This window comes from Mesocricetus auratus, unplaced genomic scaffold (assembly GCF_017639785.1).
Source record: "Mesocricetus auratus isolate SY011 unplaced genomic scaffold, BCM_Maur_2.0 Super-Scaffold_6730, whole genome shotgun sequence".
Lineage (NCBI taxonomy): Eukaryota > Metazoa > Chordata > Mammalia > Rodentia > Cricetidae > Mesocricetus > Mesocricetus auratus.
The window spans coordinates 31,751,926-31,824,014 of record NW_024429184.1 but is presented as its reverse complement, the minus strand read 5'-3'; the positions used below and the strand labels follow the sequence as shown (position 1 = coordinate 31,824,014).

General features: G+C 37.6%; 1 protein-coding gene across 1 annotated transcript; it reads right to left on the bottom strand.

The window, feature by feature from the left end:
* Positions 1-45,016: 45,016 nt before the first annotated feature.
* Positions 45,017-70,276, bottom strand: Manea (mannosidase endo-alpha). The gene is made up of 5 exons (XM_005066237.4): positions 70,164-70,276; positions 63,253-63,831; positions 60,226-60,335; positions 49,452-49,528; positions 45,017-48,683 (listed from the first exon to the last, which is right to left on the bottom strand). Exons 2-5 carry the CDS (start codon positions 63,791-63,793, stop codon positions 48,026-48,028), a joined length of 1,386 nt encoding a protein of 461 aa, XP_005066294.1. The 5' UTR covers positions 63,794-63,831; positions 70,164-70,276; the 3' UTR covers positions 45,017-48,025.
* Between the last annotated feature and the right edge of the window lie 1,813 nt (positions 70,277-72,089).

Sequence of the window (72,089 nt, the reverse complement as noted above, 5' to 3'; positions counted from 1 at the left end):
GAGTGGGCACAGCTGACATTTTAAAACCAGATTTATCATACAGCCAATTTTAAGGTTGAAGTACTCTCCTGTGGGTTAGAATTTAGGGCTTGTTAATTAAAAAGTCATTTATCTAAATTGCTTTAAGTTTTTTACAGTTCTAAAATGTGAACATCTGCCAATGATACTGACATTCTAAAGCCTGGGCTGCATAGGAATTTGTAAGAAATGGGCATTGTATGCTTTACCCTTGGTCCAGGTTTTCATAGGTGGAAATTACTGTATAATATAGACAAAATGAATCCCATACTGCCCTTTCAGAAGATCGATGAATTTTTGGTGTTATACGATATCAAAATATTGAAAAATCTTTAATTATTTTTCTGGGATTTCTGAATGAAAGCTTTGATTCTGGGTTATAGGGGCTTATATCTAGCTCAAAACTGATTGGATCATCTATCTTGGATTAAATAATTTAATCTTTCTGCTTTCTATGCTCATTTTCCTAATTTATCTTTAACTGTTGTGGGCTTAATCCATCTACTCACAGGAAAGTATCATACTAGTTTAATTTAGTACTACCTTTGTAGAAGGAATTGGCTTCCTTTAACCGAAACTCCTCACCATCTCTTCCAAGGAAGTACACAGAAATGTGGACTACTCAATGCCTGGCTGTTGACTTTTATTTCCTGGAAGAGGAGACTCATGTCTCATTTTAGCATTATCTCCAAACAATATAGTGTCTTTGATTAAGCTTTTGTTGTCATATCCTTTGCTCTATCTTTTCCTTGGTCTGTTTTATATAAGTAAAATCTGTCTATGCAAAAACACTCTTGTTTTTCCTGTTGTATAACAGAGTGTTTTGTCTATACTTTTGTCTCTGTCTTTCACTGTCAGTAGAAAGGAAAAAATCTGTGCCTTGACCTAAAAAATGCAAACAAAGATTAGAGAGCAGTGGCATACATACCTTGGGAAAAATCAACATATCTTTAATTGAATTTGAGACCCACTCAAAAGAATGGTACCATACCAAGTACCCAGAGCTAATGAAGTCATGGATCTTGGAGGAGCAACTGCAACTGTCACTTTACTAAATCAGCACAATCTCTCACCACATCCTACATAAGTGTTCCTAAGTCCAGAAATAAGTGTAGCACTTACCCCTCACCAAGAAAATTTCATTTTTATAAAGAGGGAGACCATTCATTATACTGTTGCACCCTTTCCCCAGGGGTGTTCTGCTGACTGTTTGTACTAGGAGGGGCTTTTAGCTAAATACTTCACATCCCCTTCTCCCAGTAAGGCCTGCAGCAAGTTCCTGTTTTCCATCCATCCATTGTCTAAATGCTAAGTCCTGTTTTTGGCCCACCCTTTACCTTTACTGGAGGGCCCTGGGAACCTAGGCTTCTACCTTGGGGATTTTCCACCATGTCTGCCTTTGGTATTTAAGGCTCTACCCTTGTAAGAATAACACCGTTCTCCTTGTAAGGATGAGCCACTGTCTTTGTCTTCATTTTACATTTTTAGCCCTGAGCCTCGGATCGTTGTGAAGTATGGTAGTGCCATAGCCGTGAACATACCGGTGGCTTGTTACTCATAGAGGTCCCACCGAGATAGGGAAAGAAGAGAGACTGCTAAAGAATTACACTTGAATGCTGGCCAGCAAGTAAGGTAAGAGGGGTTATTTAGAAAGTCAGAAAGTCAAGCCCGAGAAGGTGGGTCAGCCCCTGAAGAGGGGCATTTAAATTTAGGCTCCAACCCTCACTTGACCCATTGGCATAAAAATTTTCAGGGAATTCCTGAGAGCCCACTCCCACAGAAAGCCAGCAAGCACTCTCCTTAAGGTTAGGAGTAAGTATATTAGGTAAGGGTGCTGCTAGTTCCTACTCTCTTCTGGAGGACCATTTGATCCAACTGTTATGATGTCAGGGCACACTTATCAGACGTAAGACAGCTAAGGACTTCTTAAAAACTATACATAAAGTCAGCCCTTGGATTTTGGTCTCTGGTGATCTTAATTCCCTTAATTGGAACCAGGTTAGAATGGACCTACAAAGCACTTTACATAAAGAAGGGCCAAAGACCATACCAATTGTTGTCTTTTCTCTGTGACGTCTTGTTAAGGGTGTGCTTATTAGTGATAATACGGTAATGAAGGAACAGGTCGGAAAAACTAGGGATACCTTCACAGAGGCTCAAGACCTAGAGTCTACTAGATTAATTTAAGCTTCCAATGTGTCCTCTTCTGAGTCCTCTCCCTATTCAGGGGCTGAATGGAGAAAGGTATCCTCAAGTTAAAAAACAAATTTAAAAAATGCTTTCTTGAGCCTTGTCCCCCTGCCTATAATCCTGAACATTCCAGTTCTCTCAGGCTTCCTTCAGCCCCTCCTGAAATGCATAAGGGTGGAGTGATGTTTCCAGTTATAGAGACAGTTAATCCTCAAGGCCAGAGTCAGAGAGAATATTCCCCTCTCAACTTTAAGGATATAAAACAGTTGAAGGAGATGATTATGGCATATGGGTCTCATGCCTCTTTTACTCTGCCCATCTTTGAATCCTTTACAGCCTTAAATTTTACCGCACCCAGTGATTGGCAGCAATTAATTCACACTATGCTGAGTATGTGTAGGGGAGGTTATTTGATCTGTAGGGGTGAATACCATGAACTGTGTAACCAGACATCTCAGAGCAACACCGGCTGCCGGTTTTCCTAATAGGAATTTAGAAATGCTTACCGGCACAGGAGCCTATGCAACTCTAGGCCGGCAAATTCTTTACAGCCCAGCTGTTTATACGCAGATCTCAGCAGCTGCTGGCTGTGCGTAGAAAGCCTTGCTTAATAAGGCCGCAGGAGACCAACTTTCTAAGATCCTACAGGGACCGTCTGAACCCTATTCTGAGTTTGTGGACCGGCTCCTACAACTTACAGGTCGTATATTTCGGGATACTGAAAATGCTATGCCATCAGAACGACAATTAGCTTTTGAAAATGCTAATAAATACTGTAAGGGGGCTTTATGGCCTCACAAAACCAGGATCCTCAATGATTATATTCACATTTGTAGAGATATAGATGAATATCACATTATGCAACAAGTTATCGCTGCTGCTATGCAAGGAAATAGAAAGGTCAGTGAGGGGCCTAGACCTAACACATGCTTCAGATGCAAGCAATCAGGCCACTTTCAGAAAAATTATCCTGCTAAGGACTCCATTGCACCCCCTCATTCAGAGCCAGGTCTTTGCCCCCTCTGTAGAAGAGGATATCATTGGGCCAGAAATTGTCCATCTAAGACTGTTGTACAGGGCTACCCTCTGCCACCTTCAGGAAACGGGAGTTGAGTCTGCTCCAGACCCCTTACTCCCAGGTGTATGGAGCCCTGGACTCACCTGTTCCCCGCCCTATCCAGGACCTTGTCAGTGATACCCCAGGTAATGAAGGAATGGAACTGTGTTCCTCTACCAGAGCAATTTTGACTCCTCAGATGGGACCCCAAGCTTTGCACATGGGAGTCAAGGGCCTTTACCACCGGGCTCAATTGGATTGATTTTAGGAAGGAGTAGCACCCTACTTAAGGGAACTAGAGTCATTCTGGGAGTTACTGATGAAGATACAGAAAGAGAGATCAAAATAATGGTGGAAGCTGGCAAGGGAGTCACTGTTATACCCCAAGGAGCTAAATATGCTCAATTAATTTTGTTCCCTAAGTTTACAACTAAGAATCCCTTCTTTAAGCCTCTAAGAGGAGAAGGAGGGTTTGGATCTATAATACCTATGGCTTGTTGGGTATCCACTATGGAGTCCAGACCAATGATGACCCTAACTATTGAGGGACAGACCTTTCAGGGATTCATAGATTCTGATAAAGACACATCCATCATTTCTCTTAACTATTGGCCTTAGGCTTGGCCCCTGCAAGAATCAGATAGCAGCTCACAGGGGATAAGCATAGCAAAGTCACCTAGTAAAGGTTTCCATCTATTAACTTGGAAAGATGACCAAGGACACTCTGGTATATTTCAGCCCTTTATTTTGCCTTACATCCTGATCAATCTCTGGGACAGAGATATCCTAAAGGCCATGGGGCCTATACTGACCATATCCCCTGTACAACGTATGCTTACAGAGCAAGACTATTGTCCAGGCAAAGATATTGGAAAGAGCCTATAGGGTGATCCCATGTGTGTGTCTGAAACCCCTAGTGCAGAGATGTCCTGGAGACTGGAGAGAATTGGGACATTTTTTAGTGGGGGAAATTGTTCCACAGCCTCAAATACCTCCAATTCCTATCACTTGGAGAAATGATGAACCTGTATGGGTGGAACAATGGCCCCTATCCAAAGTAAAGTTGGAGGCTGCTCTTGCTTTGGTTCAGGAACAACTTGATGCTGGTCATATTGTCCCCTTGACCTCTCCCTGGAATACCTCCATACTTGTTATTAAGAAAAATTCAGATAAGTGGAGGCTGTTACAAGACCTGACATGGGTTAATAAGACTATGATGCCCATGGGTGCCACCCAGCGAGGGCTGACAACCCCTGTGGCCATCCCTAAAGACTGGTACCTGCTTGTGATAGATTTAAAGGACTGTTTTTTTAATACTCCTTTACACCCTGCTAATTGTCAGTGTTTTGCTTTCAGTGTTCCATCTTTGAACTTAAGAGAGCCTTATAAGAGATATCAGTGGGTAGTTTTGCCCCAAGGCATGGCTAACAGCCCTACCATGTGTCAAATGGCTATAGAGCCATTCAGACAAAAATATCTTCAATTATATATGGATGATTCACTGTTGGCTGTGCCAAAAGAAAAGCTATTACTATCTGCCTTTGGGAATCTTCACACCACTTTGGGATTGGCTGGCTTACGGGTGATCCTGGAGAAGGTACAAACTACTCATGCTCCCATGGGAGGTTTTTGGCAAGAGAGTTCCATTCTTTGGGTTCATTCTCGAGCCTCCCCTTCTAAATCTGGGGTGTCCTACCCCCAGGCTATAGTTGCTCTCCTGTTTGGAGCATGGAGGATTGTCTTGCTGGCCTACGGTGGGGAGCCGGATCAAGTTGTTGTGCCGCTGTCCTGTCAACAAATAAAATGGCTACAAAATAATAATTATAACTAGGCCATTTTTCTCTCTGCTACCCAGAGTTATTTTGTTAATTGCTACCCATCCAATACTTTGGTTTCCTTTTTTAAAATGCATCCTTTAATTTTCCCAAAAATTGTAGTCTCTCAGCCTATTTCTAAGGAGCAAGTGGTTTTCACAGATGGTTCCTCTAAAGGTACAGCTGTAGTTATGCCTTATCTGATCATTAAGACAGCCAGAATTCCTACAACTTCTGCCCAAATGGCCAAAATTTCAGCCCTGGCCTTGGCTTTTCAACTCTTCCCCATGAAAACATTAAACACATAGTCAATATGTTGCTCATATTATCCAACCCTTAGAAACTGCTGCTATGTCACCTCCATCTCTAGAATGCAAGAAAGTTTATTACAGGTACAAGGTCTGCCATGGCAATGGAGCAAGCCTATATTTGTGGGACATCCTAGGACCCACACCCCTTTGCCAGGGCTACTCAACGAAGGAAATCACACGGCTGACAGGTATGCTCAAATTGGTGCAGTTTTACAAGGACTCACTAAAGCACAATCCCTATACACACGCTTTCATCTTAGTGCAGGGTCTTTGCACATTCATACTGGGATTACCGAAGAGCAGGCTGTTCAAATAGTTAAGGATTTCCCTCTTTATGTAGGATTTCTTCCTGTGCCTCACTACGGGGTTAATACTTGAGGACTTTTGCCTAACCACATTTGGCAAATAGGTGTAACACATGTGCCATTCTTTGGCAAATTACAATTTGTCCATGTTTTTGTAGATACTTTTTCCCACCTGATATTCATGTCTGCCCACTCTGGTGAAAAAGTAAAAGATATTAAGAGCCGCTGTTTACAGGCTTTTGCTTACATGGGGGTCCCAAAACAAATTAAGTACCCAATTTGGGTTCCAGAGCATTGTGTGCACTCTGTTCCTACTGATACTCATCAGCAACCTATAGATTCATTAGGCTTTAATGGGGAACCTGCCTGTCCTGATACTGGTGGGTCTTCAGTGTCAGATGTATCCACCTATAATCAGCCTCAACCATAGCCTAGGAAAGGCAGCCCTCAGCATGGATTTGCCTGCTTGGACATTTGCTATATTCAATAACACTGCCTCAGGAGAAATGTTTAATTATTTCCTTGGTGGTCCGTGTTCCTGGTGTCATGCTTATTCCAGTGGAACATTCAAAAGAGAACCGACTCATCCTCACATGACATGGGAGTGCCTTTGACATCACAGAGCCTGCAGTTTTTGGCTTCCCTGTCTCTTAGCTAGTTGCCATAGCAGGCAAGCTGGATAAATCCCCGGGGGAGGGGGATGCCTCTACCCTAAGTTCCCAAATTTATATTAATTACAATTGAACACATTAAATCTTAATTAATAAATGGACTTAATTGGCTATTCAAACTGAGACCAGGGTGCCTCCCTTTTGGGAGACCCCCTCTTAATGGAACTGCAACAGACAGGTCTATTACTTAAGACACAAAGTGGGTCTCTAGCCCTCGGTATTATGACCCTGGGCAACATAGTCTTCATCCCTAGTTTGCCTTTTGGAAAGGCCACAAACCCAGAGCCATTTTCATACAAAACAGATCATGCTTTCCTTGTCAACAGATAACTCCTCAGTGCAGGCCTGATTGAGCCAGCAAGACAAATTAGTTACCGATGATGGGTACTTCCTGGGAGACATCTATTAACCTAAGACAGAGATTTTGTGAGGCCTGGACAGACTTCTCGATGACAGGTAAAATATATGTTAACTTCCCAGGCAACCTAAGCCAGATGCTCATTTTAATTATATATAAAAGGGGGATTTATTGCATCCCTCCCCCATGAGGTTTCTGCTAACTGCTTGTACTAGAAGCTTTTAGCTAAACACTTTTCATCCCCTCCTCCCAGTAAGGCCTGCAATAAGTTCCTGTTTTCCAACCATCCTTGGTCTAAATGCTAATTCCTGTTTTTGGCCCACTCTTTACCAGAGGGCCCTGGGAACCTAGGCTTCTACCTTGGGGATTTTCCTCCATGCCTGAATTTGGTATTTAAGGCCCTACCCTTGTAAGAATAAATGCTATTCTCCATGTAAGAATGAGCTGCTGTCTTTGTCTTCATTTTACATCTTTAGCCCTGAGCCTCCAATATTTATGAAGTATGGTAGTGCCATAGCCATAAACATACTGGCAGCTCCCTACATTATACAACCAATCAAGAGGCTTAGTTGTGGAGCCCAGTACCAGTGGATACATCCACAGTACAACACTTTCTTCTAAGCATCAAGGCCCATTGCAAAAGAGTGGATAGAAAGATTGTAACAACCAAAGACAGAGTTTTCTGTGAGACTGTTTCTCCTAGTGATGTCAGAATCTACACTCATAACATCTCATCAACATGATGGCCTGAATCTGAGCTAAATATGAAAAACACTAATATGTCAATATTCTAAAATGGATGAGAGAAAACACATTGGGCCTCAATCCTACACATGCAAAATAAAGAAACAAACAGCAACAACAGTGGAAAAGTCGACCTAAAGAAGGCTGAAAATGAGAGAAATAATCTTTCCTAGGGAAGAGCACATCAACTGCCTATCGAACATCAAATTGTCAGCCCTGAAAATATACATACCAGTTACATTATACACAACAGACACCAAAGAAACATCTGAAATTCCAGAAGAAAAGTTCTATGTCCTTTTTATAAAGTGAACAGTTCAAATAACCAGACAAATGAAATAAAGAAACAACTGAAGGAAGATACAGAGAAGAAACTTAGAAAAGTAGATGAAATGTTGAAATTTCCAGATAATAAGAAATGGGAAAACATTTCCAATAACAATTTTGAACACAGATGTCCTTGACATATTGTTTAAAGGAGCATAGATGCTGACTGGGTTAAAATACAAGATCCAAATATCTCTTGTTTCCAAAAACTTGCCTCTGTGGAAAAACCAACCACTAACTGGGAGTCAAATAATGGAGACAATCATAAAATAAGCAGTGAACTATCAAAGAATTCAGGGATAAAATTAATAAATTCCTAGCTCAGGCAATTCTAAGAGAAAAGAATTTTATCTATATGGATACAAACATTAACAATCAGAGAGGTTTCATAGGTCTCGGAACGTTGCCCAGGAAGCATATTGCTTGCTGCACATTCTTGAGGACCATCCTTTTGACACCCAGAACTGTTGGGGGGAAGTCCTGTGCATTTGTCAATAAAGCACTGCTGGCCAATAGGAATCTAGATAGGTGGGACTAGGAGTCCAGGAGGACTCTGGGAAGGAGAAACACAAGGAGTCGAGATGTAACGCCATGGGGTAGGAAGCCCGGAAACTTCTCAGGTAAGAGATATACTTAGATTAACAATTATGGGGTAATTACTTAAGTCAGAGCTAGCCAGTAAGAAACAAGCAAGGCCAACAGTTTCATAATTAATATAGCCTCCTGTGTGTTTATTTGGGACTGATGCGGCTCTAGAACCAGGCTGGCGGGAAGGCTTCTCTCAAGGACAAAGCCTCTCTTTATATAATGGTGTCAGGAGTGGGATTGAATTTCAACGCAAAACAACAAAAGCTTTAAAATAATTTTAGAAACAGAAGAACAGAGAGAAGCACAGAATTTTGGTAGCAGCATTTTTCTCAGGTGGGCTCTGTTTTGCTAGGGACAAGCCGAGATTCAGGCTGCTGGCTTACGGGAGTCTTCCTGACTCGGCATAAAAAGAAAAAAAAAACCCACCAAGGTTGTTTTAAGAGGCTCTGCTAACGATTGAAAGGTGTGTACATACAGCTAGAAGTGGCAGTGACCACATCTCCAAGCCAGCAGCTTTTGCTGGATGTTAGACAGTGAAGGTGAGCTGGAATCACGCTTACGTCTTCAAACTTCTCAAAGACCTTCAGAAAATGGCATTTAAAATGGTTTAGGGTTTTTCTTGACAATGAGAAATGTCTGCTCCTGGCATCACCAATTATGTCTGAGAGGAAGATGGGCATTGAAGAAATTTGTTATGGAGTTTGCTTTCAACATGGCAAGATTAGCCATTTGGGCAAGAAACTGCTCTTGCCTAGACTGTTTGACTGTTGCTGTATAACCTGGACATGCAGGACCCACAGGAAAGTGACTGCTGAACTCAGTCTTACAGGGTTCCTGCTTCATGGAAGAGTCTATGAGACTTTATGCAGGACACAGAAAAATGACTGACAGACTGCTGATGCAGATGGACAGTTTGAAATTTCCTGCTTTGCTGAGAAGTGTTCCAGACACATTGTGGCCTATGGGCTGAAGATGGATGCCCCAACGTTACAGAGGAACTTCGGGTGACTGTCCAGGCAGTAAGATGTCTCTGTCATTTCTAGTGTTTATATATTATCCTTCTGAGGTCTTTGATAGAGTTGAAGACAGATAATTATAATTATAGTTTTCCTTAGTTATGATAAAAGATGAGCTACATATAGAAGTTTAGACTCACAAGGATGGGATAGATGATATTTTCTTTAAATCTTGCTAAATGTTGATAGACAAAATATTGTAACTATTTTCTTACTTGATAACTGTTCTTTTATATATAATTTGACTATATTAAAGTTAAGAACTTTCTTTTTGTTTAAACAGAAAAGAGGAGATGTTGGGGGGAAGTCCTGCGCATTTGTCAATAAAGCACTGCTGGCCAATAGGAATCTAGATAGGTGGGACTAGGAGTCCAGGAGGACTCTGGGAAGGAGAAACACAAGGAGTCGAGATGTAACGCCATGGGGTAGGAAGCCCGGAAACTCCTCAGGTAAGAGATATACTTAGATTAACAATTATGGGGTAATTACTTAAGTCAGAGCTAGCCAGTAAGAAACAAGCAAGGCCAACAGTTTCATAATTAATATAGCCTCCTGTGTGTTTATTTGGGACTGATGCGGCTCTAGAACCAGGCTGGCAGAAGGGCTTCTCTCAAGGACAAAGCCTCTCTTTACATATCACCCATGTAAAAATTTGATATGTTGGCATTCACCTGTAGCCCCAGTTCTAGTGGAATACAGGCAGGTGGATCTTGGGAACATACTGTCCTTTTCTAGATGAAATGGTCAGTAAGACTCTGGCTGTTGTGTTATATTTTGTTTGTACTCTGTCAAATAAAGCTTGCCTGGAATCAGAGGACAGAGCTAGCCACTAGTTAATCATGTAAGTCTAGAAGCCTCTACAGAGAGACAGGAAGTGACAAGGTATTGTGGAGAGAAGACCTAAGCCCTTTTGGATGGAGGAAGGAGACAGGTAGGGAGCAACGGGTGACTGCTACCAGTTCTCTTAACTTCCAGATTCTTATCCCGATATTTGACTCATGGTCATTTATTTATTAAGACTAATTAGACTGATGCTTCATCTGACTACAAATTAATATGGATAGAGATAAAGGAATTATCTAATGGTGAATTCTAACCTCCACAAACCAATTCATAGAATAATACAGCAGTATACGTGTGTATACATACGTACTTACAACACACATACCCACAAACACAAAAGCTCATTAATATTCCCAATAAATAATACATCAAAACATCTAAAACTCTAGCAAAGCAAAAGCAAGTGAAATGCAACCTCAGCAGACGGGAGGAGTAAGATTAGAGATTAGTGAAATAGGAGCTAAGACAACATAATACAGATTCAATTAAAATTTTTCATTTTTGAAGAGTTAAATGAGATTGAAAAACTCCCAGATAAATTACAAAAATAGAATAACATATAATAATGATTGAGGTGAACAGGGAAATTTACAACGAAATACAATACAATCCAAACAATCATGAGGTAATTAATATATTGAAGATTTACATTACATAAAACTGAAAAACCCAGAAGATCCAGTAAGAGCCCCCTAAACATACTGTATACCATATTAACTAATGATAATGTGAACAGTTTAAAAAATCCAAAACAAGCAATGATTGAAATAGAAATTTAAAATATTATCACAAAGAAAAATCAGGAACTGACAGACTCACTGATAAATTGTACAAACTTTTAATAATACACCAATACACAACAAACCAATCCACAAAATGCAAAGAAAAGTCATGCAACCAAACTCATTCCATAAAACCAATAATTACCATGAGATCACAACTAAATAAGGCCCCAACGAGGACCAATTCCCATGCTGAACATAGGCAAAACATATATCCCACATGCATTCTTCCACACTCATCTTGAGGTGACTGTGGGCTCTCAGTCCACCCCCGGCTTGGAACTTGTTGGGTCTTCTCCACTCTAGTGAACCCTCCTTGGTGGAACAGACCACCCAGAGTCTGGCCACACCTCAGTCTTGCCCCTGCACATTTCCTCTTCCCTCTGCCCTCCACTTGAGTCTTGCCCCCCTATGCCCTCTACTTGAGTGAGGAGAATGCCAGGAGAAGTCTGACCATCCAGAGTTACCAACATTGAATTCTTGGACCACCTATTTTCCCAGGAGACTAGAGGAGAAGGAGAGACCCCACCTGCATCTACTGGAAGAATGGATGGGAAGACAGCAGTGTAAGAACACACTCAACAACAGAAACACTGATGTGACACCACCAGAATCTAGGGACTCCACTCCAGCAGGACCTGAAAAGACCAGTGATGATGAAGCAGAAAAGAAGGGCCTTAAAAGCTATTTTATGAAGATGATAGAGACCCTTAAAGAGGAAATGAGAAAATCCCTTAAAGAAATAGAGGAAAAAACAAACAAAAAAATCATGAAATGGAGGAAAAGGCAAGTCAAATATTTCAAGAAATAAACAAATCTCTTAAAGACTAAAAAGAAAGCCCCCCCAAAAAAACCAAACATGTGACGGAAAAAATTCAAACAGTTTAAGGCTTGATAGCTGCAATAAAAACAATAAAGAAACCACAGAATGAAAGGATGCTGGAAATAAAAAAGCTGGATAAATAATCAGGAACTACAAATGCAATAGAATACAAGAGATGTAAGAGAGACTCTCAGGTGTTAAAGATCACTACAGGAAATAGAATCATTGGCCAAAGAAAATCTCAAGTCCAACAAATCCCTAACACAAAATATCCAGGAAATATGGGATACCATGAAATGTCCAAACTTAAGATTAATAGATATAAAAGAAGGTAAAGAAATACAGCTCAAAAGTACAGAAAACATATGCAACAAAATCATAGAAGAAAATGTTCCCAAACTAAAGAAAGACATGACAATCAAAGTACAAGAAGCTTATAGAACACCAAATACAGGGGACCAAAAATAAAAAGTCCCCTCACCATATAATAATTAAAACCACAAACATACAGAATAAAGAATATTAAGAGCAGCAAAGGAAAAAGACCAAGTAATATATAAGGGTAAATCTATCAAAATTACAGCTGACTTCTCCATGGAAAATCTGAAAGCCAGAAGGTCATGGATAGATATTCTACCAACACTAAGAGACCACAGATGCCAGCCTAGACTACTATAACCAGCATAGCTTTCAATCACTATAGATGGAGCAAAAAGGATATTCCATGAAAAAAAAACAGATGTAAACAATACATATCCACTAATCCAGCAATACAATAAGTTCTACAAGGAAAATTCCATCCCAAGGAAGTTAACTACACCTACATAAACATACGCATAGATAATCCCACTTTACCAACACCCAAAAGAAAAAAGGAGGAAATCCACATACAATACCAACAACAACAACAAATCCAAAATAAACAAAGATGAACAACCAATGGTAATTAATATCCCTCAATACTAATGGTCTTAAATTGCCTATTAAAAGGCACAGGCTAGGATGGATACAAAGAAAGAATCCATCCTTCTGCAAGATACAAGGGCAAAGACAGATTTACCTCAGATCTAAGTGTTGGGAAATCATTTTCCAGTCAAATGGACCCAAGAAACAAGCTCGTGTAGAAATTCTAATATCTAACATATTAGAATTTAAACTAAAGTCATTCAAAAGAGATGAAAGAGGTCATTTCATATTCATCACAGAAAAAAATCCATCAAGATAAAGTCTCGATTCTGAACATCTATGCCCCAAATACAAAGGCAGTAACATTCATAAAAGAAACATTTCTAAAACTCAAATCAAACTTAAAACATCACACACTTATACTGGGAAATTTCAGCACCCCATTCTCACTATTAGATGGGACAACCAGACAGAAATTTAAGAAAGAAAAAAGGGAACTAATAAAAGTTATGACACAATTGGGTTTAACAGACATCTATAGAACACTCCATTAAAACACAAAAGAATATACATTCTTCTCAGTCCCACATGGAACCTTCTCTAAAATCAGCCAAATACTCAGCAAGAGAGCAAACCTCAACAACAACAAAAAAATGGAATAACCCCTGTTAAGAGAAGCTTTTCCTTGCTAGCCGCTTTGGTTTATCCCCCACCAGCCGCCTGGGCTCTGCCGCGCGAGCCTGTTTCTAGATCCGCATGAGTCCCAAATAAACACACAGGAAGCTATATTCATTATGAAGCTTTTGGCCTTGCTTGTTTCTAACTGGCTAGCTCTGACTTAAGTAATTACCCCATAATTGTTAATCTAAGTATGTCTCTTACCGGAGAGGTTTCCAGGCTTCCTACCCCAATGGCGGTTACATCTCGAACTCTCGTGTTTCTCCTACCCAGAGTCCTCCTGGACTCCTAGCCCCACCTATCTAGATTCCTATTGGCCAGACAGTGCTTTATTAGCATAAGACTTCCCCAACATCTCCTCTTTTCTGTTTAAACAAAAGAAAGGTCTTAATTTTAACATAGTCAAATTGTATATGACAGAACAGTTATCAAGTAAGAACATAGTTACAATATTTTAGCAAGATTTAAAGAAAATATCATCCATCCCATCCTTGTGAGTCCAAAGTCCTATATGTAGCTTATCTTTTATCATAACTAAGGAAAACTATAATTATAACTATCTGTCTTCAACTCCATCAAAGACCACAGAAGGATAATATATAAACACTAGGATTGACAGAGACATCTTACTGCCTGGACAGTCACCCGAAGTTCCTCTGTAACGTTGGGGCATCCATCTTCAGCCCATAGGCCACAATGTGTCTGGAACACTTCTCAGCAAAGCAGGAAATTTCAAACTGTCCATCTGCGTTGGCAGTCTGTCAGTCATTTTTCTTTGTCCTGCAGAAAGTCTCATAGACTCTTCATCAAGCAGGAACCCTGTAAGACTGAGTTCAGTAGTCACTTTCCTGTGGGTCCTGCATGTCCAGATGATATAACAACAGTCAAGAAGTACAGGCAAGAGCAGTTCTTGCCCAAATGGCTAATCTTGCCATGTTGAAAGAAAACTTTATAACGAGTTTCTTCGATGCCCATCTTCCTCTCAGACGTAATTGGTGCTGCCAGGAGCAGACATTTCTCATTGTCAAGACAAACCCTAAACCATTTTAAATGCCATGTTCTGAAGGTCTTTGAGAGGTTTGAAGACTGTCCATCTCAAATATATTTCTGTATATCTAGAAACCTAACTTATGTAACTAGAAATTCTATTATAAGTAACTATCTATAGTCTGTATTCAATTATGCATTACGTTGTAAAAGATCAGTATAAGCACAATACTTAATCAAGAGGAGAAATATAAGCATCATAAAATTGACCTTGATTTTGTCTCAATAAATGAAAAACAATACCCATACCATAATTCCCCTTTTTACCATTAAAAAAGATTGGCTGTGATCACTAGCCAATTATAAACAATCCCATTTAAATGAAAACAAAGATTTATAAACAAGATGGGAATTGGGACGTCGCTCATTCCAAACTGCTTCCTGCTGGAAGGGGGCGCTGTTTATACCATGGGGATCATGACAAAACTCAGAAACCTGTATAAGTCCATATTTTCGGGGTCTGTAAAGCTCCATCATCTTAACTGTCTCAGTCGTTGAAACACCTGGTCCACTGCTTCCGGGGGTCTTGGTTCGTGAAACCACAGAAGCCTGAAAGGAATTCTCAGCTTTTCATTTTCTGTAGAAACATAAGCAAAAACTCCTTTTCCGAGTAACATATCCTTATACTTAAATTTTGAAGTCAAGTCATTTTCAAAAGATAGAAGTTGGATTAATTTAGCAGCATTTATAATCAAGTGTACTTTAGCAGCTGTTCCTTCCTGAGCAATTAAAAAATTGAAAAACACAATAGCGTACAGTATCCAGACTCTCTGTGTATTTTCCATCTTTACGTGGCTTATTTATTTATTATTACTTTATTTCTTTCATTTTTATTTCTTTTTCTCTGAGACAGGGTGTCTCTTTGGAAATCTGCCTGCCTCTGCCTCTGGAGCAATTCCTACCGGCGTGCGCCACCACAACGCCAGCTTTTGTATTTATTTACCACTTTGCCGTTTCATTTTCTCTCTCAATCTCACGTATATTTTTAAACACACTGTAAACCTTTAAAGGTTTTGTTCATCCAAGTCTGACTTTACTGTAAATCTTTATGTTTTTCTGGCCACGTGTCTTATCTGTTAAAACCACGGCAGTTTAAACTGCCTCTTTTTTTTTTCCAAGATGGCGGGCGTAAGCATGATTCCAGCTTACCGCCTCAGTCCATGCTGACCTCCAGCAAATGCTGCCACTTCCAGCTGTACGTACACACCTTTCAATCGTTAGCAGAGTCTCTTAAAACAACCTTTTTGGGTTTTTTTTCTTTTTCTTTTTATGCTGAGTCAGGAAGACTCCGGTAACCGAGCCACATGAATCTCGGCTTGTTGCTAGCAAAACAGAGCACACCTGAGAAAAATGCTGCTACCAAAATCTGTGCTTCTCTCTGTTCTCCTGTTTCTAAAATTCCTTTAAAGCTTTTGTTATTCTGCGTGGAAATTCATCATCCCACTCCTGATCACCATTATGTTAAGAGAAGCTTTTCCTTGCTAGCCGCTTTGGTTTATCCCCCACTAGCCGCCTGGGCTCTGCCGCGCGAGCCTGTTTCTAGATCCGCATGAGTCCCAAATAAACACACAGGAAGCTATATTCATTATGAAGCTGTTGGCCTTGCTTGTTTCTAACTGGCTAGCTCTGACTTAAGTAATTACCCCATAATTGTTAATCTAAGTATGTCTCTTACCGGAGAGGTTTCCAGGCTTCCTACCCCAATGGCGGTTACATCTCGAACTCTCGTGTTTCTCCTACCCAGAGTCCTCCTGGACTCCTAGCCCCACCTATCTAGATTCCTATTGGCCAGACAGTGCTTTATTAGCATAAGACTTCCCCAACAAACCCCCTGTAACCTATCGGATCACCATGGTTTAAAGTTAGAATTGAACAACAACACGAAATGCAGAAAATCTACAAATTCATGGAAGTTGAACAATGCAAAATTTCACCATTACTGGGTCAGAGGAGGAATAAAAAAAAATTAAAGACTTTCTAGAATACAATGAAAATGAAGACACAACATATCCAAACTTATGGGACACTTTGAAAGCAGTGCAAAGAGGAAAGCTCATAGCACTAAGTGCCCACATGAAAAAAACTTGAGAATACTCACACTAGAGAATTAACATCACAACTGAAAGCTCTATAACAAAAGGAAGCAAACTCACCCCAGAGGAGTATATGCCAGGAAATAATAAAATTGAGTGCTGAAATCAAAGTAGAACCTAGGAAAAGAATTCAAAGAATCAGGGAAACAAAGATTTTGTTCTCTGAGAAAATCAAACCTTTATCAAAACTAACCAAAAGGCAGAGAGAGACAGCACGCTAATTAGCAAAATCAGAAATGAAAAGGGGGACATCACAATGGACACCAAGGCAATCAAGACAATCATCAGGTCATACTTTGAATACCTGTACTCCACAAAAATCAAAAATCTAAAGGAAATGGACAATTTTGAATAGATATCATTTACTAAAATAAAATCAAGAACAGATAAGCAATTTAAATAGACCTATAAACCCTAATCAGATAGAAGAATTCATCTAAAGTCTCCAAACCAAAAAAGCCCAGGGGCAGATGGTTTCAGTGCAGAATTCTAGCAGAAATTCAAAGAAGAGCTAATATCAGTACTCCTCAAATTGTTCCACACAGTATAAAGGTCTTGGAGAGATCAGAATAGCAGGAACATACCTAAACATAATAAAAAGCAATATACAGCAAACCAACAGTCAACATCAAACTAATTGGAGAGAAATTCAATGTGATTCCTTTAAAACTAGGAACAAGAAAAGACAAATACAAATTTTTTTTCAGGCAAATCCTGAATTGAACTTATCAAGTGAAATGGGAATTTGTGTATGTGATGGCTCATAGAACTATAAAGGATGCTAAATGGAGAGAAAAGTTTTTAAAATAGAAAGAAAAAAGAGAGGGTTGTAGTAGGCTTTCTTGGACTGCCAGCCCCCAAATCATGACACAGAAACTTATTATTAATTATGAAATTTTAGGCTTGTCCCAATAGCTCTTATAACTTAAATTAACATCTTCACATTAATCTATGTTTTGCCTCATGACTTTTTACCTCTCTTCCATTTTTTTACCTCCTATTGCCTACCCATGTCCACTGGCATCTCTGCCAAATCTAGATTTATCTCCTCTTCTTCTCTCTCTGCCTGAAAGTCCCACCTAACTTCTTACTGCCTAGCTACTGACCATTTAGCTCTTTTATTAACCTAATCAGAAGGTGCCTCGGCAAAAACACATCTTCACAGAATATAAAAGATTATTCCACAATATTCCCACCATTTATCTAAATAAAACGGAGAGGGTTTAATTCTAATATCAGGAAACTAGAAACAATAAGTATACTTATTAGATAAGAATCATATAATATCTGCCCATTTGTAATGGCATATTTGGAGAAAATATTCTATTATCTATCTTATCTTGGTGAGTCCAAAGTTCTTTACCTAGTTCCCTTTCTATTCTAACTCGTATTACCAGCCCCAAACTTTTTTTAGACCTCAAAACATTTTCTTAGATAAACAATTTAAGCTTTTATGTCTTTCCACTTTACACACTTTACACCTCTTTTGTGAGTTTCTACTGTGGATTTTGTATCAAGAAAAACCATAACTATGTAGTTTTCAACTCTATCAGAGACCCGAGAAGCTTACCTCAATAACCAGGAAGTGAAGAATAACAACTTTCAAAATTACAAAAATGACAGAAAGAACTGGCTGCCTGAACAGCCACCCAAGTTTCTTCTACAATGTTGGGTATCCATCTTTGTCCTATGAGCCAAAAATATCTTACAGATATTTCTGAGAAGCAGAAATTATGAAGGACTCTTCTATCTTGTCTTGGCAAAGTTTCATCAGTTGCTTTCTTTTGTCTACTGTTTGCCCAATTTGCACTGCATACTGTCAGCAGTTGAGGCAATGGCAGTTCCTTGTCCAGAATCTAGCTTCACACACACACACACACACACACACACACACACACACACACACACACGCACGCACTCACGCACACACGCATGCATACACACACACAGACACACACATACACAGACAGACAGACAGACACACACACACACACACACTCCATATTGATGTTCTTCGATGCCCATCATCTTCTCTGAATCTCTGAAGTAGTTTCACCAGTGGTTCCAGGAGCAGATGTGTCTCTTTATCATTAAAAGCTTATGTAATTAAAACATCTTAAGTGCCACATTCTGTAGATTACTGAAGTATTTGAAAACCATCTGTCTATCAAAAATATTTCTTTGTTTGAGCTTGAAAACATACCTAACATTTCCACACATTTGATTGTTCTGGATGACTAACGACTATTCTATATTTCTTACTTATCTTAAACAGTTAGCAATAATAGTCTTTTGACTAGAACTTTACCTTTTTAAATGACCTGCATAGGTACAATAGCTTAAACAACAGTAAAATAATATATATAGTATAACAAAAATTCACATCATTGAAAAATATTTGAGACTAATGATATTTAAAAGTAGACCCAATGATCCACCCTTTTATCAGATCATTTCTATATTATACCCCTCCTTTTTTCAGAATGAGATCTCTGAATCTAATCATCTTTGTAGAGATTTCTCCCTGATCATAGATAATAATAATTTGTAACCAAGCACCCTAAATGATGGCACACACCCACAAACCACTGAATGTCCAAAAACAACCCAATCCCACTTCTTGAGAATGTGGGTGTCATGTTCTCTAGACTTCCTCATGTTTTCCGTTGGTAATAACATCTTCAGGAAACCTGAGAAACTGGAGATAATGGTCAAGTCCTGAAAAAACTAGCCATAACATTTGTGCAATGGGAGAGTCTCTGTGCAATAGGAGAGCATAAGAATAGTTTGTGAGGCTAGGCCATCTCAGCCAACAGCCTTAAATCTGTTCTGGATGCAGAATTTTGAAGAAACTGCAACAGAGGCATGCTGAGAGGCTGAATCACTGGGGTTACCAATTTTCATTGGTGTCTGGTTCCCTTGCTTGAAAACATACAAACTTTCTTTTTTTATCATTTTTTATTTTAATTTTAAATAGCTTGTTTTACATGTCAATCCCAGCTCCCTCTCCCTCCCCTCCTCCCACACTCCCCTTCCCCCCACCCGAAAACATACAAACTTTCAAAGGTAACACACATATTTGCAATAACTCAAGTATGGACTGTGTGTTGTATATAAGCCAGTCACAGATGATGTTTTGTTTTATACTTGAGCAAGTAAAATATATGTCACATGTCTTGTAATTTTTCTAGATTTGTTTCTTCTTGTTTATAGCAAGCATTTTTAAGGGATCTCCCCTGATCAAACCTGTTTTCTATCCACCTTGAATGAATCCACAACCTTTAATTTTCTCTGGAAGGAAAAGCATAATCTCTTCCCCAATACAATGTATTTCCTAGTTCCCTTTTAAAGTGAAAGCATTCCTAAGGTATGTAGACTGGTTTAATTCATCAATCCCTCTTACAATGCTGTGTTTCTCAGCAGCTGTTGTTCACTCAACAGCAATCAAAAAGTTCAAAGCCAGTAAGATACCATATAGGATTCAGACTGTATTTTTCATCTTCACATGATTTAACCTTTTTAAATTATTTTATTTTCTCTTTAAACACTGCATTTTATTATGTAGAAATTGTTTTTTGTATGACTGTTTATCCCCGTTTTCTTTTTTTATTAAGCCTATGCATGGTTTTTAAATGCACTTTTTGTGTTGTTTTTTTTTGTCCCATCTGGATTGTGTCTTTAGTGAGCACCTGATAGTGTGAGACAAATCTTAAGACTACCTTGACAACTGCAGTGAATTTCAGCTTAGCACCACGCACTGGCATGTGACAGTAGCCCTGGCTCCAGCCTCTGTGTGCCAAGCACCAGTGTGCCTGAGAGACTGAGAACTCTTAAAGTCATATATAGCTTTTTCACAGCTTTCTTAGGCTCTATGTTTGGATGATGTAGTCCTCAAGTTGGATGTCACATGTAGTAGGCATTCTTGAACCACCTGACCAAAAAGCATGACACAGAGAAGTATTAGTTATGAATGCTTGGCCAATAGCTTAAGCTTGCCATACTACCTTTTATAATTTAAATTAATTCATTTATATCAATTTACATTTTTCCTCATTAACTTTTTACCTCTCTTCCATCTTGTAGAGGCTAATGAGTCAGATGAAAGCAGAAATGTATCTACTGGGTAGAGAAGGAGCCCAACCCAGAAGTGGGATGGAGAAAAAAAGTTGACTAGGTCAAGGAATAATGAATCATATAAGGAAAAACAATAATGAATCCCATTGCTTTTCATGGTAATCTTAAAAACTAGTTGTAAGCCGGGCGTTGGTGGTGTGCGCCTTTAATTCTAGCACTCAGGAGGCAGAAGCAGGGGGATCTCTTTGAGTTCCAGGCCAGCCTCCAAAACAATACTGAGAAACCCTGTCTCGAAAAACCAAAAAAAGAAAACAAAACTAGTTGTAAAAACAACAACATGTTGTCTGGCCCATGGTCTCCCTTCAAAGACCATAGATAGCCTCCTCTGGAGTTTTTAGAGTGTTCCATATCAAGAATTTGCATCAAGGGCCTCATAGAGGTTTTCCATTGCTAAGGACATCAAGCTATCATTCTAACAAATAGGAGTAAGTTATCTCACATTGTTACCTAATGCTACTAAGGAGAAATACAATGTAATTTAAAGATTTATATCCACTTAAGGATTTAATAAAATGGGAAGTGATTTGTATTATTTAGCAACATGGTTCAGTTTTACATGCTCTAGGGTTTTGAGTTAAGCTTTCACGAAGGTAAATTTCAACCAACATCTAGTCCTTCAGTGTCTACAGTACAGTAGATTATCAGCTTGGACCAACTGTTCTCACTAGCCATACAGATTTCAACCAGTAAATCTCAGCTTGACTTTTATATAATAATAGTATATTTACCTATGCTTTACATGTCAATTGTTAATCTCTTATAGTCTTTGGTATAATTAAGGTTAGTACTTTATTATGAAAATTCAATCCCTACATTTTATATCATAACAGAAAATATTCCCTGAAGCCACAGTATGCTACCTAGCCGTTCAAATTTCTACACTGAAATGTACATTTGTTTCTTACACACATATGTGTTCTTTATCCAAGCATGAGCATGATTGAGACATTCAGAAAGTTTTGTATTTATTATTTTTATTTCTTTAGAACATGAAGAAGTTTATTCCAGGTCTATAATTTCTATTCATGTCCAGTTACTCTCACTTTGCTGCAAGTAGTATAAGTCATGTATATCCAAAGTTGTCTATGCCAGAGCCATGTTGAATCATATCTCTCATTTTATGAGGTATGAGATTTGCATGTATTTTTACTAATTTAGTTTTCTCACAGTAAAAAGAGCACAAACCAGAACTTTGCTGAAGGACCATGTTTGGTAAACCAATCAGTAACTTTAAAGGCTTAAGGAGCTAGTTCCAAAATACTAATATAATGTATATTAAAATGTAAACCATATATTCCCTCTGTTTTTAACTTATATTTATTTATTGTTTTGCATTTATGACTGTGTCTGTGAATTCACATGCACTCAGTGGTGGCAGATGCCAAAAGAAGGCATTAAGATCCCTTGGAATTGGAGATAAAGACTGTTATGAGCCACCATGTGAGTTATCAGCAGTGAACCCCAGACCTTCTGGATGAGCAGCCAGTGCTCTTAACCACTGAACCATCTTTCTAGCTCCTTTCTCCCTTTGCTTTTATTCATTTTTCCTAATGTTGATGGAAATAGTCAAAAAATTCATGATTATTTGAATTTTTTGTCAAAATTTTAACTCCTGTCATTCTGACCATAAATAGTCTAGTCTGTTTGTTTTATATTCAGTTAATATAAGTATTAATATAATATAATATTCAGTTTATAGAAGTATGAGAGTTTGGGGAAATAATTTCTAGAAGATTGTATTGTTATAAACTTCTGAAGTACTTGAAGTGAAATTTCAGTATCTTAAATTTGTTATCTAAACTTCAAACACATTCAGATTACGACTCTGAATTACCCAATCATATCCTTATAGTCAGATTTTTTTCAATTATGATGAAATGTTTTGTGAACCTTAATCAGCCTTTCTAGTATAATAATGAGTAGTTATAAGTTGCTAGATTTGTATATAACCCTGGACAAAATGAAGAATAATTCCCACAGTGATTATGCAATGAAAAATAAATATATATGTGTGATAGGGAATGTCCTTCTGTATATATGTTTCTCTTATTGGTTGATGAATAAAACAAGTTTGGACATTGAGGCAGGAAGATAAACAGGACTAGGAAATGAGGAGCATTCTGGGAAAGGTAGGCAGAGAGAAGTGCTGAGAAAAGACACCATGTAGAGATGGGGAAGATAAGAAACACCATGTGTTCTCAGGTAAGATAAGGCCATGTAGAAATACATAGATTAGCAGTGATGGGTTAATAATTAAGAAAGAACTGACCAATGAGAAGCCCTAGCTATTGTCAAACAGTTTAATAGTTAATATGTGTCTTTGTGTGCTTATTTGGGGCTGGCTGGGCAAGAAAAACACCAGTTTCATATGTGTACTTGTATGTATGTATAATGTTTTGTGATTTCCGAAAAGATCATCAATGATGAAAAAAAAGATGTTATGAGGCAGAATAAAGTAGCAGACAAAATAAAATTTGGAAGCTAAAAAGTAAGAGTATAGGGGTTATTAATTTGGTTCATTCAAGAAAACAAAGCTCTAAGTCAACAGTTGGTAAAGCAGAGAAATAATATTTATACAACAGGTCATTTGAGACACTCTGTAGCAGCTGTTCTTGGAAATGTGGACCATCATCAAACCATATGGTCTGAGTAACACCTTCTCTGTATCAGGTGGATTCTAGCACATAGGTATGTTTTATTCTTGCAGCTGGGTGAAAGTTCTATCTCTAGTTAGACAATGAGCAAGTGTCTGCCTTTCTGAATTAAATAAAACTTTGAGAGCCTGCTCTAGAGTGAAAAAAGACTCCAGGGTCAGTGAGAGACCACGTGAAAAGAGAATAAGGTGGAGGACAATAAAGTAACACATCTAATACTCTCCTATGGCCTCTGGGTACATGTGCAACACACACACACATACGCGTGCGTGCGCGCGCACACACACACACACAAACACACAACACACACACACACACACACACACACACACACACTCCAAAGGGACTAAGTTACCAAAAAGATTAAAAATATGAGGGGGGGAAATGGAATGATGAAGGAAGTGTAAAGGGGGGAGGTAGGCAGAGTTAGAAGGAACGTCACGGGAAGGAGGTTTATGTCCATCCTTCAGGTAAATAATCACTAAACTGGGTCCCCTTTCCAGCAATTAATGGCTCTAAAAGAAAGTTAATCTATATTTGCTTAAGTTCCAGCTGCTATTTCATGTGTCTAATGCATAGAAATCAATTGGGCCATGTAATAGAAGTGGTAAATTTCAGACTTAAGGGGTATGCAGTGAAATCCTAACTGAAGACTTTGCAATCAGCTGGTACTGGAAAGTTCCTTCTGCTTCTACTTGTTTGGCTCTATAAACTCATTTTGTTGCTCAATTTTGTGAGCAAGATTCCCATTACATCGACTCAAACATCCTGAAATCTTTCATCTTAAGTCATTTGGTGACTAATATTAAAAACGTTACCATTCTAATGTTATTATCTTATTTCTCTTCTCCTATAATTGTGTATATGGTTGCTTTGTCTGCATGTGTGTCTGTGCCATTCTAATGACAGCCAAAAGAGGGAGTCAAATCCCAGAAAGACAGTTACAGGTAGTTACGAGCTGATATGAGGTTGATGCGAGTGAGTCAAGGTCTCTGGAAGAGTAGCCAGTATCCCTCAGTGTTGAGCCATCTCCCCAACCCATGGTTAAAAAAATTAATTAAACAGCCTCATATTAAGAATATTCCAGAATGCTGGACGTTGGTAACTCATACCTTTAATCATAATACTTGGGAGGCAGAGGCAGGTGAATCTCTGTGATTGCAAAGCCAGTCTGGTCTATGGAGAGAATTCCAGGACAACAGTCTCCAAAGCAATGCAGAGAAACCCTTTCTTGAAAACCCAATGATTAATAATAATAATAATAATAATAATAATAATAATGTTATTATTATTATTCCAGAAGACTTTATAGGCTATTTCCTAAGTGAAGGAAAGGTCACAGCTATATTTAAGGACACCATATTTATTCCTTGTCATTCACTAATTCTATAGTGAGGGAAAGCCTGAATGTTGGAAATGTGAAGCTAGCAGTTATCAAACTACATGAGTGATTTCACTACAACTATCAGTTGTCAATAGTAAGGACAGTCACATTCTGTGCTCTGGTACCTAAGAAGAAAGCTTCTAGCTGAGCTTATGAAAGGAAGCACATATACACAGGATGACAGGTTCTTTTCCAGATTTTACACAGCAGTCTTATGTTTGATCTCATGAATCATAGAGTAGAGAGGTTTAAAAACAACACCGTGGTCCAGCCTATGCCTTTCCATCCTACCTGCAACAGTAGCCCTCTCCTGGTCAATGAGTATGCAGCCACATATCAGATGACCAATATTCTTGTTTACTTATGTACTGCTATTTCCCCATCTTCACTTAAGGCCATATCAAGGTTCTAGAATATCTTTCCCTGCCTGTCATGGGGGAGGATAGAAGAAGAAGGAGGTGACACATATTAAAATACTCTAAAGAATATTGTGGAAAGAGAATCAGTTGGTGTTCTGAATAAGTCTCCCTGAAATTGCATTTTTATTCATACGCAGGAGGGTAATGAATCTGCTGTAATCAATGGGCTTCTTGCTTCATAATTTTAGAGGAAGAAATGTAATTTAGCCATACAGTTAGCCATGATGATGTTTCTGCTTGCTCCAACATTTTCTACTTTACAGAGGTTGAGATGATTGTCATAGTTCAGTGAAGGATCCTTCATAAATTGCAAGTGTTAGTTTGAGAAAGCTGACATTTGAAGATCCATGCTGCGTTTCCATGGAAACTGCTTGCAGTTATAAGAACAACTCTTGGTGCCAGGTTTTAATCTGAGATGCAGGAAGCACAGAACTGTACTTTTTAAATGAAGACTAGGAATGGGATGTTGGAGCACATGCTAAGAAAACAGAAGAGAGTGGGTTTCTTAAAGCTTACAGCTTCTTTCTAAAGTTCTGTGCATTTTTATGTGCAGGCACACATCTTGGGCATAACATTCCTTTTACATTTTGTTAGATGCTCAGGTATTTTGTAAAAGTCAGTTTTAATGAATTACTGATTTTTGTTTATAAGAGGGAATTCAAAAAAGCCAATTACAAACAGGACAAATCTATGTTTGTAGTACAAATTCTAAGGTTATAATAGATTGGAGTAGACGCATACATTCATTGTTTTGGAAACATGACAACATTCCCAGGATTAAATGAAGCACTGACTGTGTTTAAAATCATGAGCAAACTGCAGGCATTTGAGAAGTATGTTAAAGAGTCAAAATAAATTCATAGGATTATTCTGTAATGGGTTAAATGCAATGGGAAACAAAAGGAAACCTTTGTAATCATCTTAAAATCATTCTTGGGTAAGGTGAAGGAAAGTAGAAGTCATTGCCAGATAGGACAAAGCCCATTGATTTTAAGAAGTCATTAAAAAAATCTTTTCAATATTTTTCTATCTGGCATTAAGGATACCAGAGGCTTACTGATGAGGTAACAAATTTTCCAAAATGCTCTAACTAATTATTCCTTCTGGAAAGCCCTGGAATATAAAAGAATCAATTGATAATCTGAGACAGGGAGAGAGAGAGAGAGAGAGAGAGAGAGAGAGAGAGAGAGAGAGAGAGAGAGAGAGAGAGAGAGAGTGAGAGAGAGAGAGAGAGAAAGAGAGAGAAAGAGAGAGAGAGAGATCCAGGGCATATAATGTTGTGATAGATACCAGCAATAAATGGTGAATTGTTTTAAGCAAATCATGACTTTTAGAAATAAACTGAATAGGCAAAAAGCCCAGAAGTTCTATTTTTAAATTTTATGAAATGTTGTTGCTATAAATAGAGCTGGAATCCTCATGCATGACAGACAAGTGCTCTAGCATTGTATCATTATAACACTCAGCCCTTTCATTTTTAAGACAGGGCCTTGTTACATGTCTGGAATGTCCTTGCACTCAGTAGCCAAGGCAAGTCTTTAAGTCATGATTTTCCTGCCTCATGTGCATGAGTACTTAGATTAGAAGCCTGTGCCGTTTCTTTCAGAAGGGAAAATGTCATGCTTACATATGCTATTATTAACATAAAAGTTATCCTTAAATTGATATGCTTGAGTGTTGGACTTGATACATTATATTAAATGCTTCAATTTATCAACATTTTAAGGGAGAATTGATTTCCTTTGTTAAAATTCATAGCTTGCCTCTCTGCTTATGCTTCACCTACCACCACCCAGGAATTGTCTACATTTTTATGTACATTGAGGTAAAAATAGTAAAAAACAAAAAGTACCTAATGGGATATTAAATTGCTACTTCAAAATGGTTGACATATGCTAATGTGTATCCCATACTATTGTCACTTGGCAAATTTATCCTTAAAAAAGAATAAGGTAGTAGAAGAAAATACAATCGATGAAGACTGATATATGACAGACTATTAAAATATTTTGCTTACACTTAAATGTAACATGGAGTAGTAATATATTGAGAAGAGCATTCTGAGGAGGAGGAGTCACAGGATAAAGGACAACCCTGAGGAGCACCTCAGATTAGATAGGAACAGTACAGAGGTAGACAAAGCTGACCAGATGGTCAGGACAAAAGTAAGGACTCAACCCTGTAGGCTACCATAGATTTTGTAGCTGTGCTGTTATTCTTAGTGATGAAGGAAGTTATTGGATGTCCACAAAAACTAAAATACTATGATGTTTCTTAAACATTTTAGAGAAAGATTGCATAACTACTAAAATTGGGTGGATTTCAAGTGTCAAATACTGAATCAGGTGGAGGACCTGAATGACTAGCCAGAAAAGACACGTTGGTTACAGCCCAAATATTTCTAAATAATGTAGTGAGAAAGTCTCACATTTTGAACACAATGTGAAGGTGTAACTCTCAGATTTTCAACAAAAAGATGGAAGTGGGATGTAAAATCAAGATGGATTCTGAAGATTTTGTCTCGAGAAACAGAAAGTAAACTGATCTACTCCATTTCATGGGGGTAGGGATAAAAAGGCTTATGAGTTAGTGAAAATAATATCTCAATTTAAAATATTCAAATTTGAACTAACAGTTCAAGACCCAAGTGCTGATTAGACCCATGAACCTGGAACACTGGAGAAACATTACAGTGAGGAGGTAGTTTGGAAGTGGTATACATATCTATTATTGATGAAGCCATGAGATTAGAAAAATCAGTGAAGAAGAGATGTTGATAGAGAGGAGAAGATGCAACTGTCAGTGTCCGAGAAATGAAAGAGTATGCAGAAGAGAGACAGAACATCAGTGATTAATGATGAAAGGAAAACATGGGGGTGGTTCATTTCACCAAAACCTAAGAGAGACTGCTTCAAGGAGAACCTAACCAGCTCCTTCCCTTCTGGGAGTTTGAATACAACATGAATTGAAAAACCTGTTGAATTTAGTAGCCTGGTGGTTGTTAGGAGCTCTCAGAAGACACTGCCAATGTAATAGTTGGGAAGGACCAATGAAATTAAAAATAAAATAGCAAGAAATCTATGACCTCTTCAGCAATAGGGTCTTACCACTATGCTCTGGAAGGGTAACCAATAGAATTGGCAATACCCTGTAAATATTTGAGAGTCTATGAAAAATAACTAAAACTCCAAAACTTTAACCTATTCCTGGTACTAGACTTTTAATTCATTAGCCTGAGGTGTCTGGTATGGAGATTGTACACACACACACACACACACAAACACACAGGCACACACAGGCACACAAACACACATGTACACACACGCACACACACACACACATGATGTATAATATATGTATTTATATAATATGTATATATATAACTATTTTTAAAGATCTTTAGTGTTATTTTTCATTCTTCATATACTCCCATCTGCTCTCTCCTCTGATCGCCCCTTATTGTGAAGATACCATATACTTGAGCCATAGAATAGGAAGAAATCAATCTATCCCTTAGAATCTTCATCCCTGCTGATTAGCTTCCATCATGCTTGAAGACTGTATGCACAACACCTGAGGAAAAAGGTAATCATCAACCTTACATACTATGAACCCTATGAGTTACAATAACAACTGGCTAGCAAAACAATTTGATCAGTGCAATAGTGGCACAAATTGCATAACCTTTTGATTGAACTTAAGACCTTCTCAAGAAGATGGAGCCCATGCTTGCCACTGTCATAGGGACAAATAACTGTGACTAAGAAGGCCATAGGCCCTAGGGAACAATGTACCACTAACAATCTGCTACATGGATATGGTATTAAATGACACTAAGGACTTATCTTTATATTCATGAACTAGTACAACTCTCAACTCTATCAGAGGACATTTATTTGTAGTGATTCATGCAGATACATCAAACTAGTCAAGGAGTAGAGAATAAGGGGAATTCTTAGTCATAAATGGGATGTCTGTATCACACATCCACCTATCAAAGCTCAGGGATCATTGCAGAAGAAGGGTTAGAAAAAATGTGTAACCATGGGCAATAGAAGACCAAAAAGGAAGAATGTCTTCGAGTTGGAAACAACAGGACAGTGGCACATATACCCTCACAGCAGTTGTGACATCATGCACAAGTACATACTCAAATCAGCCCAAATCCCAACATAAAGAGGGAAGTGCCTCCCCTAGCAGAGGCACCAATAGCAATTGGTGGCTGCAGGGAGAGAGAGTCCATTTGCTTTAAGGATGAAATGACCACTGGGTTGCTCCAATAAAGGCCACATAATGAATTGCAAACTATATCTGATGAGACTAAAAGAAAAAAAGGCACAAAGTTATGTGGAGTAACGAAGGGCAGATGGATGTGAGAGGTGGAGCTTAATATGACAAAAATTGTACGAAAGTCCCAAAGAACATGTAGGCATATATATGCTTTTATATATTAGTATATGCTTGCATATGTGTGTTTGTATATAAACATAATACACACACACACACACACATACACATTGTGTCCTCTGAGATACTTGTTGTAGATGGATGTATCTAACAGGATTGGAAAACAAGGACAGGTTTTCTTTTCTTTTTTTTAACGATTTAAATTTTTTCATTTAGTTTATACCCTGACCACAGTTTCCCCTCCTTCCTCTCCTCCACTTCCCGCCCACTGCCTCTTCTCTGCCACTTCCCCACCCATTCCTGTTTCTGTTAAGAAAGAGGCAGGTCCTCTGTGGGTGTCAACAAAGCATGGCATATAATGTTTAGGCTCCTTCCTTTGTATTAAGGTTGGGATAGGCAACCAAGTATAAGGAATAGGTTCCAAAAGCCAGCTCAAGCATTAGGGACAATCCCTGATCCCATTGTTAAGAATCCCACAAATAGACCAAGCTAGACAACTGTCACACATATTTATAGGACCAAGGTCAGTCCCATGCTGGCTCCTTAGCTGTTAGTCCAGAGTCTGTGAGCTCTTATCTGCCCAGGCTAGTTGTGTCTGTGGGTTCCTTTGTGATGATCTTGACCTCTCCCCCATTCATACAAGTCTTCTGCCTCTCTTCAACAGGCTTCCTGGAGCTCAGCTCAGTGATTGGCTGGGGATGTCTACATCTGCTTCCATCAGTAACTGGATATAGATTCTCTGATGACAATTAGAGTAGTCACCAATCTTATGACAGGGAATGGCCAGTTCAGGCACCCTCTCCACTACTGCTAGGCATCTTAGAGGTGTCATTCTGTGGATTCCTGGGTGTTTCCCTGTTGTCAGGTTTCTCAGTGACTCCCAAATGGTCCCCTTATCAAGACATCTCTTTCATTACTCCGTCCTGCCACCAAGTCACCCAAACTTTACACATGCTTTACACAAATGAGAATTATCCCTCAGGAAAATATGGATGGTGGTGAGAATTAATCTGAGTGACATTAATTCCAGAAACAATGTCTTTAAGGAGGTATAGAAGGGGATTAAATCACAAGTTTTAAATTAGTCTTAAGTATACAGAAAGCTTATTCATAGAAACAGGCAGAAGATGCTTAGCTAAGAAAAGTAATATTGCAAGTTTGGAGTACTTATTAATGGAACATTATAACAATTTTCTCCCACTGATGTCTGTTCTGTTAATGAGTTCAAGAAAACATAAAATTCAGAAACACATGAGTTTTACATTACTGGATAACCATATTATCACCAATTTCATTCACTAAAACGATACATATTCTCTCCCAGTTTTGTGGGTCAGTAGTCCATACTGTACTTACATTATTCTCTAGAATCCTGAAATAAAGATGCCAACAAAACTATACTTTCAAGACTTAATTCAGTAAGTATTAACTTCCAAACCTATGGGGCTGTGTAAAGATTCAGGTCTTTGGACAGACATGCACTAAGGGCTGTAGCCTCCTGTCATCTGTAGGACTTCTTTGTTACCAACATTCCCCCGACAAAAAAATGCTTGCTTAATTAAGGACAGCAAAGGAATGGTTCTGTACTCCTATAATCTCAGCATTAAGTAGACTGAGGAAGGAATATATTATCTAGAGCTCAAATTTAGCCTTGGCTTCAAAGTGCAATTCAGTTTTAAAATAAACAAGCCAATAACCCAAGGGGTAAATATTTTAGCAAAACAAATGTTGTGAAGTTAATTTTTATAATCACAAGTGTGACAAGTATTCACATTTCCAGTGTTACATTAGAAACAAATCACACGTCTCTACCACCCCTGACCCCACACAAAAGCAAGTGATTACAAAAGAACTTTAATTCACATGGTAGGATAGGTAGGTCATCAATACAGGAAAGAACATAAGGTGTAAAACATGTAGGGAAGCTTGCAGCCCCATGATTATAATTTCATTATACAAAAAGAGGCAGGGGAATTTAAGGTTTGAGGAAGCTGAGTTCAACTGTCATTTAGGGGAACAGAGATAAGCAGAATTATAGAAGCGCTTCCCATCAGCCCGTCTTCTATTACGTCATCACTCACAGCCGATAACAACATCAGGTGCAAGTATGTGGTGATCCTGAGTTAACAAGTTCTACAACCTTAAACGGGTTACCACAGGTTTATTTCAATGAATACCACACAATTCCATTATTTAATTCCACTTAACAGATAATAATAATCTTAAACATACCTACCCAGCCCTGCAAGAGAGTTTGAAGGAAAACTTGTCAGGTAGTCAAACATCCTGGTTAGTAATCAATTAATGTGTAGCCAAATTGTATATGAGCTCTTGTCTCATTGATGTTGTAATTTGTGAGAAGATGGTAATGAATATCAGTTCAAGTCAATTTCTAAAGCTCGCAACTAAAATACTGTTTGGTATTAAGAATTGAGTAAATAAGGATGAGAGATACCATAACAGAGGGAGCCATTATAAGTTGGAAGAAAGATCTGGCAGTAGTGAGATCTTCACAGATCTACAAAAATGGCACCAGCTGGCATTAAGACTACCTTAAATGCCCTCCCCTGATAATGAGATTGATGACTACCTTATATGCCATCTTAGAACCCTCATTCAGTGGCTGACGGAAGTAGAGGCAGACACCCACAGCTAAAAAACAAACTGAAATCCTGGAACCCAGTTTTGCAAACAGGAGTGATGAGCAAAGGAATCAAGACCAGGCTGCCGAAACCCACAGAGGCAGCTGACCTAAACAAGGGGGAATGCATGGACCCCAGACAGATGCCTGAGAGACCAGCATGGGACTGATCCAGACACCACCACCCCCAACCTGGGTGTCAGAGAAGAGACCTTGGCAATTTATGGGACCTTGGAGAGTAGATCAGTATTTATTCCTGGCATACAAATGGACTCTGGGAGCCCATTCCACATGGAGGGATGCTCCCTCAGGCTGGACACATGGGGGAGGACCTAGGCCCTACCTGGATTATATAATAGACTCTGAATATTCCTCATGGAAGGCCTTACCCTCCCTGGGGAGCAGAGGGGACATGGAGTGGGGTGGGAGGTTGGGAGGAATGGGGGGCTGCGGGAGGAAGGGAGGGAAAGGGAACTGAGAATGGTATGTGTAAAAATTAAATAAAATATATATATAAATAAAATAATAATAATAAAGAATTGAGTAAATAATTTGAAAGCCATGACATGATGCTGCATTTCACTTGCTCCACCTAAAACATCAATTTGGTCTGGATAAAGATTATTTGTAGCAATGGGCTCTTTTTGGAAAAGAGGAACTTAGAAGAAAGAAATATAGGTAAAGGAAAGAATGGGTAAGAAAATTCCATGAATGAAGGAGAAAAGAAAGAAGATTTAGAAGAAAAATAATAGAATTTCTAATGGAAAATTTAAAACCGAAATAGAATGCATATAACTAGGTGCATACTGAGCTTGTAGTGAATTGATACTAACAGAGGGTCAACTCCCATGCATTTAGGTGTATCTCTAGTTTCTCCATCCCATTGTTGGAAAGATTCTTGTCATGAAAATCAGTTACCTGTCAGGGTACACAGCATTTCCAGATGGTAAATACAAGCTCTAGAATTCTTAGAAACCAGGGTAAGATAAAAAAGGAATATTTTAGTTGATACAGGATTGGATTTGTGGTTGTACAAGTAAAAGTTTGTAAAAAGTATAAATTTTTTCACAGCATCATTAAAATCATCAATGCTGTGTGTGTTATGCTAATAATATATGATTTCGGAATGATGAACACAAAGGAGCAGCTGCCAATTAATGAAAGATGCCTTGATTAAAGGGAAAAAACTCCAGGCATTTCTTTAATGATAAAGGGATGGCTGGGCAACCTATGTCACTATACTCATATTTGCAATAAATCAGATATTTCAATGAAATGAATGACTTATACAATAGGCAGAATATTTATCGCAGTAAAAGTTAAAGAATATTTAGCACATTGAAAAATCTGTATCAACTGATATGAGCTGCTTTTAGTGTTTTGGAAACAAATAAAAATGTTCTAAAATCCTCTCAAAGCTGTCAGCTTTTAAAGGGGTGCCTCAACATTTGCTTATAAAAATTAATATACTCCTTGTAAAAATTCTTATTATTCAAAATCCAAACTACTAAAATGACTTAAAATGTTTATCCACTATTTTCCTTATTTAAGTTGAAATTATGGACAATATCCCAGTTATGATTCCATACTTCAGAAACAACAAAACAAGACTTGATTTCCATAAGTATTTGTACATTCTTGTCGTGCTCAATTCAGGAGTTAGAAGGCCATTGGATTCAGTTAGAGTTTTTCATATATGTTCAGAACTGACCTCTTGAGTTTGGATAATGTGTCAGGTAGCTTGCCCATGGAGAAAACTAATTCTCCCTCTCAACAACTGTTGACTAAATACTATTTAGAATTGAATGTCTCTTAAGGATTTTTTCCTACTGTCCATCCATAGTACCTGTGATGAAATCCAAGACACCATATTATTTCTTAACTATTTTTATATCATATTATAACTCAAATATTTCATATTACCTACATCATTGCCTAATTCGAAGTGATCTCTAACTCACAATCTACGTAATTCCCTTTCCTCAAGATCCTTCAGTGACCACCAAATCCCTATAGAATAGATAAAGTAGCTTCAGGAGGCATGCTATCACATATTACTGTACTTATGTCTCAATCTCCTCCCTCCTCAGCCTTTCTACAACATTAGTATCTGATTTTGCATAACTCTCCAACACGTTCACATCACAAGACTCTGAAGATCACACATGTAGTGTCATCATATATTTCCCACTCCTATTCACTTTGTCTTTTTCTATTGCAAAGAGGAAAAGAGCGAGATATGAGCCAAGAAATGAAATCAGAATTTTAATTAATTTTTATTTAAATTAAAAATCAATCTTATTTTACATACCAATCCCAATTTCCTCTCCCTCCTGTCCTACTATTCTCCCCACCGAGCCCCTATCCAATCCTCAGGGAGGGTGTGGCCTCCTGTGGGGGATCATTAAAGTCTATCACATCACTTGGGGCAGGACCTAGGCCCTCCCCCATGTCTCTAGGCTGAGAGAATATCCCTCCATAGGGAATGGGCTCACAAAGCTCATCTGTGCACTAGGATTAGCTACAGGTTCCTCTGCTCAGAACCCCTAACTGAATCCAGTACTCAGGGGCCTTGGTTCTGTCCTATGCTGGTCAGATTGGTAAGCTCCCACTTGTTCAGGTCAGCTGTGTCTATGGGTTTCTGCAGCATCGTCTTGACCCCTTTGTTGATCACTCCTCCATCTCTGCAACTGGATTCGATGACTTCAGCTTAGTGCTTAGCTGTGAATCTGCTTCTGCTTCCATTAACTACTAGATGAAGACTCTATGTAAGGTAATCATCAATCTCATTATAGGGGAAGGACATTTAAATTATCTTTCCCACTACTGCTTAGATTCTTAGTTTCAGTCATCTTTGTGGATCCCTGGACATTTCCCCAGTGCCAGATTTCTCTTGAAACCTATATCTCCCTCTATTAAGGTATTTCTTTCCTTGCTCTCCTTTTCTGCTCTTCCCCCAACTGGATCTTCCTGATCCCTTATGTTCTCTCTCCCGCCTTCTGCTCTCCTCCTTCTCTTACCTCCCCCTCCTCCAGTGTTCCCAATTTATTCAGGAGATCTTATTCCTTTTCACTTCTTGGGGATCAATGTATGTCTCTCTTAGGATCTTCCTTTTTCCTAGTTTCTCTGGGGTTGTGGATTGTAGGCTGGTTATCATTTGCTCTATGTCTAATGTCCATTTGTGAGTGAGTCCATAGCATCTTTTTCTGACACATAAATCAGAATTTTTAACAAGTATATTTAACATATATCAAACAGCACATTAAGTGTCATAATTGTTATTTTTGTTTGTTTTACAGCCAAGGAAACCATACATAGTAACTTATCAAGGTACCATGACTCAGACAGGCAACATTTGAAAAAAACTATACTCTTCCACTGCAGGTTTAGTTTATACAGAACTGTTTTCTTATAGGTATCTCCTTTGATACCCTCACAGACTATCAGAATAATCAATGTTCTAAAACTCAGCACTTTGCAGTGACATAGACATTATTTATGGTCATACCTATCTCAACCTTCATTGCCTTTGGTCTGTATTTCTTGTGTTAGGGTAAGTTTGATAAAGGTGGTGGTGGTGGTGGAGTGTGTGTGTGTGTGTGTTTGTGTGTGTGTGTGTTTGCATTTGTGTGAAGGTAGAAAGCTGTGACAGTGTTCTTGTGGAAATCAGAGGACAACTTGAAGTTACTTCTTTCCTTTCTACCATATGGATTCCCATGATTAAACTCGGTTGATTTGACTTATAAGCAAGTTGCTTTACCCACTGCACCATTTTATGAGTCTGCATATGCAGCATGAAGAATATAGACCCAGAGACAGATGTTGGTCTTCAAGTTGAAAGATCAGAGAAGCAAAAGAACTGGCCATTAGCTCTTGCTTCTAGCTCAGACTGGGAAGTTCTGTCCTGTTCTCAGTGTGACTGGAGACTCATCCTCTGAACATGCCTGGGTACTAAAATGCCCCAGACTGAATATTTGTTCCTATCTATATACCTCAAGTGCTTGGATAAAAATGTGTTATCCCTTTAAAGTGCTGAAATCACCTTTGTGTGTGCTGTCTCTCTTTTAGACTGGATCAATTTCATGTGGCTCAGTGTAACCTTGAACTAACAGAGATCCGTCTGGCTGTCTCCTGAGTCCTGGGATTAAAGGTGTGTGCTACTACTGTCTGACTCTATGGCTTGCTAGTATGGCTGCATGGATTAAAGGTATGCATCATCATTGCCCGACCTCTATGTCTTGTGGCAGGCTTTGCATTTTGAACCCTCAGCCAAGCTTTATTAAATCATAAATAATATATCACCACATGTATGTTTCTAAATTGATATGGAACCAACACTAATTTTAAAGGACTTAAACTTGAAAACTTGGCTCCAGCAAGTAACTATATCCTTCACTTGATATTCTCAGTACATGAGGAAGAAATAGACCAAATTCAAGTTGAAGAAGGAGCCATAACATACTTTACATATACAAAAATGGCCACACAGAAGAGTCTTTATTGGTATTGTTTACTGTTATCTACTTAAATGCTTTAGCTAATTATAACTGTATGCTGTATGCATTCTATGAGTTAATGCTTCTAGTCACTACTATACTACATAGAAATTTTCTTTTTATATCTGTTTACTAAAATATTAAAAATAAAAGCAGTTCTATCTCATAAGTTTTCTTAATGAGTCTTCAAACAAAGTCAATACCAAAAGGAAGGTTCTATAAATGAAATAAATAAAAAGCACAAATGTCATTGCATACTTAACAATAAGCCAAATATGTTGATTTAGGATAAAAGTAACATAAATTCTAGAGTCAGTCCATTATTTAAGGTACTTTTAATCAGTCACATACTCTGAGTTACTTACATAGTTTCTGTGCTCTCTCTACATACTCTTTTGATAACTTTAGTAAAGGTAATTAAAATAACATGCCAGAGAGCTTTTAAAAAATTATGTTTAATTTCTGTGTATGGATGTTTTCCCTACATGTATTCTGTGTGCAGTGTGTGTGTTTAGTGCTCAGTGATGTCAGGTAAGGGGGTAATATTCCTTGGAATTGAAGTTTTAGACAATTATTAGTGGCCATGTAAGTGCTGGTAATAGGGTATGGGTCCTTTGGAAGAATAGTCAGTGCACTTAACTGATAAGTTATCTCCCCAGCCAACCAGAAACCTTTAAAAGTCCATACATGTGTTTCAGTCAACCATGTGTGGCATATTACCTTCACATCTCCATAATTACCATCTCTTAACAATATTTTGAATACAAGAGAAAATCCTTTTTGTTGATGACAGATTCCATAAATACTACTCAGAATATTTGTAATTGGCAAACGGATGGCAGCAGGTTGGGTCAGCCATTATCTTCAATGCTTAGGAACCACACAAATTTTAAGAGCTTACTTAATGTCAAGATGTGTATTCTTTCTTGTCTATCTTGACCTTTTTCCCATTTACTGAAACCCAAACATCCTTGCCTTCCATCCACTCAATCCATTGCTGATCTTGCTGCCTACTTAGCTGAGAAAGGTGAAGGAACAAAGTTGAGGAGATCTTTGAGTATGCCATTGAAAACGTTAAGCAAAAGGTGAATGAGCCTGAGAGATGAGCCCTGTAAAAGCATCATAGGCATTAAAAATTGAAAATAAATTGCTCTTGCTCCTGACTTTAAAGGAGTGGGCGCTACCAATCCTACTGCAATCTTAGAGGAAAGTGTTCTATCAGTACCAGTGTGGGCATAGAAGGGACTGCACCAGTCACCATGAACCAAAAAATACCTGAGAAAAACAATTCAGAAAGCAGAAAAATTTTAACGTGGTTTATTGCTTTAGAGTCACTGATTCAACTGCTTGTAAGCAGGATACCATGACAACGATGTGGTGTAGCACAGCTTATCGTACTACAGCCTGGAAACAGAAAGGGGCTAGGTACAAAATATACCTCCTAGTATCTTCCTTCAGTGACCTACTTCCTCCATCCAGGCTTCTCCTACTAATTTCTATCACTTTTTAATAACTATGTTAATTGATAAAGTGCATATGGATGAATTTGTTGTTGAAATCAGATCCCTTCCCACATGATCTGATCCCTTCCAGCAGTCTCCACATATCACCAATGAACATTGCTCCATTGGGAAATAATGCCTTCAACATATCATCTATTGGGAAGAATTCATATGGAAATCATGCACTTCTCCAAAATCATTAGTACTTGCTGACATCAGAAGTTTTGGCATATAGTATCATCAGCTGAAGATTCAGTTAAGCCATATGTGGATACTTAGAAACTCTGAAAAGATAAACATACATTGCTTAAAGCTGTTTAAACTGTAATAATTTGTTAATCATACATAAAAACAAGGGGGAAAAACACTCAAAACACTCCTTATGCTTTTGTCCATGCTCTGAATTCATGTGCTAGGCCAGCCTTCTGCCTCTGTGAATGAGCAGTCTGTTTTCACACAGAAGCAACGTCTCCCTCTGGGTTCTAAATCCTATTTCCTCTTTTCTGCTTGAAAGCCTTTTGTCCTTTCTCACTACATCATTAATTTACCCTTCCTCTGGTGAACAGTTCGTATCAGCAAACAAGATTTGTTTTCTCCTGACTTCATATAGCCTAGCCAAGTTTTATTTTCTTTTTTCTTTTTTGAAGATTTCCTGCTGTAATACTCCTTCCCCAAACACAAATAAAACAAAATCACATGAAAACTACAGTCTGGTTACACTAAAAATAAAACAGAAAATTCCATTTGATGAATGTTCCAGGATCCATCCAAAAGAATTGCACCGAAATATCCAGACCACATAAGAAAGAGAGCTTGAGACATGGTCATAGACTAGATTTAAGTCATAATTGGTCTTCTGATTTAGGCATGATATAGTATGGTTCCTGTGTATTGATCATTAAACAACAAAAAGACAATAAAGGAAAGATTCTAGTATCTGAATAAAATACTAGTGATTAATGTTGGCTGATTAGTCTTAATTTATCATGATAAATGGCAAATTCACTTTCCCCAGATATTTATTCGATTTCCTAGGACCTTTCATGGTCACAGGATTTGCATTAGTAAATGTTCCTTCTGGTGTAATAAAACATTATTGATCAAAGCAACATGGGACGGAAAGGGCTTATTTTATCAACTATAGCTCGTAGTCCTTCATCCAAGGAAATCAGGGGAGGATATAAGACAGGAATCTGGAGGTCATGGAGGGTAAGAGTGCTGCTTACTTGTTTATACCCCATTGCTTACTAATAAGGCTGTTTTCTTTAATTATCCAGTACTATCATCACCCTTAGGGGGCTGGGTCCACCTCAATCATTAATTAAGAAAATGCCCTGAGGGGCTGCTTACTGAGCAATCTCTTTTCTCAACTGAGGTTCTCTCTACCCAAATGGCTGTGGCTTGTGACAAGCTTGCCTGAAACTAACAAGCACAATTGCTGCCTTGTCAACTTGCCATACAAACACATAACTCTCATTTATACACTTTCCTTTCTCAGTTGTCCCAATGTGACATGTTTCTATCACAATGTATAACATTCTAATGTTAAGAGGTTATATTTTTTAAAATTTAAATACATGTAAAGTTTAGTTTTTGTAAATATTCAAAATTTCTTTAAAATTAAAAGCCTCTAAAATATCTAATTTTCTAAAATTTAAAAATTTCCCTAAAATTTTAAAGTCTTTTTCAAAGTTCAAAGTCCCTCTTCTGTGGGCTCCTATAAAATCAAAATAAATAAATTAGATATGTTCCTATTCAAAGAGTGAATAACCTATGGCACAGTCACACTGAAATCAAAGACAAAACAAAGTCCCTAAGTGTAAATAACTAAGTTTCCAACATCTGGGGTTCACACATGAAAGTGCTTAGGCATCTCACTTTTCTGACTCTACAATTCACAGCATGAAAACATAGCTTATGCCATAGTCTCAGGCCAGCTCCTCTCCACAGTGGCTTCTGTACTTGGTGGTCATTCTATGGCACTGGCATCTCCAAATTGCTGAGGTCTCTACTGCAATTGGGTGGCAACTTCACCAATGGCCTCTCCTGAGCTCTCTCTGTAACTCTAACCCTACCACATGGTTCCAGACCTCAATTTCTCTCTATTATCCCCCTCAATATGGGGTGTGTACTGCAACTGAAGCTACCCTATGCACCAATGGACTCTCTTGGTCTCTAATGTTGCCATGTCCCATCTGGCTGCCATGATTGCTTCATGCCTTCAAAACTAGTCCCATTTGAGAGACTCTTACACATTAACCAGTTGGGCTGCTAGCATGAGGTATACTGTTAGCCACTTCTGGAAAAAAGCAGGTTGCTGATCCTCATGAAACTTGCCAGAAAAATTTCCCTCAAGGCTGCTCTCATTTTAGTAACAATCCCAGATGTCAAGAAGCACAGATTATTTATAATATTAAATGGTCCCAATAGAATTTTTATGGAACTCTCAAAACGTTCCCTGAAACTTTGCAAACTGTGCCTCCATCTTGGTTGTTCTTGGTATTATCTTCCAAGTTCCTACAATAGCTCACTAATCTGTGAACATTCAACAACTTTTCCAGCCAATAGTTCCAAATTCCTTCCACAATCATTCCCCAAAATAACATTGTGCCTTTACTTTCACTTAACAAATTAACTGAACACAATGTGTTCATTCTATGAGTTTCAAGTTTAAGTACAGTATTTTCTTTGGAAAGTATCTATTGGTGGTGTTTGCCAAATGTTTATTAACACTTGTGTACAAACACACACACATACACACCCTTTTAACTTTTGAGGTTCACATATCCCAATACAGTGAGATGATTAGGCTTGTTATGCCTGTGTCCTTGGGTTTGGTGTACAAATATCTGATAAATTGTGCCACTTCCTGTGCTGTAGAAAGGGAATCATGGTCCAGCCTGAAAACTCAAGCTTCACTTAAAGCCTTTACAGACACTTTCATCTCACAGGGAATTTCTATTTCACCAGTAAACTTTTCTTTTGATGAAGCTAATACGAGTTGGGTTTGAGCCCTGGAATTGAGACAGCTGTGATTAATTAGGTGTCTGTCAGGACACATGCCAAGCAAAGGAACTTAACTGATTTACCAAAATATTCTGAGTGCCAGACATTATGTCAGTTCTACATACATTATGGAATAGGTTGTAATATTGCTTTCAATGTCCTACTTGAGAGGAAGCTGTTAAGATCCAGATCAAGTCAACCCCTGAGAATTCCAGTCTTGTTAACTTTATCCATTATGATTTTTCCAGAGAAGCTCATTCTCTGATTTATCATTTGTGAACTGCTTGCTATTGTGTTCTAAGATCTCATTACACTCGTATGCAAATTTTTACCACAGACTGAGATTTCTTACAAATGGATGTAATTGAGGCCTGAAGCCTTCTTACTCTGGTCTAATTAAGATGAGGAATATTCTGAAGATCAAAGCATAAAACAGAAGTATGACATAGTTTAGAACAGAAGGAAATATCTAATATACCAGCATTCTACCCTCTGCAGGCTTGCAACTCCTGAACGGAGCAGTCATTGCTACATGTGCACAGCATGTACAAATACTTAGGGGAATCAAGTATTTCTTCTGGTATTTCTGAAATACAGAGTTAGAACTGGGCTAGTGACCATAATTTCAACTTAAACAAGGTAAAATTAGGGAGAAAAGTTGAGGGATACTTTTCTTTAGTAGTTTTGAGAATTTGCAAATGATACATTAATTTTTATAAGGACAATCAGCAAATGTTGAAGTATGAGTCCTACAAAAACTGACAAATTTGAGAGAATTCTAGAACATTTTTATATGCTTCCAAAAACTAACGGTATCTCATATCAGTTGATGTAGTTTTTCCCTTTCCCCTTTTATTGAAAATGGGTTCTTTTTCTCACACAATACACCCTGATTATATTTTTCCCTCACTCTGTTCCTTCAGTTCCTCTCTACCACCATCCCTTCCCTCTGGATTGACTCACTCTATCACTCACTTCAAAAGAATAGGCTTCTAAGAGATAACAAGCAAATATGGCAAAATAGAATGTAATAAAATTAAGCAAAAAATTAACCTGTTGATTTGCACATTGTAACACAACATGAGGAAAAGAGTCCCAAGAACAGATCCATTTGTTCTCACAGTCAGGAGTCCCATAAAAATACTAAGCTAATTTCTATAATATATACGCAGAGGTCCTGGTACAGACCCATGTAGGCCCTGTGCCTGCTGCTTCAGTCTCTCTGCATTCATATGCCCCTTGTTTAGTTGATTCGTAGAGCCTTGATTTCCCTTGTGTCCTCCATTCCCTCTTACTCTTAAAAATCTTACCTCCTCCACTTCCGCCAGATTCCCTGAGACCTGAGGGGAGGGATTTGATGGAGACCCTAATTTATCCTCTCTGTCTCTGTCTCTCCTCTCTCATCTCTTTTTGGTTGATGTCTGGATGTGGGTGTCTGCATCTGTTCCCATTTGCTGCCAGAAGAAACCTCTCTGATGCTGACAGGGTAAAGAACTCATCTATAAGTATAGAAAATATCATTAGGAATATCTATATTTAACTATCTGTCCTTGATCTATCTATCTACATAGATATAGAGATAGTTATAGATATAGATGATACAGATATAGACATAGATATAGATATAGACATAAGTGTTTGGTTTTACCCTAGGACTCCAAGTCCCGTAGGGTATGGGTTCCTTCTTCTGAAGTGATCCTTAACTCAGATCAGATACTGTTTGGCTACTCTCACAAGTTCTGTGCCCTAGCATACTCTATAAGCAGATCAGACTGTAGGTCAAGGGTTTTATGGCTGGGTTGGTGTCCATATTTTTCTTTCGGTTGCCTTTAGAGTACCTTCTGAACAAAAAAGACTAAACTGCAGGTGTGAAAATTCCCTGTAGGCACCAACTTGACTTCTCCATGTTCAGTGAGGGTGTTGTCCTTAGCAATGGGGCCACAACTGTTGGTTTGTGGAGAGCAACCCTTCATCTTCACAACAGTCTGGGTTGTTTGGAAAGTTCCATAGAACCCCCTTTGGACAACAGTTAATGAAAGCTAGTCACACCATTGGAAGCCTCGCCTAGAGACAAACAATAGCCAGTTGAGACTCCATATCCCCTATTAATAGAAGTCCTCATTAAGATCACCCTCATACATTACAGGAAGTTTCCACTGCAGTTTCTGTACAACCCCCCAAATGTCCCCAAATTCCATCCATCTCTTCCTGCATTGTCTCCCTCAACCCTATATCCCATGAAAACAGACCCCCCCCCACCAAACCACTGCTTCTGTCTGTACCCTACCCCAATCTTCCTATAAAGTCTGTTCTATTTTCAAAAGCAGCAGATATACACATATGATGCATTACAGAATATACAACATACACTGAATTATAAGCATTATTATCTCATGGCAATCCTTGCTTTGAATCATGAAATATTTGTTTCAAAGCATTTTCTAAAGGCCATCTAACTTTATAGTTGAATTTACAGCTAGTTTTTATGTAACCTATGCAACTTAAAATTCATTTTATATTGTAAAATAAAATCTAGGACATACACTTGGAAAATGCTATTATATTTTGATTTTAGCAAATTTTAGACTCATGATTTGCTTTTGACTATTCAATTTTATATCATCATTTAAATAGTAATTATATAACAATAAAGTCCCCAGTTCTATTGAAAAATGCTTCCTTCATTGATGTATTAGAATAGCAATACTGCTTAGCTCACGAGCTTGACTAAAGCTGAGTCTCCATAAAGTAGTAAATGAAACAGTGCCTGAATTCTTAAGGCTTAAAAAATAGGTTAAGGTCAAGAATAATATTTAAACTTTAAGTAGATATACAACCAAGTGGTTTTAAATTTAATTTGGAGTACATTTTAATTTCAGAGGAATGCTCCAAACTATAAAAACCTTTGGCCTATCATGAAGTAATTTTTTATTCTGAAATGGTATTTATATACTTTTTTGCTGCATTTATGTTAAATGTTGCTTTTCTAGATAATTCTCAAGTGCCTGATGATTAATTAATATACCCCAACATCTCTGTATTTATCAAACATAGTAAGGTCAAAAGAAAGAAAAGCATATACAAATTGGAAATTAACTTGCCACTGTGGGAATATGAAATGATCGTATGGTCAGAGGCAACTCCTTTCCTCCTAATTCCACCCAGAGCTGCTGGAATACATAAATCAAGCACAGTTGTGAGGCCTGATAGTAACATACAAAATCAGCACATTTCTATATGGCAGTCATGAATTATGTGAAAAAGAAATTAAGGAAGCAAGTTGGTTCACTACAGCTATAATATTTTGACAATTTTAAAGGACTGTTGCTACAGTTCTTATAGAGTTTGGGAAGTCATCATTAATAAACTGAGTAACTGTCACCAGTGTGCAAAGGTCATGGCTATGGATGTGGTCATTCTCTGGACGCTTGTTATTTCACTATTTTAGACTAGCTTTCATCAGAGGTAATGTATAATTATAATAATTCTGAAGCAAAAATTACCGGGGAATTCTAAATTTTTAAATTTTTAGTAAAAATTTAATAATTTTATAACAAAATTTAAAAAAATTTTAAGTTTATAATACAATTAATTTTTAAAATTTTGCAATAGAATTTAAAATTTTTTTAAATTTAAAGTCAATTCTCCAGAATTAAACAAAAAATGGCTTTTATGTGAATATGAGGTAACTAACTTGTAAGTGCTCTATCTTCTATGGACTAAATACTGTCTTTCCTATATTAATAAGAAATTCAATAAAACTTGTCACAAGTTAACAACAGATTTTTTTCAGTTAAGAATGTTATTTTTCATTTATATTTTTATTGAGCAAAAGTGACATCATACAACAAAATAAATCACTTTCAAAATTATACACATAAATAATAGAAAATAAACAAATTAATATACAACTCGGATAAACATTAATAAGGGTAGCCTTTTACAATTATTTCTTACAAGCAGAAAAAGATCTGGCTATTCTCTACAATCTAAATAATTAGATGGGTTAATCCTTAAATACCTTATAAAAGAATTGATTATAATCCAAACATTGAATATATTATACCTCTTTAAGTTTACTGAATTCAAACATTCAGATTTTTAAAAATAAGAACTGTATCGCTTCATTAAATTTACTAGTGATCATTGAAATCCCAGCTGTGTTTCCAGTCAGACAGCAGAGGTAGTCAAAGGAACACCCTGGTAGGGAGCGGGGCAGAGGGGGGTGCTGAAGGCATTCCTCTAGCAATCATTAGCAATAATTGCTAATATAGCCACCCCTCAGTACTAGTGTGGAACTGGCCCCGGGACCCGGAGATAAAAACAGCTGAAAATGCTTAAGTCCTTTGAAAAAGTGGAACAGTATTTGAACATACCCTAGAATAATCCTCAGGTATACTTTAAATCCTCTCAGCTTATTTACAATACCTAGAAAAAAGTACATTGTGATTATATAGTATGGCTTACAGGACAGAAACACCCTGAACATACTTGTTATATACAAATGGATTTTTTCCCCCTTCACAGAGTATTTCTGATCTTAGCTGGTTGAATATCTGGTTGTGGAAACCAGAGGGGAGACTCTGGTTATTTATATAGTTATCAACTAGTAGGTTTTAAAAGATACTTCAGTCATTTGTTAGAGAGTGATTCTGTAAGAATAAAAACAAGACCCATCTTTAAGTGAATTCTCGCTGACTGGTGTAGATGGGCAGAGAAGACTGGCAGCAGCAGCTAGGGCGAGTTGTCTGAAGTCAGAGTTGAACTCATGCAGAAAGTTGTTTGGCCTTATTTTTGCAGACTTTCCTTTAATCTCAGAATTGTTTCAAAAAATTCATTTTCTGTCATGGTGGACTCAAATATAAAATGGAACATAAGAAATTAAGAAAAATATCATATGCTAAATAATAATACTACGTATTGATAATTCATTTTTAATGTAAGCAAAGAAAAAAGTACAGGTGATATTTCTGTTTATTTCAATGGAGATACTTGGCAATATCAAATATTACCATATTTTCATTCTTAGAATTTATCCTGAAAAATATCAGATTATTATTCTCATAATTTTATGACCTAATAATTCTCTGATCAATAGAAAATTCTAATTATATGAGTAAGGTTAGTATAAGTCTTCAAAAATTTTTTTTCTGTATGTACGTGTCTGCAAACATTCCTAAGTGTGAGATTAAATGTGACATGGGGTGACTGTCCATGTCACAGAACCACCTTGTGTAATGATCCTTGCCTCCCACCATTTTTGAGACAAGATCTTGTTTGCTTCTGTCTACAGCAGGCTTCACTTGGGGGATCTTGCCTGTCTACACGGTCTAGCCCACTGCAGGAGCAGTGGAGTAGAACATGTATGCTAGAGAGCCCATCTTATGTGAGTTCTGGGTGCCCAGACCCAGGTCCTCATGCTTGCATAGGAAGCACTGTACTCACTCATTAGCCTCTCTAACCGTAAAAATGTTTCTTCTGCTATGTATTTTATGATCGATTCCATAACTAATCTGTTTCTGAATATCGGTATGCTCTGGAAATTAGCATGCATTATTTGTTAACAATCAGACTCAACTGATTCTCACAGTAGAATTAAGAAATAACATTTGTGTAAAATTAGGTAGACTAGCTGTTTTTGAAATTACAGATATTGAGTTCAGTAGATTCTTACTATTTCTCATTTTAAAAATAATTTACATTTAGCATAAAAGTTATGTTTGTAACCACAGGACAGGTATGGATTACTGACATTTTCTCTTTTAATCCAACAGACAGTGCAAAAGTGTAAGACTTTCATATGAACACACAACTCAAAAATATGGTGTTACTTTAAAAATAATTGTTATCTAACTCTTGTTTAAGTGATAAATTTTGTGTATTATTTATGGTAAAACTACATAAAAAAGAAAACAGAATAATAGTAACATTATCTTTCTTAGTTCAGTAGTCTCTGGTGAACATTCATATAAAAATGAGATCTAAAAAGACTAACAAGGTGCCTTAAAAACAGAGTATCTGAATTTGATAAACCTTATGATACTGAGAACCAACAGTTTTCCTCATAGCTGAGAAGCAGTCACTAACATTTACCAAGCTACCTCCTAATGTGTCTAGTCTTTAATTCAGCAGAATAAACTAGGGACATTAAACATGCAAAGGAACTCTTTACCATAGGCACCTGAGTCTTCACGTGATGACACCACAGATGCTCCACACAAAGCTGGTCTTTAGTAGAACATGGCCAACAGTTAGAATAGAGAAACATAACAAAATAGTCTGTTATTGAAACAAGTTTGTACTCACAAGAAACTTGACAAGTGAATTTGATCGCTAGGGAAAGCCAGCCATGATCTAAATACTAATAAATTTCAGTCACTGAAGAGTTCAGAATTGAAGCACAACCATCTACTGTCCTTTAGTCCGGCTTTCTGTTGTCAGACATACCTAGCATGTATACACTTCTATGTCTTTGGACCCAAATACAAGTATGACTTGCCTGTATCTTAACTGCTTTATCTAATGCAAGCATTTTTCTACTGTGAAACAAAACCCTACAGGGCCATCCCATAAATACTTCAATTGCAGTCAGAAATTCAGAAAATTATGCCATGAGCAATGGTACAGACACAATCTCTCTCCTCAGATGTTTTCTTGGTACAGTATTGTCCATTGTAGGACAAGTAATATCTTTAAAAAGTAAAAACGAAATAGTTGATAAAGGTAACAGCAAGCACACATTGATTTTGACAGTTTTTCTTTCCATAGCTCAAAACACAGATGTTTACTGAACTTAGGTATAAGTGAGACATTATGAAGTAGGCAGCCGTTGATCTAATGCGTACGTCATTCTTTCCTTACTGTATTTTTCAGACCATTTTCGAGTTAGTTCTAGATAATAACTTGGTTTATGAGGACGGTAATCCAGGTATGCTGTAGTAATGGTTCTTTTGGGGACAGCCTTTTCAATTTGAGTTCCTTCATGCCACTCATTGAAAGAGGTGATGGAAATTAAACTGGGGTGTGTCTGGAGCGCAGCACTTAGACCAACTTCGTAATACTTCCCGTTGACGCGGTTCCTAGTGTTCTGAGTGTTCCATGGACGGATGCTTGTATCTATGTATCCTGGGCCTACACTTGGGATAAATATCAAGTTGTTCTTATCACAAAATGATTTCAGGTTAGCCCAATTCTGATGTGACGAGCCATATGTAAAGCCATTTGTGGCAAAATATGTGTAAATTCCATCAAAACCACTTTGAAGAATATCATTTTTATGCTTTTCTTCGACTAGTAGTGCAATAAACAACCCATCATATGGAGAATTGCGAACACTCTGAGATCCTGAAGATGTTAACAGATTGGCCCACACATCAGGCTTTGTGATATAGGAATCATAGACATAAAACATAGGCAGAGAATGGCCAGTCCTTGTCTTGTACCTATAAAAGGCTGGATGACTTCCATATCTACAACAGAGACACATTAAGGAAGTGAGATGAACACTCATAGAATATGTCACAATAAAACTATGCACTGAAACTGAAAACGATTCATGAAGCTTAAGTACATTGTTCCAATCTTCAGTGAGTCAGTTCTGTAAGTATAATAATGCTAATGTAAACATACTTTTAACTTTATACATATGACACATTGCTATCCTATCAAACAGGAGGTTAATTACCTCATGCCAAAGTTAACAAATGGTGACTAAAGCCATAAAAGTCTACTATGAAAAGCACAAATGGAAAAAACAGTTTATCTTATCAGTGACAGGTATACTTTTGTTGCTGAGATGATTCTTTGTAAAATGAAATACATCTGAGAATCTTATCTGTAAAGTGCTTTATCAGAATGAAACTGATAACAAAATTCTTTATTTTAGTCATTCTAGATATTAATGAAGACAGATATGCAAACATTGCTATGAAATGAGCTCACATTTCATCAGAACTTTCCTTCAAAAAACAAAATGTATACTCATAAGATCTGAAAAACAGAAATGTAAAATGAGCATGAAAGGAAATCATAAATAGCCTTTAAGGCATATAGCAATACCTAAAGTAGCAACCTTTATGCAAATAGTGAAATGTTAAGAAACCTGAAAATGTTCTTTGGTTTATTTGTGGTAAGATTATCAGAAATGACTGAGTATGAACCAACTCTCAGATATCATTTGAATGAATTCAGAAGTTATCATCAGATCATACAGCACTATGAACACTGAAGAAACTCACTTGTCTATAATATACTTGACATTTGTATACATGTTTTGATCATTTCGATTGTGATATGGCTCTATGTGAAAAGTGACCTAAAAAAGAAAAAAAATCAATTAAAGAGTTACCTATGAAAGCATATACTGCATAATTAATAAGTTGCCAATTCAATAACATTAAGGTGAATATTTAACGAGCCCAGTGGTTACCAAATAAATCTTAGTGATAACAATTACTGAGAGTTTCCACTACTAAATGTTAAGTGAGGCATTTCCCATGCATGAACTCAGCCTTCTTAGTTCATTAGACAGCTGCAGACTGCATTTTCTAAACAGGAAGGTGGTGTGGGTCTAGGATGTTGCCCATAGCCCCAGTTAGTTGCATCAATGTGTGGTACTGGATTGAAAGCTTTCATCAGAGGCTATTTCTCATGACACAGATTGCAAAGACTGTATTGTTTATAAGACACAATAATATACTCCGCATTCAGACTCAGTTCTCCAAGAAAACAAATGTCCAGGTTTCAAATTAATATTGATTTTTTTCTTAGGTATGTGACCATTGCATTTACACTTAAATAGAAACAACAAAATATTCAATTAAATAATAGCTTAATATCATTAAAAGGGTATCTTGTGAATATTAATTCTTTTATTGTTCAAAGAATTTATAAGAAAATAATATGTAAAATCTCACAGAACACCGTGATTTGCCCATATATAACTATTATAATAGGAGAATGCAAAAAATATAATACAAAGATTTAAAATTTCTACCTACAAATATCAGTTGTACATAATCAAGTTTAACAAATTATATCTAATCAACAGCTTTTTTGTACACTGTCTCTAATGTAAGATATACATCAGAACAGGGAATAATGCAACATAAATGATAATCATAAAAAATTCTTAAATTCACTGAGTTATCCATACAACTACATTTTATTGCTAATCTAATAAAATAACTCTTTGAATCTTATATTTTAAATGTAATTGTCAGTATGACAAGACTTTAACAGTACTGCAGCTCAAATCTTTTTTTTCCAATTACCGAATTAAAGCAAAAAGTTTTTTCATTAATTAATTTACATGGAATTAATTTCAAGTCAGGCCATTTAGTAAATCAATTATTCTCTACTTCTAAAAGCATCATGATGTAAGGTTCTATCAGTAACAAAGTCAGGTCAAGACATTCTTGCTATCTGCTTGCATGACTGCAGGCCATAAATGGTTCATGTCTCCCACGAAGTGCAGATCAACACACTGCAGCAAATTCAAAGTCATCTACTTAGAACTTATCATTAATTAAATGTTTTATTCTTAGTTAATATCAGGATCTGGCCACCCTTCCTTTCAGAAACATTAAAATGAGTACAATGACAAAATTTAATACATAAAATGAAATGCGTGCATTATTTTTAGAGAATGGGAATCAATATAAGAATTCCATTTCACACTTTTGATTTTGTCTTTACCAAAATTCTTCTGAACCCTGTAGCCAAATCACTTTTTCCTTAATTCACCCATTACTTTACTTCACCTGGTACCATGTTTTATATCATACATGAGTGAGACAATTCCTCCTATACTTGGTAATATCAAATACTTTGTTATTTTCTCTATTACAACTTACTAGTGTTTGGTTTTGGCCTTTAGTAGACTGTAAATTCCCTTAATATGAGACATAAAATCTGTCTCTTTCTTTTCTATTTTATTTTGATATGGTTGGCCTTGAAGCCCCCTCTACCTTCCGCCTAAGACAGCAGCTGTGTACGAACATGTCCAGTGCTCTCAATATTGCTCACATGTAGAACAGAATTTGCTGCAGAGTAGACAGTGCATGAGTATCTGCAAGCACGAATTAATAATTCCAATGCAAAACAGAACAGCCAAATTAAACTCTACGTGGTCTACTTCACCCCATTTAGGTAAGATTTGCCAAGTTCTCATTGTGAATATACTCCTCATTTTTTTTGTTTGTTTTTTTGTTTTTGTTTTTGTTTTTTTTTTTTTTTTTGGTTTTTAAGAGACAGGGTTTCTCTGTATTGTTTTGGAGGCTGTTGGTCCAGCCTGGCCTCGAACTCACAGAGATCCGCCTGCCTCTGCCTCCCAAGTGCTGGGATTAAACGCGTGCACCACCACCGCCCGGCTTACTCCTCATTTAAGAAACAAAACTGCTTATAAGCCGGTAGTATTAGACAAACGATTTATGCAAAGGTTAAAGAACTTGTTATTTGAAATTAAAATGTTAAATTTATTGAAATACAAGGTAATCAACAACTGGGGTGTTTGTTTTCCTTATAATCCTGCGAGAAAGAATTGGCAACTTCAACTAATTTTATGTTGTTAGGTTTTTGGTTTCTTTGGGACCTAAAATGATGATGTCGCGTAACAAACACATCCACAGTTTTTAACTTTCAATCTTATTTGATTGCATGAGGTCTGTGTATTACTATGATGTGTTTACTCTAGGCTGTGGATCAAGTTTAAATAATTTCCACAGTTTTGGTCATTTGGGTGCTAGGGAAGGATGGAGTTCCTTCTCATACTAATAAAACAACAACAACAACAACAAAGAAAAGCAAATGAAAAAAAAGAAACCATGAAAACGTGGCATACATGCTATTTTCTCACAATTCATTAGCCAAAGCAGGCCAGGCAGAAAACCTAACATCAACTGGACAGGAAACACTCACACTCAAAGAAGGAAAAGAGAGTAGGACTGTGCTCAACAGTGGTAGCGTCTCCCCATCAGCTCCACCACATAGCCTATGAAAGACTGTTTCAATAGTTTATTTCTCAGGATATTACACAGAGAAGCATAGTAAGCTAAGAGGATCCAGCTCTGACCCTTGTAACTGAGGTAACCTCTGGAATGACAGTTACAAGTACTTCACGTGTATGTTCCAAAGAATAATACAAACATACATAAAATATTATCTTTGAAAAAAAAAGTCATCACTTAGATTTAGATATTACCAATTTATATTTGGAAAAAACTGTCAACATTTGCAAAGTAATGCCAAGGAAGTCACTAATTCTTTAAACATGTTTTATTAACTTTGTTTCTTCATTTATAATTACAGACACTCACCTAAAATGACTTTCAGTTTAAATTAATCAAAATTGCAGTTAAAAAAATATTCAGTAACTAATGCTATTATGTAATCAAAACTAATAGGCTATAGCAAAAGCTTAGCTGTAAGGCGAAGCCATGACCTAGAAACTCTATTTCTAAACAAGTAATAACAAAAGTGAAGGAAAACCCTTTTTACATTCTAAATATAGAGAACTGTAAAAATCAACCCATCCAAAAAAAGAAAAAACTCAGAAGCATATTTGTAAAAGTTAATATCAAATTAATATAGTATAATCATTAAACTGTTTTCAAAATAAATTTGGTGAGTTGAAGATCTACTGAGGGTAAGAAATTAGTATTCAACATTGGGGAAATCTGAACATTGGCAAAAATATGGAGAACAGCATTTTATCAAATTCCATCTCTTGCTGTCATTAAACAGCAAATCTGAAGTATGGACAGAACAAATATGTTGCTCATGTTTACAGAAACAATGGCTGAGGTCTTGGTTATTTTTCTCTTCCATATAAAGACTTTCAATAGAATTAAAAGCAGTCTATTCTTCATGTATCATGATATTTTAACTACTTTACTTTTAAAATCCCCATTAAAGGAAAATGTCCAGTTTCCTTACTCCCACCACAAAACTGGGGCACAGATTGGACAGATCAGGGGTCATAGATTTACTCTGTGCAAAATAAACCAACAACCTATTCAACCTCAGTTGTGTTCCCAGAACTTGAAGATTTGACTATCTGCAGACCCCAAATGTCACTGAGAGCTCACTGAATGGTACTGTGTAACATGGTATGCAGCAGTTACTGTCAGTTCATTGAGAAATACTATCTCAATATTTTCTTTAGCGCTACTGATATATATATATATATATATATATATATATATATATATATATATATATATATATGCCAGACTGTAATATAAACTACAAAACACAATCATTCCTCCCCCTACTTTGGATCCTTCAAAGAAGGCAGAAAAGGTAAATTTCTCGAAGCAAAGACAGAGAGAAAAATTTTAAAGGACAGACCAATAAACTGCATGAAGCAGATAGTGGGAAATTACCCACTGCCTCTAGCCTAAGACATCACATATTATGTTGGAGTAAGAAGGGAGAAGATACAAGCAATTAAATATATTGCTACAAAGCATAGAAAGCAGTACATACCCGTGTCTCCAAACTCCAACACCAAGAGAGGAGACCCAGAGAACCTCAGAACCCCTCATGGGAGTTCATCTGATCTAAAACTCTGTGGAATAAACAAAGTCATATTAAGAGCACTGACACAGGCAGGCTGCGCCTCAGTAGGATGAACATTGATAGCCAAAAGGGACACAGGAACGGGCAGGTACAGGCAACACTGAAATCCATGCAAGGTTAGCGAGACCACTGATTACAATTGGAAAAAGGACTGGGCAGCAGTACTTCATGTCAAGGGTCGGGAAACATCTATGACAGGCTGGGCTTCACTTTTGAAAGCAAGGCAGAAATTCAACCTCACAAGCAAACTGATGGATCCCCACTGAAACCCTGCACAGTCATGTTTGAAGTACACATAAAGATAAGCACCTCTCACCAGCAAAGCTAAATTGATAAGACTTAGGTAGGAGAGGGCACTCCCTCATGCTCTATCAAGGAAGAAATTTAAACTGGTATTTTTGTTTTACTTTAATTATTTTTAAATCTTTACTCTTGCATAAATATTTATGTTTATTTTTATATTGCTCTATTAGATTCAACACTATTTCCACTACTGTATCTTCTCAAGCATCTCTCTAACCTATAACCTGTATACTTTCTAATTTTTACTTCATTTTATCTTTTTCTCTCTCCTACCCCTTCCTCTACAAACTCCTAACTGCAATTTTGTAATGCCAATAATTTTTAGATTTTTTTTCCTGACACATTTCCCAATTCCTCTCTTCTATTTACTATTCTATATGAATTCTTTGTCATATTCAATTTATTTTCTTTCCCTGCCTACATTTAGTGGGTAATATCCTAGCAAATACTTACTATCCTTGTTCCTTTATTTCCTAATGATTATTCCACTTAAAGGAGATAGTTGTTTGTTGACCGAAGTTTCTGTCCCGCCCAATCCCACAGACATTTTGTTCCAAATAAACACACAGGGGCTTATATTAATTATAAACTGCTTAGCTGATGGTTTCTTATTGGCTAGCTCTCTGTCAATTATTAATCTATGTATCTCCTCGTGGTCTTGGCTTGCTGGAGGATGTCCAGGAATCCTACCTTCCTGGTAGCTACACGGGGTCTCCCTCAAGACTTCACTCTCTGCTTTCGTCTTCCAAGCATTCTCCTAGTCTGGTAGCCCTGCCTATACTTCCTTCCTGGCTATATCCTGCCTGTCCATTAGCCGAAACAGATTTATTCATCAACCAATAAACATACAAAAGGACATCCCCTATCAGTTGTTTTCAACTATTACTGAGTTTTCATAGTGGGGCCTCTCCATCAGTGGTGTTTCTCCTGAACTCTATTGGAGTTGAGCTGGCTGTTTTTTGTTTTTTTGTTTTTGTTTTTTTTTTTTTTTTGGTTTTTTTGGAGACAGGGTTTCTCTGTGGCTTTGGAGGCTGTCCTGGAACTAGCTCTATAGACCAGGCTGGCCTCGAACTCACAGAGATCCACCTGCCTCTGCCTCCCCAGTGCTGGGATTAAAGGCGTGCGCCACCAACACCCGGCTGAGCTGGCTGTTATACTTGATGCTCCATCAACATGTGATCCACATTACAAGCCTAATGCATGAGGTAGGAGGGGAAGGCATCTTAACCCTGCTACAAGCTAGTCCCAGGAGAAAACTGCCTAAAGAATTTTGATTTCAATACAAAAAATAAAGAAGATAAAACATCCACAATGATCTAATCCCTGATGTGCAAATAGTAACAAAGAAACAAAGACCATTAAAGTCCAAGCTGATAGCACCCCTCCAAAAATCATCAATTCCACAGTATTAAATTTTCCAGAAAGAGTGACCAGAATGAAATACCGAAGAATTCAAGAGATGAGACAAAAGAAGGTTGAACAAATTCTAAAAGGACATAAATAAGTTCCTAAAAGAATTAAAAGAGAATGCAAATGAACATCTGGATAAAATAAGGAAGTCAAGGCATGATATGAGCACAAATTTAATACACAAAAATACTTTTAAAAACTCAAATGAAAATTAAGGAAAAGCTCATTGAAAAAATTCAGTGGAAAGCTGTTGCTGAGGACAACACTTAATTGACTGACCATGGAAATGCTGAGCTTGTGCCTAATTAGAGTTTTATCCTTCTCCAGAGTGTTCATGGGACTGTAAGGTACTCCACACACTACCAGAGGAGAAAGCTAAGAAACAACTCAGATACAAACCCTGCAACATACAATGGTAACCACCGACAGCACAAAGTAGGCCAATAGTGACAGAAGCATTGTGGGAGGAACCCACCACTCTGACTGGATTTATGGGCCACTCCAAAAGATGGAACCCATGCCTGGCACTGCTTGGGTAGCCCAGAACCTGAGACAGGATAGGTCGGTCATGAGCCTACAGGAAAACCAAGTACTACTGTTCTGACATAACGAGCTCAGTAATGAAATGATTTCTAACAAGATTCTGCTATACCCACAGATCAGTGTCAGCCAACATCAGGAACGATTCCTCTTGCAGTAGATGGGAACTGACACAGAGACCCACAACTTGATAATGTACAAAAAGAATGAAATTTTGAAACACTCAGTACTTAGTGGGACGTTTCATCACACTCCTTGACTCAGAGCTCAGGAAGCTACACATAAGAGGAGATGAAGGACTATAAGAATCGGAGAGGATGGATAACTCCAAGAAAGCATTCTCTTCCAGACATACTAGGTATGGTATATATATATGAATTCTAGAGACTATGGTACCACACACAGGGCTGCACAGGTTTAATCAGACTGGGTCTCAGGGCTGAGTGATGTAAGTGGACTGGAGTTCCCATGAGTATCCAAGAAGCTATCTGCAGCGGACACCCACTTGCAAAGGAAGAAAATTCATTTTCTTTTTGGGTATATTAAACACATTTTAGGTTGGCTGCATGCCCAGCAGTAGATGGCCAATACAAAACAAATTCAAAGCTACCTACACATTTTTCATCTCATAATATTCTGTTTGGAGAATATTTGTCTTATGACTGATTTGTGTGCATATTATGGTTTGAAATTATGTGGTTTTGTGTGTGTTTCTAAGTTCTTTCTTTTGTTGTTTTTCTTTTGTTTTTTGTTGTTGTTGCTGTTTTTTGTTTGTTTTTTTGTTCTTTTGTTTTTAAAGACAGAGTTTCTCTGTGTAGCTCTGTAGACCTGGCTGGCCTGGAACTCACAGAGATCCACCTGCCTCTGCCTCTTCAGTGCTGGTATTAAAGGCATGTTTCACCACCACACAGCTCGTGTGTTTGTTGTTTAAAGAGAGAAAGAAAGGCCATGAATTTGGAGAAGAGGAGGAGTGGGAAGGGAAATCATGATCAGAATGGACTGTATAAAAGAAATTTTTTCAATAAAAAAGAAATATGATTAAAAAAGATTTAAGACATATCATTTACAGAGATCATATAACCCAAAAATCTAAAATATCTGGACCATTTTTAGAAAGTGGTTGTTAATCTATTATGTGGATTTTAAAACATAAAAATAAAAACATAAGAAAGAACTAAAAAAGAAAAAAATTCAGTGGAAATCCTTACCAATGAATGGATCAATGGATAAACAAGATAATTCAGGCATCAATGAAGATAAAATAAGAAAAAAGTATAAGCAAAGCATTTGAGAAAAACCAATTTACAAATCAAGAGCACAGAAAGAGGTTAAAATACCAAAAGGTATGATGAATAAAATAAAAATTTCCAATTTCTTAAATCTAGGAAGAGATGCAGGAAACATTTAGAATTTCAAACAGGCAAGTCTAGAAAGGAATCATCTGTCATTTAATGTTAGCAAATATACAGAAGAAAGAAGGAATGTTGGCATGACATACAGAAGACTTCAGGGCATAATTCCAAACATATGTTCCAATACTTTGGATAATTTTGAAGTAATAGATACATTTATAGGAACATATGTCCTTCTAAAATTAAAACAAGCGGATATAAATATCATTAACAGGTTTATACACACACCTAAAAGAATCAATTAATAAAAAAAAAGTGCAACCACAGATGTATTCACTGTTGAATTTACCAGACTTTAGAGACTCAGAAAAAGTCCAACATTTTTTCATGATACAAGCAACAGCAAAAACAATCCCCTGATACCTAGGAATAGAAGGTACCTATTTCAATATAATATGGCAAATTTACACCTAACATCATACTAAATAGGAAAGGATCAAAGTATCACCACAAAAACAATAAATGAGATAAGGGCACCCCCCACTTTACTTTTTTTTTTTTTTTTTGGTTTTACGAGACAGGGTTTCTCTGTATTGTTTTGGAGGCTGTCGGTCCAGCCTGGCCTCGAACTCACAAAGATCCGCCTGCCTCTGCCTCCCGAGTGCTGGGATTAAAGGCGTGCGCCACCACCGCCCGGCTTCCACTTTATATTTCTATGCCGAAGTCAATACAGAACCTTAAATCTTAGCTATAGAAACAAGATAAGGCAAATGTAATTGATATAAGGGTTAAACAGTTATACTATCTGAAGAGAAACCAGAGCCAGGCAGTGGTGGTGCATTCCTTTAATCGCAGCACTCGGGAGGCAGAGGCAGGCAAATCTTTGTGAGTTCGAGGCCAGCCCTGTCTATAGAATGAGTGAGGTCTAGGACAGCTAAGGGTACACAATGAAAGCCTGTATTGAAAACAAAACAAAACAAAGCGGAGAGACAGAAACAACTGAAAAGCAATTTTTAAAAGTGTTGAACTATTGCTAAAACTCTTCCATTCTTCTTTACCCCCCCAGAACTTGACTATAACATTCCACTGCTGAAGGCCCTACAAACTTGAGTTGTAGAATATGGATAAATAAAGCCAGTACTAATCTGGAAGCTTTGTCCCTAATAGACAGATTTTATAGTGCTCAAAGTTGCTATACACACTATTGATTGACACAAGAATCCCACCCAGCTATGAATCCTATAAGCTACAATGATAACCAGCCTGAGAACATAACTACTGGTGAAATAGTAGCACAAATGCCATGGGAGAACCAACCACCATTTGATTTAAGGCCCATTCTTTAAGATTAAATCCATACCTAGAACCTTTATGCAGCCAAGACCCAATGGCTAAATAGGTCATAGACCCTAAAGGAGAACTTACTACTCTTATTCTGCTAAATGGACATAGTATTAAGCCAAACTCCTAATGACTTGTTGTTATACCCATAGATTAGTTCATCTCTCAACCCTCAGAGGTATTTGTTTCTGCAGTATATGATGAACAGATCAAAAGGGAGAGAATAAGATACTGCAAAATGCTGAGTACTACATGAAAGGTCTGTATCACACATCTCTTCACTGGGATAAAGGATCAATGCAGAAAAGGAAGCAGAAAGATTCAAAGAATCAGAGCACAGAACTATTATAAGGAGATAGTATTTTCTGGACACATCATACTAGCTGCAGATATGAACTCAATACATTACACCAATACTCATGAGATGTGTGCAAGCTCAAGCCAGATAAAATCCCAGCATGGAGACGGTGGTAGCTGGATATCAAGTCCTATTCCTAGCTTTAGAACTATTGGCAGTGATAGCTTCTGAGAGAGGTACAGTCGGTTTTCTTTAAGAATATGGGCCCTAATGGGCCAATCAAACTCCAGTGGAAGGCCAAACATTCAAGTACATAAGGACAGCACAAACTGAACCTCATGGATAATTAGAGACAGAGAGAGAGAGACAGAGAGGGCAGGACACAAAGTTGAGTGGGTAGGGAAGAAGGGCCGGGTCTGATGAGAGATAGGGTGTCTGCTAACAAAATGCACTGTACACAATTCCTAAAGAATTAATTTAAAATTGCAGAACACAAACTTGAGTGGGTAGGGAAGAAGGGATGGATCTGATGAGAGATAGGGTGTCTGTTAGCAAAATGCACTGTACACAATTCCCAAAGAATTAATTTAAATTTTCAAAACAGAAAATATTTGGACAGAAATTTATTTTTAAGTACCTTATAAAGATATAAAGTTATATAGCTAAAAATAGTAGTTTATAAAATAGTTTATAAAGATATAAAGTTATATAGTTAAAAATAGTAGTTTTCAACATTTAGAGAATATTCAGACATTAATTACTAATTTCTACATTCTGCTTACAAAGGAACCTGTTAACCCTTTCTCTTCCTAATAAACACATAGTAAAGGCCAGAAAAAGTAGTGCATGTCTTTAATCACAACACCTGAGAGACAGAAGTAGGAGGATTACTATGAGCTCCATATCAATCTGGTTCTCATAGTAAGTTCCAAGCCAGTCAGAGCTACATAACGGGTTCTTGTTTTAAAAACAATACAAAACGTAATAGATTAATATAAAACATGGTTAGAAAAAAACAGTAAGAGGTATCTTATAATTGGATGTTTTAAAATTTAAATTAAAACATACTTTGATGAAGTAGCAATATTTTAGAATATTTCTACATATATAAAATTTTAATTAAAATGAGCACATAAAGTAGTATTTGCTATCAAGAGGATAAATATAATTTGATGACAATTTAAATACCTTTATATTATATTTATGAGCTTTATCCAAAATAGTTGGTACCAAGTGATCAGTAGCTTCTCCATTCTCATCATTTGAGTCAGGTGGGTACCAGGAAAGGGCCAGTACTCCTAATAGAAAAGCATAACAAAGAAAAAAAAGCAACAGAGAATTACCAAGATATGACTACAGAGGTCAAAAACTGGCAATATGAGTTCCAAGTACATTCAAAGGGTTGTTACAGTTATTTGGTTACTTTATCCAATATTTATGCACTATTTTACGCACTTAACATCTTTTAAAATTAAAATACTAACTACACATTTTAGAAGAGTTAAGACTCTCAGCAAAAAAACCATAGTCCTTATATACTGTCTTCTACAGGTCCCAATCATTTTCTCCAGTTCTTAACATCCACATATTCATATGCAATATTTACAATGTTTGATAAGCAGTAGCATCATACTATTGTTAATTAATGGCTACAGCTTTTATTAGTGTCAAGCAGTTGTGTGGATGTTAACAAAATCATAAGTTCATAAGCTAACTAACCGTTATAATACCAGACAGATTGATTTACTATAAACATTAGTCTGCCACCAATTTACCCTTCCTCCCTTCTGTTTACCCTCAGCAGTAACTGGCTTTTCACTCTCTGTAATTCTGCCTTTGCCAGATATCATACAACTTGATTCATAAAGCATATATCTCTCTAAAATTTGCTTAACTACTTGTATTTTAGATTTCTCATATCTTTTTATGAATCAGTAAGTCATATATCTGTTGTGTGGATATTTATTCACTTTTCTATTAAAAGATACGTAAGTTGATTTTTGGTAACTTGGAATAAAAATTCTACAATTATTACTATATGCTAGGTTTTAAAATAAATAATATTTTTCTATAATTATTACATATGCGAGGGTTTTTCTTTAAACACATACATATCATTTAACAGAAGATTTAATAGAGACAAAATAAAACAACTCAAAATTAAATCAGTCAAAATTCCACCATGGATGGGGGCAAGGCTCATTCACTGCAATCACTAAAGCTAAAATGAGGATAAGGCTTCCTTTGCCTGCTATGCATGGAATAGCAAAAAAGCAAAAACAAGTAACACAGAACAAAGACATAACAGTGGCTAGGGATCCAGGGAAGTGAGGGCTATTGAAGAAGGGAGTTCATCTAGAAAACAAAAGATGGGAGAAAACTGATAAACATTTAAGCAGCCCCTCCAGTCCAACTTGTAATAGCCTCAAGAACAACAACAAAAGCTGGGTGTTGGTGGTGCACATCTTTAATCCTAGCACTTGGGAGGCCGAGGTAGGCAGATCTCTGTGAGTTCAAGACCAGCATGGTCAAAAGGACCAGGACAGGCTCCAAAGCAATACAGAGAAACCCTGTCTCAAAGAAACAAAAACAAAAACAAAAAAAGGACAAAAAAAATCCTCAGCATACATCCGAGGAAAGAAATTTCCTACTCATAAAAAGCAGTGAAAATAAATATATGTAAGGAAAAGGGAAATAGCACACGTCAAAAACACACAAAGCACATGAACATTGCAAGGAATGCATTCTTCCACATAATTCAAACGAGGAATCTATTTCTAATAATCAAGCAGTAATTTCTAAAAGCTATTGATCTAATAGTAGAGCAATATCAAACATGGGCAACAAGAAATGCCATGAAGACCAAGCCTGACTCCATAAATAAGACGGTACTAGCAGAGTGACTAAGTTAGTCATGAAAGGATCACAGAGGTCAATTTCCTCAAGTGTGCATGGAGGGAGAGAAGCAGACCTAGGAAGCAGCAGCCTGCAGCCTGGCTCTCAATGCTCATGTGTCTCTGCTGTGCTTGTGTGTAAGGCAGCATCAGCATTCCCAACAGCAAAGACAAAGCAAAGTCACTCAGGAAGCTGTCTTTTCCCTGAGCTCAAAAGCATGTTTCAAAGAATAATGAATAAACAAGCAAGCACGATGAAAAGAACACAAGGAAAGAAAGCATTGGGCTTTATTAATGGAACCCCAAAGACGACAGGCCTGGCTATGCGGAACGTTCACACACTGGCTCTAGAGACTACATTTCTCAGACACTGCCACTGTCAAGATTTTATGACTTAAGACACGTACTTGGAAATCACACAAAGGACAGAAAAAGATGAGGGACACTGGTGACACGAGAAAACTGATCACTTTACACCCATTAAATCAAAGTACACTGCAATGGTACAGCAATTAACAAAAAAGGATAACTATATTACTAGGCCAAACCAGACAGCAGGATAGGATAATTCAATGTCAGATAAGGCATGTAAAAGATGAAGAAAACACCATAAACAAGGCAAATGGAAATGCAAAACGGAACATTTAAAACCATATTATGTTAAATAAAATCGAAATTGACACAGGAATTGAAAAGGAGTAGTTAAAGAAAGCCAAATTGTATCCTACAGAAAGGAAAAACCAGCTGAAATGTCCAACACACGGCTGCAGAAGCAATGTCCTCGATCATATAACCAAACATAATCACCAGTAAAAACTGGGTAAAACTGATAATCTTACCAGCAGATGAATCACAAAATACTGTGTTGCGCAAAATAAACAAGCAAACAGGACAGCTAATTCATTTTTCTGTCACAAAGGAAGGGAACAATCCTAACTTCACAGTGACAGAATTCAGATACAGTTGCTAGAGTGGGGTCAGGGTCAGCAGTAAATGGGGCAACGATGATGGCAAAGGTCCTGTTGCCCTGAACTCATAATCCTATTCCCTCAGCTTTCACAGTACTAAAATGTAGGCGTGCTCCACTATGTGTGTGCCTAGCACAAGTGAAGTCATCAGTCCAATTCCCATTACTACAACCTCCTCCCCACGCCCCCCAGAAAAGAAGTAAACAACAACCAAAGCAGAACCGGTCACATATGCAGTGCAATCCAGAGATATGAGTCAAGACTGTAATTAATGAAAGCATGAAGACCAATTAGTAATTTAATTGTCCATCCAAATTATGTATATATGTAAATAAAACGAACTAATTACCAACCAATTGAGGCTGAGCACATTTGTCTCATGTGAGTTTCTATGACAGAAGGATCCCGAGAGCTGTAACTTCCTAATTCAGGGTAGAAACTGGAGCCAATGTCATCTGGAGGAGTATGTCTCCCTTGTGGATAGTTCTTGGCTATTCTAGGGTCCCAGTGCTCCAGTACTGGATGATTCCAGTGTACATATTTACCGTCAAATTGTGGGTTTCCATACCAACTGTAATAAAATACATGTAAAAAGTAATTCAGAGGAGGCAGTTCTTCTGGGTTCACTTCAGAGTCTTTAGGTGGCTGCACAGTCACGCCGGCAGCTTTTAAATTCTTTGTATTTGTTTCCATGTTGATTCTGTCACTCTTTGGAAAGTCAGCTTTGTTTTCCAAGGGGGCGTTGGGTGGATGAAGTTCTGGGAGAAGGTCAAGTCCAAAAGGAGTCCCAAAGGCTGTATTTGGCCTCAGCATCTTTAAGACCATCATCAGACAGAAAATAAATAGAATAAAAAGTGACAAAATGATGCAAGTCTTTCTTCGAAATTTTGCCATGATGACATACTTCAAACTCCAAAGTAATGAATGTTTTGCTGTAATTCATTGAAAAAAAAAAAGATCATTAGTAAGTGCTACCAACATGTTCTCTACAATATTTAAAATGAAAACTAAAATCCTGTGGCTACATTAAACAATAAACAAAATACAGTATAATAAACCACCCAAATACTTTAAACTTTTAGATTACTATGTTAGGTTTCCTGATGATCCTTTCAAGAAGATGATGTGTTTTTAATGGATCACTTCATATTTCTTGTTTCCAGCCCTTGTTCAAACCCCTTGCATCTTTGCCCCCCATCTAGCTTTCTTTCCACTACCTTGCTACTACCCTCGCATCTTTCAGGACCTTGTCTACCCTTTGGAGTTCCATAACCTACACCATGCTTTCACACCTCCTTATACACACACATACAAACATACCGTAAAGATGTGGATATGAGACAGAGCATGTGGTTTCTGACTTTATCTGACTTGAGTTACATCATTTCCAGATACCTCAATTTTCCTTATTTCATGTTTCTTAAAGTTTAACAAAATTCAACTGTATACATATACTACATCAGCGGTGAATTAATGGTGCTATTGTGTTGGTTTGCTTTCCTAAGCTCCTCTCATAGACATCACCAGACAACATCCCTCCCAAGACCACTGATCCTGACAAATCCTGATTTTAGACATCCCAGTAACAATTATGGAATTTTGTTCAAAACTTTACTTCATGAAGAAACTTGTAAATTTATATTAAGGAAACACACAAATAGAGACATGCAAATACATTTGTACACACATTATACACATACTTATCCAATATGCATCTGTTCTTTATATCATAGCTCTTCACAGATAGCTACTGATGAAGAAATTTACAACTATACCAAATATAGACTTTTTTCTTGGTATTATTCTCTAAACAACACTGAATATTGACTATTTACACAACACTGATTATTAGAAATATACAGGAAGAAGGATGTAGGTTATATTCAATATCTCATAAAAACAAAAGCATCCATGAATTTTGCTTCCCAGGAAATTCCTAGAACCAACCTCCTCAACCTACTTAGAGAACAGCTATCTGTATATACAATAAATTACACAATGTAATTATACACAATTGTAGATATTAATGTGATTGAAACCGGAGGGGAAAAAATGAGAATTCTTTATACTACTTTAGCAACATTTTTAATGTTGAAAACATTTTTTTTAAAAAGGAAGAAAACAAAAATAAAAAATTCCACTAGGTAAGTACATGGTCAGTATGAAATTTTCACAAAACCTCTGCTTATTTCTGGAAAGGAACAAGTCTATACAGCCCTTCAGGCTCAGCACTACACAGCTCCAGGAAGACAAAGCTCTGTTGTGGGAATGTGACAGACCTATGCATTGGACAGCAATAATGGAACAAAACGGCCACTTTGGTTTTCTGCTATAACTTGCTGTCCTGGAATTTCCAAACTATTGATGTAATAACATATCCTTCCTTCCCTTTAATTAAAGATTGTGATAATTTTGATCAGACAAGACACAGAAAAAAATAATTTTGAGATATGATTTTAACTATATTAATCAAACACAAAATAGAAATATGTTTAAAGCATGTACAACTGCTATCTCTAGATGAGAAAAAAATAGTAATCTCTTCTCCTGTCTTCTAAATTACAACTGTTTGTTTGGGGTTAAGTATTTCATTAAGAATTAACCAGTGGTGTTGTATGCTAAACACATACATATACTAAGGGGGGGGAGAAAGGGAAGGAGGTTGGGAAGGAGGGAGGGAGGGAGGGAGGGAGGGAGGGAGGGAGGCAGGGAGGCAGGGATGGAATGAATGAATGAAGAAGGGAGAGCTATTAGATTTAGAAGTAGCTAAAAGATTAACTTTAGAAATGCTGACTTAGTATGCTGGTGAAATGCACTAGTCATGGTATACAATGAAGAAAAATACAACAGAGTTTGGAATTTGAAAAACACACTAAGGATCCACTTGTGTGACCCAGAAAAATTCATGGAAACTCTTTATTGGTGTTATTTTTTCTTGATTTTTTGATAAAAGTTGTTCTGTGAATAATGCAAGGTATTGTTGGCAGAAGAAATTAAAAGGGAGAAAATGAAATGAATTACTAAATATTACTTAAGATTTAAAGAAAATGAGGAAAGAAACAAAAAGAACACTAAAGAGTGTATGTGTGTGTGAGAGAGAGATATTGATTTCTGATTCATTTATTAGATAGATTTATCAATATATGACCAAAATTGCATTTATAGACAATGCCTTTGTCCCTCCCCCCATTATTTTTTTCTATACATTCAATTTCTTAACCTGCACCTTTATTTATGGCATTGCTTATTTTATTCATTTCAAATGACTATTATATCATTGCAAACAACCAATTCCATCTTTAGAGATCTCCATGAGGGGATTCCAAACTTCTTAATTAACAAAACACTTTAGTCACTGTGTTTAAAAGTCATTTAAAAGTCTGAGCTCTCCCTGCTGGGTATCTTTCTCAGTGCTGAAAGGTGCTATGGAGGTTGTTATGGCAGAGAAAGTTATCAGCGGTTTTACCCAGTGTCCAGCCCTGAATGTTACACTCATGTTACAATGCTGACCTCTCAGGTATATCTACTGGTGCAATAGTAGCAAGACTATTCATGTGGGTAACCAACTACTCCCTACATGGTCAAAAGGCATGGCTAGGAAAGTCATAGGTCCCAGGAGAAAATGTACTGTTTTTGTAAACAGTCACGTGGTCATACTTCTTCCAAATGTATTTTATATCCACAGATTTGTGTTGCTCTTGGCCAGAGAAGCTTCTTACTGCCACTGATAGTTAATGATGATTCATTACTAATCAAATTACTGAGAATAAACGAAGGACAATGCTTGGTTGGAGATGGCATGTCTCTAATATCTCCCTGCCCCTACAACACTGAAACTCAGGACGTTCCTGAGAACACAAGAGCTGGAGGATAGAGAAGAATGCTGTGAACTCTGTCCTCAGGACATGACCTGGGTGATTCATAATCAACTCAAAGCAGCTGTGATTAACTGCACAAGAACTAGAGAAACATAAGTTCCAGCACAGAGAGTGCACCTAAGGCCCTAAATCTAGCTGAGGACTATTACATTGCTCATACCACAGGGCATGACCCCACACCCATGTGTTCTTGCTCAGCACTAAGTAAAATATTTTATTAATCAATAATGGATAAAATTGGGAGATGGGATATTGGAATTTTGGGGAGTTGGAAGTGAGGAGCAGAGGGTAGGTAAAATTAAAATACATTATATACACCCATAAAATTTTCAAAGAAAAGGTAAAAATTGTTATTTAAAAACTTTTTGAGCTGTGTAGTTACAGTAAGTCCAAACTCCTATCTTTTCCTTAACTAGCCTGATGTTTCCATACATTTCTCCACTGCAGTTATCTCAGTCATAAGATTCTTGTCATTTATATATGAGCCATAGGCAGTTACTCGTGATGATAATATTGAAAAGACGGGTGGCATGTAAACACTCCAGAAGTAGCATATGGTAGCTGGATGTGGTAACACACCTTTACTCTCAGAAGCTGATGGGGATGCCCTTCTGTATGCTGTGAATATATGTTTCTTATTGGTTGAGGAATAAAGCTGTTTCAGCCAATGGAAAGGCAGACAGGATGTATAGGCAGGGCTACTAGGAGAATTCTGGGAAGAGGAATGCAGAGAGTAAAGCACAAGGAGATGCCACTTAGCCACCGGCAAGGTAGGAGGCCTGTGCATTCTCCAGGATTTCAAGACCATGTGGAGACATACATAAAATAAAACAAAAATGGGTTAATAACTAAGAGACAGCTAACTAATAAGAAGCCTGAGCCACTGGTCAAATATTTTATAATTAATATAAGCCTCTCTATGTTTGTTTGGGACTAAACAGCTGTGGGACCAGGAGGGACAGAAACCTCCATCTCTAAGACCCTGTGAAACAGAGGCTGGCAGATTTCTATGATCTGGAACTTCCATGCCAGCCAGAGCTACATAGTGAGGGCCCATCTCAAAATAAGTAAATAAATAGGCTCTGCTTCAGCATAAATAAATATAATGGCAATAATAATAATAATAATAATAATAATAATAATAATAATAAAACCAACCCAGCATATGGAACTGAGCATGTAGTTCAGTAGTTAGACATAAGCCCAGGGATCTGCCTCTTCTTCCTGATGCCTCTCCTAAGGACTTCTGAATAGAAAACTCTTACTGAGACAGCATTGTTCTCCTTTAATGTTGGCATTTCCTACACTGAACACCACATGAAATTATCTGTGTACAAGTTTTCTGTTCCTTAGATATGGAGTATATTTATACTCTAGTACACCCTAACAAACATTATGATCAATGATTCATAATATTTAAGTTTTGGCCTTTCTGTTTTTGACACGGGTATGTGTTTGGGCAATCTATCTGTAATGTATTCTACTATGCATATGCAAATCAGATCTTTGTAGTGCCTATAATAAACAACACTGTAAAAATATTCATGAAGTCTTAACAATTTTAAAGTCTATCGAAACAAATTACTAACTTAATATCTGTGACAACACAATGTCTCTGTATAGTAAAACAAGCACTGCTCTTGCAGTAGACAAACGAACTACTTACCTACATTTAACTAAAGAAAGGTTTTAGAAGTTCCCTGTGAGAAAAACAAACAAAAACCAAAAATACCTCTACCAGTCAACTACAGGTATATAGGGTCTCAAAGTAGGAAGTTCAAGGCAATGACCAATGACAATGTGTCCTCATCAAAGGAAAGTTTGCATGACCCACAGTTACTCCACTGGCTCTTCAGAAACCATGCCATTTTTATGTTTGGGGCTTTTAATCTTCTCAAATAATATTTAACGTGGAAGTCTCATAATTTCTAATAAAAAGTATTATATACATTAAACAGCTAAGAGGTCTAGTATTTGCTCATTTTAATAACTCAGAAAAATCAGTTTCCATTTTAAAATAATCAATTAAATTATAAAGATTCCTCTTGCTTATTATTTTGTGTTATAGTTTTCTTCTAATTGTATGCCAGAGGAAGTACGTAGAGACTAAAACTAAGGCTAGAAAAACACATCTGAAACTTTCAGAATCTTGCTTAGGTCAGTTTTACTGAAAACACACGTCATCTTTTGTACAGAAGTTCAGTCAAGCATAACCACAGTCTTCCGTTTTTTAATCTTTACAACCATCTATGACAGGGAACTCCATGCTGCAGGTGATGCAACTATGTAGTTGAGTTTTTCTGTTTGGGCTAGCTGGCAAACAGCCAAGTAACCTGCCCCTGAGCACCATGCAAGGGCAAATTAAGAGTGCTGCAACTTAGGCTTCCACCTCCGACTTATGTGGCCTCAAGTATAGAAGGCATACTGCAATTACTGTTGCGCCATGGGCTCTGACTTAGACGAAATGACCAATGGCTGTCCCCCTCCTTGAACTGTGGCCTGCACTTCTGTGGCCTGCACTTCTGAGAAGGCGGCTCATGATCACAGACTAGTTACTTATTCCAGGAATACGAGCAGCAGCTTCGTGTGCACACAGCCTAAAAAGCCATAAAACTCAGTTTCTCGCGGCTTACAAACATTTCAGAGTGCAGTAATGGTAATGTACTGCATTGAAAGCGATTCACAACCCTGAACTAGCCTCACCAAAGCCTGCATTGTTATTTTAAGCTGCCGCCTACTCTGTAATGTGAAGAGACCACCCCTCCAGCTCATGTCTGATTTGTATTTCTAGCTCACACAAAGAGATCCACAAGAGTGCTCACGTAAGCCTCCTTCTAATTAGCTTTTAGTAGTCTTTTCGGTAGGTCCTTGACACAACAAAACCAAAGTTTTTAACCGCTTGTACTCCCAACTTATTCCTCCGCGCATGGAGAAGAACCCAAGCAGCCGGGTCCAGCGACGGGGAATCTACAGTCCCGATCCAGCCAAGTCTGTTAAAGGGGAACAGAACAAAGACCTCGGAGGGCGGACCTGTCCCCCGCGGCCTTCCGGGTGCAAACTCGGCTGGGAGTCGGGGCGCCGCGACCGCGAGGGGCCTGCGACCCACTGGAAGGTTCGGGGCTCCAGGCGGAGGCGCGTGGAAGCGCCTCGGGAAAACTTAAGACGTGCGGGGTGCGGGCAAGCCGAGGCAGGCCAGGCTCACAGACCTCGCTGACACTACCCTAGCGGGAACCGTCAGGGAAGCCGGGTCTGGATTCGGAGGAGCCCGGGAGCAGGGTCAAAGGGCGCAGCCGGAAGAGGGCCCGCGATTGGCTGACGGGCAGGTGCGCAGGCGCCGGCTGTGGCCTCTGTGTGGGCGGCAGGGCAGGGATCCCGCAGCTACTCACCTGGGTCTGGGGTCCTGTCACCTACGGGGACTCACCGCGGACTGAGACCTGAGCCTGGGCCACGGCTGACAGCCGCCTGGTCCCGCCTCCCGCAGGACAGCGCGGGGCGCGACTCGGGGGGCGGGGCTCTGCGGGGCGGGGCTCAGCGGGGCGGGGCCTGTCCTGGAGTCTAGTAAGGTTTTCTGGTGAGGACAGCAGAAGGAGTTGTGGCAGGCTAGATCCCCATCATTTCTCTCAGAGAAATGAAAGACCTCTCGCACTTTAGCCTTTAAGGCGAAGCCGTGAATCTGAGCAACTGTGTTCAATTTTTTCACTTCTTTTTGAAAACTTCACTCCAGTGTTGCTTATATTTATAATGAATTGGATATTTCCAAAATTCTAAAGTTGGCGATGTGTTTTAGTTTATAAATGGGTCTTAATTTGAAATCCAGAAGTAGACAGATGAAGACGATATGTGAAAGTTACAGGTCTACTAGGAATCATGTGTGCACAATTACAACAGAAATAGAGATTAAGTCAGGAGCAGAAAAACAAGAATTTTTGCAGTAGAGGCTACAGCTCGGTTTCCCATCTTACATCAGCCTCAGACACCAAGAGGATTCAGTGTTTTGTTTTGGCTACATGGTAACAAGGAAACCTTGACTCAAAGAGTGGAACTTGCAAGTGTGAGGATGTGAACAGTTTTGTATGGTCTCCCCTTAAAAAACTGCTGGGTCTTTTAAGAGATTTGAAATATACATATATCTTTTTTAAAGAAGAAGATTAAAAAAATATGCCCTAGTACTTACTGCAAAAGCTTAAGACTACAAAGTTCATGGTTTCCTATCACCATTAGACAGTATTTTTTCATTGCCTTGCTCTTTTCGAGTTGGGTTCATGAAAATCTGTAGTCTCATAAAAATCTTGTCTCCCTGGCTTTGCATGTTATAAAACTGAAATATGTACTGGTTTTCTGTGCTATCATATTTTGCTACATGCTTATGTTTGAAGTTGCTAAACATACAAATCAATTGTACATCAACTACTTTGCATTATCACTATAAAAACTGTCTTTTAGGGGTTGGCCAGATGGCTCGGCAGCTAGGAGCACTTACTGCTCTTCTAGAAGACCCAAGTTCAATTCCCAGCTCCCATGTGGCAGCTCACAACTGTGTGTAACTGCAGTTCGGGATCTGACACCCTTGCACAAACACACATCAAGACAAAACAGCAGCACATATTTTAAAAAAATAGATAAATCATCTCTAAAACTTTCAATTTTCACCTGAAAATGTTATCTAATTGAAATTCCTTTTTGTGTTCCCTCTCCAATACGGAAGTATTCACAAATACCTTTGCTTCATTGTATTCGCTTTTGTGACATGTGATACTCAAAATCCTTAAAGCTTAATATCCTGCTTGTACATTTAAGAATATTGTAATTGCATAATCTTGCATTTACATCAGACACTATGGCAAAATTTTAATACTGTTGTATTCATGTTAAGAACGAGATAAAACTGTTGTTAGTATATCCACTGAAGGTCATCTTATTGTAATATTTTCAATAAGTTCATGAGGTATTTTCTTTTGCTTCTAAAATTTTTAAGTTTAGTTATGAGATATATTAGGCACATGAACAATATTGATAATAACTAATAAACACCTATGCACTGAGCTATATGAAACTATAAATTTTTGCAGCTTCATTTACCTAATTGATGTTATTTGAACTATGTTAGCTAAGATTGGGTCTTTATGCATTCTTTCAAGTTTTGGAATAAACCAGCCAAGATCTGTTAATAGATTCCTTTTCTATATTGCTTGTGCTTTAATGAAATTTGAGAATTAATTTTATGGATTTTTATAGTTTAGAGAAATAACTTCTGTGAACATGTTATGTTTATAGATTTATATTTGTATCTGGTATTTTCTGTACTGCTTTTT

Bases quoted from the DNA above. Each gene is read 5' to 3' on its own strand.
- Manea (XM_005066237.4), bottom strand. From the start codon at position 63,793: ATGGCAAAATTTCGAAGAAAGACTTGCATCATTTTGTCACTTTTTATT. The intron at 60,336-63,252 runs GTTGGTAATTAG...CTTTTCTATTAG, and splicing joins AATGTGCTCAGCCTCAATTG to GAGTACTGGCCCTTTCCTGG. The intron at 48,684-49,451 runs GTGAGTTTCTTC...TCTCTGTTGTAG, and splicing joins GTCAAGTATATTATAGACAA to ATATGGAAGTCATCCAGCCT.